Below are 72,089 nucleotides of genomic sequence, written 5' to 3'. Positions count from 1 at the left end.
ACCCCAGCGAGGCGTCGTTTTTAGAAAATTTTTTTTTCACCGAATATACCTCGCTAGGGCGGTCACTTTTGACCGCCCCCGCGAGCACTCATATTTTTTAAATTTGTCTTGGCGAGAACCCCTCGCTAGGGCGGTCAAAACTGACCGCCCCAGCGAGCACGCGTAAAAAAAATAATTGGTCACCGCAAACCACTCGCTAGGGCGGACACTTTTGACCGCCCTAGCGAGTCGCGCAGACTATAAAAAAAAAAATTTTTTCTCCTTTCTTCCCCACTTCGAACCCTACCCCTTTCCTCTCCAATAATCGGCGCCTCCTCCTTCTTTTAAGCTCAATTCTTCTTATTTTGTGATAATTTCAGGAAAAGACTCGATCTTGGATGCTACACTCCACCGGGACGCATTTACACTACAATTTCTTCTACTCCGGTCATCTTCCAAGGATTCCGGCGAGCTTTTCCGGCGAACTTCGAAAATTTTCCGGCGACTTCAGACTCTTTGCACTCCCATCTCGACATGGCACCTAAACGGTCTAAGGTAACTCACGGTGCCTCTAGTTCTCGTTCGACTCCGTCTAATTTATTAATGAGAAAGCTCGGGAGCGGTTTGAGCATTCTAAACTACATAGAAAACCAATCCCTGAGCGAGGGTTTACTACATCTGTTATTAGTGATTTTCCGGAAGTCTTAGTAGAGGGACGAGGGTGGAGTAATTTCTTAGCACAACCGAATGCCGCGGTGATTCCGGTTGTGCGTGAATTCTATGCAAATGCTCCGGAGCGGAGTGAGCCTAAGGCATCTGTGCGGGGGCGTCTAGTCCCGTATGATGCGAGAACTATCAATGACTTGCTGGGTTTACCGTCGGTCGATGACTCTGAGTTTCAGGCGTGGGTGCTCAACCCGGACTATGATTTAATTATTCGCACGCTCTGCTATCCGGGCACCACGTGGAAACAGCCGGGGACGTATACGGTTTTTCTTGAAAAATTTTTGAGAGTGGACGCGGCAATGTGGTATGCGTTTCTATCTAAGAGATTGATGCCGGTCGGGCATACGAGCGATGTCCAGCGTGAGCGGGCGGTTGTTCTGTATGCCATCCAGACTGGGATGGCGATTGATGTGGGCAGACTCATCTTTGGACAGCTCAACATGTGCATACACAGCAGCAATTTGGCGTTTTATTTTCCGACGTTCGTGACTGAGTTATGTGCCCGAGCGGGGGTGATATTTGCCGATGATGATGAGTGGCTACCACCGATGAGAGCTGTTGATGACGCTCTTTATCGATCCAAGAGGGAGAAGAGGCAGGCAGAGCTGCCCGAGGATGTATTTTTCGAGTATGGGGGCGCAGCTCAACCACCTCCGGCTTTAGGACATGCACTGCCTCCTCCGCAGCCACGCCGCCGTGCCATGCGTGATCGCATCAACGAATTGGGCGCTTGGGCCACTTACCAGACTGAGTATCAGACCGTAAATCAAGCTCATATTCAGAACGTCGAGTACTTGGTACAGGGGATCTCAACGCATTTGGGCATCGACACATCCGGCCTGCCACCACCACCCGCATACCCGCCACCCTTCCAGTTCCAGTACCATTATCCTATGCCGCCACCAGCTGACGAGGGAGTCCCACCACCTGAGCATGACGAGGATGAGGACTTCTGATCAGGGGAGTTTACTGTTTCCCCTTTCTTTTTTTATTTGTTTGCTTATTTCAGTCCTTGCATTTGCATTCATGCGTTTTTATGTTTGTTTTTAGTCTTTGTTTCGTTTTGTGCTATGAGGACATGGCACAACTCTAGTATGAGGGGGTGGGTAGTTTGTTTTGGTTGTTTAGCTATTTGTTTTAGTTCATTGCATTTCTTTAAGTTTCGTTGCATTTCTTTTAGTTGGTGTCGTTTATGGTGAGAAGACATAGTTTATAAGCCAATGATGATCTTGAATTGATAGTTTACAAAAATGTTGATTGGGTCACTTCGTGAACGGTACTCTTAATTGTTGAAGCATAAAGTTTGGTACAAAATTTGAACTTTAGAGCACATTTGCGTGGGGACTAGGATTTTGTAGGAATAATGGTGAAATTTGAAATTTTTGTTTCGTTAACTTGAAAGGCACCATTTATGAGTTGATTTAGCATGCAAACCCGTGAAAATAAGTCGCTAATAGTGACCTTGATTGAGAAAAGTTGATTTGCCTTGAACTTTACTTGTACCTCCTCTCCAATGCACTAATTAAAAGATCAAACTCCCAACCGGCTATAATCCAAAGTGATATCATTCTTAGCCTAGGGAGTACATGTGTGAAAATTGTGCATTCAAAAAAAAAAAAAGGAAGAAAAGAAAATAAGGAGATGTAAGGTGAGGGGGAGCCTAAATAAAAGGAATGAAATTCTATTCCTAGGCTAAAAGTTGGAGATGTAAGGAGACGAGGAAAGTCAGACGCAAAAGTCTTGACGATTGCACAATGAAAATGATCGGTGTACTCCCAACTTTTTAGCCACTTGAGATTATTTCCCTTCCTTTCGACACCCCTATCTGCTCTTAAAAGTTGAATAAAGTTCACTTTATGGCTAGTGATAAATGGATACGGGAATGCATGCTAGTGAGACTTGTATTGAAGTGCTAATTAAGTGACTCGCATGATTTGATAATTGATCTATTTGATGTATGAATGACTAGACCCATCACGACACACACACGTTCAAACTAGTGTTGATATTTATGTGTAGATGAGAAATGAGTACTCGTTTGCGATTTGACTTGACTATGATTGGTAGTGGGAAAGTAAACTGAGGCATGAACATAACCGTTGTCGACTCACCATTGACATTTACTTGTGTTGGTTTTTCTTGTTTGAGTTTGTTTGTTTTTGTTGAGTTTGTTTAGTATCTCGTGCTTTAACCTATTTTACTCGAGGGCGAGCAAAAGGTTAGTATGAGAGGGTTGATAGGACTCGTTTTTACGTGTTTTTAGTGTTGGTTTTGAGTCGCATTCATGCATCATATTAGTTTGTTTAGTTTAATTTAGCATTCATTTAGCATTATTTAGCATTTGGCTGATCTCGTGTATTTTGTGGTGGTTTTGTAGGAAGTGGACCAAAAAGTGGGATTTTATTTGCATAGCATCGAAGAGGTCTCGCTAGGGCGGTCAAAAGTGACCGCCCCAGCGAGCATATTGGCCCAGCCGAGGAGTTTCTGCGCGAGTCCCTCGCTAGGGCGGTCAAAAGTGACCGCCCCAGCGAATCCATCGATGTGAACGAGAATATTTTGCGCAAAGCTCTCGCTAGGGCGGTCAAAAGTGACCGCCCCAGCGAGACCAAAGACACGGCCAGGAATTTTAATTCGAGAATCACTCGCCCAAGCGGACAATCTTGACCGCCCTAGCGAGCGACGCAATCCGGGAAGATTTGTTTCCAAGTTTTGTGGACTCTATCTTACACCATAACCTAATACACGAGGGAGGCGCCGTTTTGGAGACTATTCTGATATTTTCCATCATTTTTTCTTGGGAGGAAGGCTAGTAGCAAGAGAGACTTTCGAAGAACTCGAGAATTCCAAGCGTCGCAGCCGTCATCCATCGTCAACCTTAGTATTTTAATTATTCAGTTTTTATTTCTTGCATAGATTGTTGATTTTTATTATGAATTTTGTTGGCTAAACTCTATATTTGTTGGGATTTGAGGGGATCCTACCCCGTACTCGTTGTTTAACATTATTTATCGACGTTTTTATGAGTGATTTGTTTATGCTTTTGTGTTTTCTTATTTCAATTGAAGTCTAGCTAACTTCCTTTGATTATTTCATGTTGTTAATGATTTCGATAGAATAATTGACAATAGGATCGAATAGCATAGACCACGGATTTACAATTTTAGTAGATATACGGAATTGGGTACGTGTCGATAGTGATAATTCACCCGGATGAAAGCTAGCGGATTCCATAAAACGTAATGCAATCGTGAACTGTTAAATAATTGAGGATACTTGATTACTGCATGTTTATGATTAGTATTAATATAGCTCGACAGAGTATATTAATTAGTCTAGGGAATTCCGTCGAATGCACGAGTAAAAGTCGAGTATAATTATTTGAACACGAGCGGTAGGTGAACTGATAATTCCCAACAAATTCGCTTCTCATTTGATTTACCTCCAATTTAATCATTGATTTCTTGATTATTTGTTCTTGCATTTTAATCATTTTAGTTATTAAATTCACTTTAGTTTAATCACCAACTCAATCTATCGTTGCTAAAGAAATTGAAGTAAAAATAAGAATATTGTAACGCAGTCCTTGTGGATCGATACTCGTATTAACTTACGTTTATTATAACTTGACTATCGTGCACTTGCGATATTTTAAATCGAGCTTTCATTTATAAAACAAATTTTGGGACTATTCACTGTGCAAGTTTTGCTCGATCAATAGCCATTGCATTTAATATGTGAACAGGAGTTCGAGTAGCAATTGAAAGCTGAATGATTTCCTGTAGAAACGAAAAATATAGATTTTCTTTGAGGATTGAGGATAATCGTGATTGTAATGAAGACGAACTGAATCAAAGCGGGTAAAGTACTTATGTTTGTGATTGTTTGAATTATCGGACACGTGTCAGTCCAGTAAAATTTTGAGTAAAAATGTGTACGTGTGCTATAAGCGTGTGTACAATTTTTGAGTGGTTAAGAATGTGTCCACGTTATAAACTGAAATTCATCATGATTTGGCAGACAGTCACGTCATTTGATTTGGAATATAATAGGTTTAATTAATTAACCCTCCCAGAGTTGTACAGGAGCTCCAGCTTCTGTAACTCTTCCCAATAGGGAAGACTGGCATAGAAAACCTTGTCCTCTATAGCAGCTTTTTGAGCTTCAAGCGAAAGTGGAGAGACGTTTGAACTACTTGCTCCTTCCTTTTTTTTTTTTCTGCTGATACTTGTGACTAACTCCTCTACTTTTATTTATAGGCCAAGTCCAGGAAAATGAAAGGACACTTCCTTAAGTGACGATTACTCTACTAAGCCTCAGGATTCTCTTAATTAATTGTGGCGGAAAAGAACAACGAGCTGCTAATGAGAAATCATCAGTCCTGACCCACTGGATCGACAGCATTTCCAGAAGTAAATGATGTGAGTAAAAATGAATTTAAACTTGGAAAGAAAAATCAAATTCAAAGACAACGTTTTGGTCGAGGTCGAAATAGAGGTCTTGGTCATGAACATGGACATGGAAGTGGTCGTGGTCGTGACCGTGGTTTTGAAAACAATCAAGATAGTTACTTCTATAACTCATCTTAAAATGTCATCACGAACCATCCACTGAAAAGACATAATGAGAACAGAGGTGTTAATGAAAATCACTCAAAATGATTTGAAAGTTCTTGTTTTAGATGCGGCACTCCAGAACATTGATCTCGTATTTGTTGAGCCCCCGAGCACCTTTATAAGCTCTATAAAGAATCAATAAAGGGAAAAGAAAAAGAAACCAAATTCACTGTATACAGTAGCCATTTGAGTGATTCAACTCATTTTGATGCTGCAGATTTTCTGAATGATTTATCTGAAAATGATCCATATATTGGTGGAATTGAAATGTAAAATATTTTATTTTTCATGTGTTCATAAGATAATGTTTTATTGTATAATTATGATATGCCTTATATTTTCAATAAATTACATACGTATTATCAGTAATTTTTTCATTGCATATTTTGTAAAAAAATTCAAATATGGAAACTACAATGAACAAAGCTAAACAAGAAACTAATATCATGGAATTTTGCATACCTGATAGTTGTACAATGCACACTATTCTCCGATATTAAAGATATTTCTTGGAACTAAAACAAACAAAAACAATGGTGAATATAATATCAGGTCTTGTAGACTTGATTAAAGATTGTGGTAAAGCACATTTTTTGTTACTTAATGGTAAAAAATTTCTGATAAATGATGTTTTATATTCACCACAATCGAAAAGAAATTTGTTGATTTTTAATAACATATATTCCCATGTGTATGATATTTAAACAATAAATGAAGAAAATGAGATATATATGTGTCTTACCACATATAAATCAGGAAACGAATAAGTAGCTGAAAAACTACCAATGTTTTTTACTTGATTGCATTATACACATATAAGTCCAATTGAATCAAACATGGTAGTTGATAATTATTCAATACTAATCAATTGGCATGCTCGATTAGGACATCCTTGTTCAACAATGATGTGAAGAATTATAAAAAATACACATGGTCATTCGCTGAAAGACCATTAGACCTTCCAAAAATAATAAGTTTCAATGCAAAGCATGTTTTCTTGGAAAACCCATTATAAAAACATCACCAGCTAAAATCCAAACTGAATCACCTATGTTTCTTGAACGTATTTAGGGTGATATTTGTGGGTAAATTCATCTACCATGTAGATCATTTAGATATTTTATGGTATTGATTGATGCCTCCAGAAGATGATCACATGTATATTTAATATAAACTCGAAATGTGGCATTTGTAAGATTACTTGCTCAAATAATAAAATCGCGGAATCAATTTTTCGATAATACGATTAAGAAAATTAGACTTGATAATGATGGTTAATTTACTTCATAGACTTTCAATGATTAATTATATTATTGTATGTCAATGGGAATCACTGTTGAGCATCATGTTGCTCATATACATACACAAAATGGATTAGCTGAATCTTTGATTAAACGTCTACAACTGATTGCTAGACCAATGCTTATAAAAACAAAACTTCCTGTTTTTATATGGGGACATGCAATTTTACATGCTGCAGCATTAATTCGCATCAGACCAAGTGCATATCATAAATACTCGTCATTGCAGCTTGCCTTTGGTAAAGAACCAGATATTTCTCATCTGAGCATTTTTGGATGTATGGTATATGTGCATATTGCACCGCCACAACGAACAAAATTGGGACCTCAAAGAAAGATCGGAATTTATGTTTGTTAGGATAGCCCATCAATAATTCAATATCTTGAACCTCAGACAGACGACGCGTTTACAACATGTTTTGCTGATTGTCATTTTAATGAGGAAATCTTCCCAATGTTAAAGAGAGAAAAAAAACATATCAAAAAAGAAATTACATGGTATATATCATCATTGTTATATCTGGATCCAAGAACTAAACAATGTGAAATATGTACAACAAATTGTGCATTTTCAAAGAATAGCAAATCAAATACCAGATACATTTGCAGACACAAAAAGGGTAACTAAATCATATATATATGGTGTAAATACCTTTGCTCGAATTGAAATTCCAAATAAACAAATTGAAGACACTCATCATGTCATAAAACTATTGAAGCATGGAAGATCAATCGGTTCCAATGATAAAAATCCTCAAAAAAGAAAAAACATAAAAAAACACGATGATCACAAAATAGAGAATGATATTTCGACAGAAATACATGATGATGAAAATGTTCTGTTAGAAACACAAATTGATAAAAATTGTGAAATCTCTATCAATTATATTAATACTGAAAAAATATGGAACCAAAAATATAAAAGAAATTGATGAGATATTTTCTTATAATGTGACATTTGACATCATAAATGACAACGAAGATCATGAACCAAAATCTTTTGGTGAATGTAAAAATCGAGGGACTGGATAAAATGGAAAGACGTCATCCAAGTTGAATTGGATTCGTTAAATAAACGTAACGTTTTTGGACCTATAGTCTTTACACTTGAAGGTGTAAAACCTGTTAGGTACAAATGGGTTTTTGTTTAAAAGCGAAATGAGAAAAAATGAAATAGTAAGATATAAAGCTCGATTTGTTGCACAAGATGTTTTCTCAAAGACCTGGAATTTATTATGAAAACACGTATTCTCCTGTTATGGATTCAATTACATTCCAGTATTTGATTATTTTGAAGGTATCTGAAAATTTATAAATGTGTCTTATGGATGTTGTCATAGCTTACTTATGCGGATGTATGTATATATATATACATACATAGACACACACACACATATATACGAAAATCCCTGAAGGATTTAAGATGCCTGAAGCACAAATTTCAAAACTCAGATAATGTTATTCTGTGAAATTGCAAAGATCATTTTATAGGTTAAAACAATCCGGCCGAATGTATTATAAGCGGCTAAGTGAATACTTAATGAAAAAGAGATATGATAACAATTCAATATGTCCTAGCGTTTTTGTTAAGAAAACAATATTTTGATGCGTAATTATTGTTGTTTATGTTGATGATTTAAGAATCATTGGAACGAATAAAGAAATTCAAGAAGTTGTGTCGTACTTGAAGGAAAAATTTGAAATAAAGGACCTGAAAAAACAAAATTTTGTTTGGGTTTGCAAATTGAACAAAAAGAATGTGGAATATTTGTTCACCGGTCAAATTATACTGAAAAGGTCCTTGAACGTTTTAATATGGATAAATCAAATCATTTAAGTACTCTAATGGTTGTTAGATCATTAAACATAGAAAATGATCCATTCTGTCCCGTGAAGATGATGAAGTTATTCTTGGTCCAGAAGTACCATATTAAGTGCTATTGGTGCCCTTATGTATATTACAAATTGTACAATACCTGATATATCTTTTGCTGTACATTTATTGGCAAGATTTAGCTCATATCCAACAAAGAGACACTGGAACGGAATTAAACATATATTTCGTTATCTACAAGGAATGACAAACTTGGGACTTTTGTATTTAAAAAAAAATAATCAAATCATAATTAGTTATGTTGATGCTTGGTATTTATCTGATCCACACAAGGCACGTTCCCAAACCGGATATGTATTTACTCGTGGAGGCACTGCAATTTCTTTGCGTTCACATAAACAAACACTCGTAACAACTTCATTAAATCACGTCGATATTATTGCACTACATGAAGCAAGTCGTGAATGTGTGTGGCTAAAATCAATGACCTAACATATCCAAATCTCATGTGGATTATCATTCGACAAGAAGCATGTGATGCTATATGAAGATAATGCTGCAGGTGTTGCTCAAATGAAAGAATGATACATAAAAAGCGACAAAACTAAACATATTCCCCCTAAGTTCTTCGCATTCACCCTAGAGCTTGATAAGAATAAAAATATTAATATTCGTTATCATTTACATCTTAGAGTTGTGAGATATCATTGAAACATTGTTGCTACCTAGATTTTTGTTTGATTAAATTTGAGGTTCAACTTTCATCATAAGTTAACAACTTCATTTTTTAGTAAATATGTTAGAAACACAATCACAAGTTTAATTATCATCAAAAGTAAAATTGTTAAAGTTTCTAAACCCAAAGGTTAACAATTTTTTTAAAAAAATATAACATATTATATAATTTATAAAATCAATATTTGAAATATGAATCATAAAATATATTCTTTTATGAGGAAACCATAAGGTTTTAAAATTCGCATTACTTTGTTTAGGAATTTTCTACGAATATGTTGAAACAAACCATGAAACGAACTTGCATCGCTATGCTTGCAAACATGCAAAACGAATCATTTTTTTCAAATCTCATCTCATCAATGTCTGTAGTTTCAAAAATCTTTCCAAGCTCTTGGAATTATATAAAACTGCATCATATACATTCTCTTTTAGAATCTTTGAAGGACTTTGAAAATAGAAAAATTATATCATATGACTCTACGTTCGTATAAAATCCTCATGTATCATTATAATATTTATAATTCATGAATTCAACCGCATAATATATGTTTAAATAAATTATAGTTCTTATTTTTCTACAACTACTATGATTTTTCGAAGAGTAGGTCTCTTCTGAGACGGTCTCACGAATCTTTATATGTGAGACATGTCAATCCTACCAATATTCACAATAAAAAGTAATACTTTTAGCATAAAAAGTAATACTTTTAACATAAAAAGTAATATTTTTCATGGATGACCAAAATAAGATATTTGTCTCACAAAATACAACCAGTGAGATCGTCTCACACAAGTTTTTGCCTTTTTCGACTTAATTTTGAATGTTGCTTCTTCTCAATCTTCCTTCTCCAAGAATGGTAACTTTTATCTTCACAACTTTTTATCTTCTTTCTATAAACTTATTGATATATAATTGATCATATCTATGATTTTTACACATTTCAGATTTGAAATGGAGATTTAGATAATGATACCAAGATGGTGTTAAAATTTGCAAGCTGTTTTAATATTTATAGATAGAATAGATATCTGATGGCCTGGTATAAATGAATATATATTAATCATGCATATCATGTGCCTTTTTTTATTTCCGCTTTCTTAAATGATTAATTAATGTTCATTGTGTTTGTTCAAAATTTATCTGCAACAAATAGCAGAAAATCAATCATAAATATACAAATATTGTAAACTAAAAAAATTAAAGCAAAAACTTGTGTGAGACGGTCTCACGGGTCGTATTTGTGAGACGGATCTTTTATTTGGGTCATCCATGAAAAAGTATGACTTTTTGTGCTAAGGCTCCGTTGGTATGTGTGATGAGATAAATAAATTATTAGTAATTAGAGTGATTAAAAAATGAGAGATATGGATTAATAGCATGGTAGGATAAATAACATGATATTTGGTATGATTTTAAAATGATGGATTAATTTTGTAAATTTTATTGTAATGACCAAAATGTCCCAAGTGTTAATTAAATATATATTCTTAAAAATAATTTGATAGATAATTAAATATTTATAATTATAATTTGCATTCATTAAAATTAATTTAAATATATTTATTAGAAATATATTTGTAAATATGCATTTAATTAATAACTAAAATAGTAATAATATCTTGAATATTAATTTTATTGTTATATTTATTAGAAATATATTTGTAGATTGTGTATTTTTAATAAACGACAAAATAATATTTGACATGGTATAAAATGATGAGTGTTGGTATGAAATAAGAAATAAGAGGATAAAAATGTAATTTGATGAGTGTTGATAGCCTATCTCACTTGTTTTATTAGATTAATAATCAAATAATTATCTATAAAATTGGATCTTAAACCGGGTCAAAGTGATTATGAAAGTATCTTAAAATTTTAACCAAACATTATAAAATGTTCGATTATTAATCTAACCTTATTTAATCCACCCAACCAAACACACCCTAAGAGTTTAGCTCCCCCTGATAGATCGATTGGTTAAGGCGGACACGAATATCCTCTTTTTCAGTGGATAAAGTCTCGACCTCTCTCTTCCTCTCACTCAGTCTGGCTCTAAGTTGCTGAATCTGACGGGATTGATAGTGAAAGGCAAGTTCCTTCAAACGAATGGCAGTTTGGGCACGGGTGTGGGGTCGCATGGGAGTAAATGGAGCAATTTTCCGAAATCAAAAATGGAAATGCTCAGAATCGGAAAGAGACAATATATAACAAGGGACAATATGCAATATATATGAAATTTTCAAAAATTATATAAATATTTTTTTTTCAAAATGGAAAGTTTGGAATTTGACATATGGGTTCGAATCATATGTTGAGAGGATTCCAGAACAATTGACGGAATCGAATTCGGAGTTTCCTATGAGAATTTATAGGGTCTACGAATATTTTCTAAAACGAGAAAAACGACGTTTCGGAGGCCTAAACGGAGGAATTTCGCGATTTCAGCCCCTACCTCACGACAAAGTGGTGATTTCCACTTGTTAGACCGTTTCGGAGGGGATAGGATCGGCCTTTCTCAAAAATCCGTCGATTTTTTTTTTTTTGTAAAAATTCTCATTTTTCCCAAACGGATTATGAACCTGGCGGCTCTGATACCACTTAAATGTCACGCCCCGAGACTCGGGATTGACACGGGCGTTGTTTAACAATCACACAATCGAAACAACAAGCCTTTGTAGTACAGTGTAAACCAAAACTAGTTTATAACTCATAATTTAAACGATAATAACCATTGTCTTTACAAACCGAAATCTCAAAACAACATAGTCTAATGCGGAAACGTAAAACTGAATAACATAAACTTAAACTTAATCTAATTCTCGAACATTCACCATCCCCAGAATTGTTCAGACTCTTCCTCTTCGATTTCTTCTTCAAGCTTATCTGGGAAGGGTTGTAAGGGGAGTGAGTATTTGGGAATACTCAGCAAGTGGGGGAATATTGAGCACAATAAAACAACATGCATAAATTTCGAGATTTTCATGACTTGCATACATACTTCATAACACATGCATAACATTGACCAGCCACTGTGATTTATCTAACTTTCTGTGGTTTAGTGACGTCAGTCCCTAATTTTTACTCCTCTAAGGGGGCGAGACCATATAGAGGTTATATCCCCCACCGCGTAAGAGTACATCATGGTTGGGATTCCCACCCATATACAGTCGATTCCTCACAGTGATTAAAACAGTATGACAATTCGACACAAGAAAAAGGAGTATAAAATAACATGTACTCTACCGTATTTTTGAAAACACACGAAGGATGCATAATCGAAATTAATTCTTTAAAACAACCCACTTACTGTATTTGAATGCTAAGAAAACGTAGATGCTTGGCTTCGGGAATTGGGTCGCTTCAATTTTTGGCCTAACTTCGGGACGATTTTTGGGCAATATTTCGGCCAGAGAGGCTGCTGGAATTTTCGAAATTCAGCAAGGGATTTTCGAAAATTTGGTGTAGGGAATGCTAGGGGTTGATGGACTATTTATAGGAGAGGATGGTGAGTCTAAACTTGGTACTCAAATCATACCAAAATTTGCTCCAAATCTCTCAATATTTGACTCCAATATCCTTACCAATTTTCGAAAATTCATCTACCTAAGTTGTAAGATTTCTTGATCTCATGGCCCTTGATTTGGCTTAAAAATATGATGGCTAGATCCAACGGTTTTGGTGCAAAGTTTTGATTATTTCCTTCCAATTAACCAAACATCTAACCATCACAAAAATCTTGGCATTTAATCTAGGAGAATTTCGAAATTGCTTGAAATATTTATGCTTTAATTCCTTTAAACTTGTATGGTATTCCAATCTCACAAATTCTCTTCCCAAATTTCGAAAATAATCATGCCTTGGTGTAGATATTATTATCTTGATACCAAAGATTTCCCAATAATTATTTTCCCATAAGCATATATCATTTAATACAATAATAAAAAAAATCTTATGCTAAATTTCCTTACAAATATTAATTACATTAGTGCAAGATTTTCGGTTCTCACAATAAATATGTGAAGACATAATTACTTATTTTATTTCTCAATTTTATTTACCCATGAAGTGTTGAAGTATTTTAGATAATTTACTTATTATGTCTATATCTCTATCTAAATCAATACAAACATAATTACTTGTGAAAATCATAGATCCGCCGTTTACATATATATTTGTGGTTGTCAATGGCGTTTCGCGAGTACCCCAAGGAGCCAGCCGATAAAGTTGATTCAGAATTTAAGAAACATGGCATTTGTGCAAGTGACTGGCCCCGATCGACGTACCATATATATATAATATGGATCGATATTTTGTGACAATTATATAATATATATATATATATATATATATATATATATATAAATAATTAATTTTCAAGCCTCCTCGATGGGCTAGAATTAAGATTGAAAGGGAAGAGTGAGTTGGTGAAGAAGAGCTGCAATTGGTACGGCAACTTTGGGTTCATATGCAAAACCAAGCAACTCGTCGACGTCATGATCATGAATATAAGGACATGCCGGCATCCACAGCCATCGCTTCCGACCAAACTCATACAACAACGCTTTATGATCTGATGAAGTACCTTTAATCATTATCACTACAAACTCACCGTGTGCAATGCAGTCGAACCCACGCCCTCCTTCAATCTCCGCAAATTCAATATACAGTTGCTGTGGCATCCTTTCTATCTCCACCCACATACTTCCCCCGCTTTCTTGCAATCCCCACATGCGCAGGCTCTTCGGAACATTTAGCTTGCTTTTCTCAACTGCCGCAACTAACAACAGCTTTCCTCCTCTCTCAACCAGGCTCGGAGAACGTAGAAACCTGCGCATAGGTGCCTGAATTTCGCACCACTGATTCATCCCAATCTCGTAACTCAACACACTGAAAGGGCTGTAGTTCATGCAGTAGAATCGACCTTCCACGTGAACCATCCGTCTTGATTCAAGGCTACATAGTCTCGGGAGACTAGCGGTTGTTCCCCATATGGAGTAGAATCCACCTCCATCGATGTGGAAGCTTTCTGAACTCAGATTCTTGACCGCGTAAGGAGATATCATGTCGTCTCCAGCGAAAACCAAGTCTATGGAAGAGTCGGAGATGGTCAAACCAATCGAAGGACAGAGCCTGGGCCTCAGCGTTGAGGGCAACTGAATTAGGGAGTTAGCAGCACCAAGGGTCAGTGGGTTGCAGAGGAGAATGGTCTTAGAACCAGCTTCTTCAGATACCCAACAAACTATGCCACCCGAAGAAGAGGCGGGAAAAAATCCATATGGGATCAAAGGGAAAGAGAGGTGGTACCATTTCAAGTCGAGGGGATCGAAAAGGTAGCCTTCATATCTGTGAACACCGGAGGTAGTACCGGTGGGGTGGTGGTTAATATTCCTGTAGATGTAATTTTTCAGAGGGTGTTGCTTGAAGAACAAGAACCAGTGACGGGGAGGCGACACTTGAAGATATAAGTCTAGGAAGGTGTTGGCGAAAATGAGAGCATACCACCTTTTACATACTATCCGAGCTCGAAAAAAGGCGGGTGGGGGGAGACAGGATATAATACGATCGATCAAGCTTTGAGGAAGTCTACTCCATATTCTGCTGTCCATCCATGGAGTTGGAGTTGGAGTAATTGTACCGGGGATAAGTGAAGTATAGGATGTGGTGTGTCCTGATGCTTCCATGAATTTATGGAGTAAGCTTCTCATGCAGCTTCTAGCTATATATATATATTAGCTAGCTTGATTAGTAATTAGTGACATTCATTGGGCTGAATTTGGTGAGATGAGTTAGGCAGCATACATTCGTTCAAGAAAGCAATAAATAAATAAATATATATATATATATAAATAATAACTGGGAGCATCAGCACGCAGGCACGCACGTGAAAGCATATAACTTGATTAATATGTGAAATTCGATCGGTGGATAAGGAAGACAAAATAGGGATGGATATTGAGGAATGATGAAGAAAATATCATTGGTTCGGACTATAAATTAGATAATTAAAGACATATATCAGATCGGGGTTATAGATGATCAATATATTTTTTCGAAGGTTTTTTAGGTTAAGATGATCAGAATATAGATATAGAAAGGAAGGGACATGATGTAAAATAAATATCACGATGATTTTGCAAGGTGCAAAATTAAATGTTTTACTAATGTGATATTAAAAAAATAAACAAAAGATAATAAAATAATCAAATCATGAAAATATATCTCATTATTTTTTTTTTCTGAAGAGATGCTAAAATAAATAAATAAACAAACAAAAGACAATAAAATAGTCAAATCATGAAAATATATCGGGTATCTCAATCTTTCTATTTGATGTGTCCATGCATCCATCGTCTCATTGTTTTCTTGTGAGCAGAAATTTAAAGTGCACATCTGACAACCACTACTGTTACAATACCTATTACGTGCACAAGAGAAATTAACATTGATTTTTGTTGTTAAACAAAAGTATCGAAAGCTCATTTAATATCGTGCATCACCGATTCCATATTCTACGAGGCATCAACTTACTATATATTTGTATATACCAACTTTCTAATCCTACACATGTAATAAATGGTGCATTGAAAACAATATTTTAGTTACTGCATCGGATTATTTTTCAGGAATTCGTATCATATTTTGGTCCAATTAATCTGTGTGCTCGACGGTATGGCTGGTATCACTGGATTATTAGCAGGGGCGGATTTAGTGTAGGGCGAATGGGGGTCACGGCCCCCCCAAAAAATTTTAGCGACGGTTATGACGGAAACCGTCGCAAAATCCGCGACGGTTTTATCAACAACCGTCGCTATATGGCGGCCACGGCCCCCCAAAAAATTTTAAAAATTTTTTTAGCGACAGTTTGACAAAAACCGTCGCAAAAACCGCGACAGTTTATTGGCGACGGTTTTTGAGAAAACCGTCGCAAAATAAACTAAGTGGCCCCCCCAATGCCAAAATCCTAGATCCGCCCCTGATTATTAGACCCAAATAATTAAATTTAAGAGCGGTTCAAGTGATCCTATGTATGATACATAAATCTCTAGGTCAACATATCATTTTGATGATCAATTGGCGTGAAGAGATCATCTCTTTTTCTTCCTAGCTAACACCACACCAGTAAAACGTTCACCATTATATCAAGGCGACTGCTTTTCTCCCCTCCAAATCAGAAAAGAAAAACATTTTGAAGACTTGGCTTGTTTAGCTTAATAGAGGTCCTAAGTAGCTAGCTAGCTAGCTTCTTGGCTCAAGTGTCTTGTTTTTGTCAATCGATGGAAGAGAGAGTACTTTCAATGAAAAGTAGAAAAGTGACCAAATCTGGAAATCATGGGTTTCCTTAGCTTGAAGAAAACTACCGAAAAGGAAAAAAGTTTATCTCTCCGTATTTGGAATTTGACCACCCTTGCAAGGAACCCCTGATTAATTGGTTTACAATGGCAAAGTAAAGAGCTACAGTTACTGATCCAAATAGTTAGTATTATTTAATTTGGGTATATATATTATAGTAGCTACTACGTTTCAACCATTACCGGTAGCAAATGAAATGTTGGGTGTGGTGTTTGTTAGAGTAGATATCTTATAAGTCAACTGTTGGCTATGGATTTTATTGACTCAAATGTAATAAACAATCTTTATTTTAATATAATTCATTATTTCATGGTTTGTTATTTCTTTATCTGTATACTCATGTGAACAACATAGATAAAGTCCTTGATTATACTTTAATGCAAATGAATCGTAATTCGATGTTGAAACTCGTTTGTAAGCACTGTATAATCTAAATTCGTTCCTAGTCGATTCAGCTGCCTAAAACGTGGATAAATGTCACTTGAGCTCGAGACTAGCATATGTGATGTTATGTACCGCGTTTCTTGGTAAGGGCATAGAGATGTCCAAACATGCAGATGGGTAGTCATATGATGATTATACCGAACAACCATCCCTCGAACTTTCCAAGTGGTTATCATTCATCGAGAGGATAAATACATGGTAATAATTGTACACCATTAGTCCTTACGACCAGGAACAACGATGAGGCTTTATATGCTAGGGTTGTGCTTTGACTCGTTTACAGGCTCCAGGAGAGTAATCAGGTGGCGAGGTTGGGTACATTTGCGACACATATAGGAGCCAGTGCATTGTAGTCGGGGATTCACTGCTCACATGCGGGTGTGGACATCCTATGTGATCAGATGAAATTATAGTGTGTGCAATCTCTGGCCAGAGTATGAGATGTACGTTAGAGAAGGAGTTCTCCAACAGTACATGCGATGCCACTATTTATATTTATCACATAGTTATCGAATTATTATGCAACCCTCGATGAACCAATGGTTGCAGATTGGGATATATGAGATGAAGGATCGTACTGTACGCTAATCATAATCGACTTGTTCTTGCAGGCACTATCAGTAATACCTAGGGAATCATGGGTCGATGCTACTAGGCGCTCTTACCATGGTTCGATGGGTTTAATCAGAAATATGATTTATGAAATTCTCATGATCAATGTTGATACATAGAATGAGGCAAATAAGGGTAAGCTCGAATAAAGGATTGTGTCCTGAATCACAAGGAGTTGTGAACCCACGGTTAGTTGTATCCATGAACCATTGAGGGTCACACAAGCACTAGATCGTTTCTTCCCGTTGAGAGAATAAATTCAAAATTTTGAATTTATATTATGATATAGTAAATTCAATAAATTCAAGGAGTTGAATTTATGATAATTAAAGGAGAATAAATTCAAGGTGTTGAATTTATAAATTTTGAGAATTTAATTTATTAAACTCAAAAGTTGATTTAATTAAATATTAAATTTTGGAGATGATAAAATTAAAGAAGTCGAATTTATAATTTAAATAACAAATTCAAATGTTGAATTTTTAATCGATTTAATTTATTAAGCTCAAAAGTTAGTTTTTAAATATTAAATTAAAATTTGTGAGAATTATGTGTAATGGGCTTGTAGGAATACAAGTCCTACATACTAAATAATTAAAATTCTTAATGGACTGTTTTAATTAATTAAACTAGTTGGACTAGCCCAATTAATTAATCAAGTCTATTAATGTTAATTATGATTATTAGGTTATGACTTAATTATAAATAGGAGTAATCAAGCCATAACCTTAGCAACCACAAGTCACCAATTTTCGAAAACGTAAAATTTTTCTAATTTTCTAGTGCAAATTAGAAGAGGAACAAATCATCTAGTCGTTGACCTGATTAGAAGAATAAAGAAATGAGTTCTTGAAGAAAGTTTGTAGGGATTTCATCAAGAGCTATATACGCTAAACCCAGGATAGTTGGAGTCGTGTGATTAATTCACCAAAGGTATAAATTCTTACGCCCTATGAATGTTTAATCTTAAAACCATACGAGTGCCCAAAACAAATATATTTTTATTGTCAAAATAAAATAAAAATTTGAAAACTTCCGCTACGTTTGTAGCACGAGAAAACCGAGATCCAACACCCCACATGCCCAAGCACGTTCGGTTTCAATAGATTTATAAAATGCCGCTTCATCTTATTTAGGTCACCATTGAGGCCAAAAAAAAATGAAACTACTGGTGATTCTATTCTATAATGAGATAAGAATTCTCAATGTATTTTTTGTATAAGATATTTTCTTGAAGATATCAATTCAAAACAAACATGTGGCGTGTATCGATACTTTTTGTTTTGAAATAAGATGTTCGCACGATTCTTGTACAATATTTTTCTTCGTGTAGCATAGAATCACCCGAAACCTACCCTTGTTAGCCAAAAAAACAATTTTATTTCCAAGGTGTGAGGCCAAATTATTATAATTACAATTAATTATAAAATAATATTATTTTTTAAAAATATGTAACAAAAGAAATAGTTTAAAATACTTTAAAATGAATCTCGAGGCTTGGAAAAATTGCAGCAAAACTTTCACTTAAATAAAACATACCAAAAATTTAAAAATACATGTAAAGAGAAAATGACGCGCTATATTCATAAAAAATTACATATAAGTGTCAACCAGGCACAAAACAACAATTCAAATATAGATGAAAAGGCTCAAAACAACATAAAATAAGTCTCAATGAACCATAACAACTATAAATTACCATACAAATACACGGGAAATCTACCCAAACAATTGATTCTGACGTAAAATTGACCAGACCCTAAAATAATAAAATGGACTAACTGAAGACTTCAACTATGGCCACAAATCCTGTCTCAATCATGAGTTTCACGACTGGAACCCTTCCGCTGCTGTAAAACTACTCGAGTGACCTACCATGGTGCCCAACAGCAACCATACTAAATCATGCATAAACCTATAATAAAATGAAATGTGTAATGCATGAACATGACTCGATAACAATAGGAGAATATGAGCCAATAAACGGTGCGATAATAATGAGTACTGTTTGAGCAACAACACATAGGAGAGCTACATCGTCATGCAACTAAACAACCCTGCCCACTATGCGATGTATGTCGTGTTGTGTCTAATAAACACCCATGACTCGGCCTCCATACAGCTGATAATGATACAACAGGAAGGCACAATAACTAACAATGTATGATGTCAATATTTCAAGTCCATATAACGCATAAAATGCATCAAAAAATAGACAATCACAATTTCGGTATAAGAGATAACTCGACTCAAATGCCGTTAGCTGATTCCGAAATGACCACTTGTTCCAGGAATACAATACAACAAATGAAACGAGTAACAAGAATGATAGGCTCAACATGAATGTCATAAAATTACGCCATATACGAAGTGCCATAAAATATGTCAAATAATTTAACATATAACTAAGCAAGACATTTAATTCACATAAATCACATAAAAAACTTAAATACGAGTAAAACATAATTTATAATTTATCATTGTATATTACCGAATTGTAATATACCTAAACCAAATTTGAACCACAACAAACTCAACTTTGAACTTCACTTAGAATAAAATTCATATCTCATTCATTGCTTACTCAAACCAAGTTCCGTCAATTGGAAATGAAAGGTAACTTAATTATCTAAGTTTTCCGGTTGAAACCAATTCCAAATCTCAGTCGTTTAATTCCAGAATTCGATTGAATACATTGGATTCATTTTGTTATCAGAAGATTTTCAACAGCACAACAACTTCAGGAAAATATGCATAACTATCTCTATTGTTGATAAAATTAAAATTATTATGGTTTTATTTTGAATATAACTCATAGATTGCACACAGCTCATAACGTCGAAATACAGTAAATTTGCTTCTTATCTAAATCACGGAATATAGATTTTACACATTCTGGTAGAAAATTCATATCAAATACATAACCAATTTGAAATCGATTATTTTAGCGATCAAAGAAAGCCAACCCATAGCACTACAAGTTCAATTTAGATCATAACTCCATATTCTCCATGTACAAGTCGCATCAACATGAAGAACAACTCACCTAACTAAATCTCGAGAAAAGATTGGATCGAGTTGTTCAAAAGGGAAAAGAGCTGAACAGAGCTTGGAATAACAAGTTTGAGTAAGATCTAAATACTAGAGTTCAATTACCATCTAAACAAGGTCTGAAAATGAAGAAAACACACCCAAAAATTTGATGGAGTTCACGGCAAGTCATCATAGAAATCTTAGAAACATGGATCGAGTTCAGCAACTTCGATCTAGCTAAATATTTGTTCTAAAATCATTATTTATAGCTAGAATTAAAGCTTAGGATGTGAGGAAAAAAACCTTTAAGAATTTTGAAATTCCTACATCTGACGAAGAAGTTATGACGGTTCTAAAGTGGCTGCTCAAGGTGGTGACGGTCATGCATTTATTTAATACTAGTGTGTTTTTTAAATTCTATATGTATTTTACATCGTTTAATTATCGGATATTTTAAAATACATATTTTTAACACACTTTCTGATTTTTTTTGGTATAATAAATTATTTTAATTTGAAAATTCAATAATTATTTTAATTATGTCAAATCACCAGATAATTAATTGTAGGGTCTTACAAAAAGTTTGACCTCAGCCTCATCTACATCCACATGAATCATAAAAACTGGAAAACAAATTAATACTATGTCCTGGATTCGAGATCCATAGTTATATATAATCCTCTTCCAAAATACCAATTGACCTTGACCTCATATTATATTCGTTTAAATCATTAAAAATGGAAAAGTTTGCCATGAATGTTTGTCAAGTAACACCAATGTCCTATTTGTTATAGTAGGTGCCCAGCGAGTCAACTTTTGGTTTGACTTTATTGAATTTTATGTAAAAACAATCTAATTTTAATAATATTTTACGATTTTATCTAATTATTATATTTACTTTATATGTATACATATGCACTCTGCATAGATAAAGTCTTTGAATATGCAAAAGGTACCATAAGGTTTGCCTCTCAACGTAAGATTATGTAACTCATTAGAAAATGTACCGTATATTCTAAACAGGTTCCTAGTCGAATCAACTGATTGAAATAAGGATAAGGGTCACTTGAGCTTGAAACTAGCATATGTGATGTAAGCGTCTTGTTCATTGGTAAGGGCATTGAGATATTCATTCATACAGATGAGTAATCCTTTGATGGTGCACTGAATAATCCTCTCTCAGACTGTCCAAGTAGTTATCACTTATCTAGTGGAATAATCTGTGGTTATGATTGTACATCATTAGTCCTATTACCCAATAAAACGTAGATGTTCTACGTGCAATCATGCACTTTGATCCATGAACCGACTCCATTGAAGTCATCGGGTGGCGAGGTTGGGTGTAGTTTCAAAATATATAAGAGCCAATATATCGTAGTCGGTGATTCATTATTTGCCTATGGGTGAAGATATCATACGTGATCTGATGAGTTAATTGTGCAAGGGGTCTCTGGCCAAGGCAAGAAATGTGTTTTAGGGAAACATGTTTTCCTAATTACACATACGATGTCACTATTATAAGCAAAAGATGCATCATATCATTATCGAATTCATATGCAATTCTTGATATACCAACTATTACAAATTTGGGCAGGATATACAAGTTGAAGGGACCATGTTGTACGCTAAGCATAACTTAAGGTTCTTACTGACACTATCAGTGATACCTAGGAGATCATGGGGTGATGCTACTAGACTATCTTACTATAATCCGATGGGTGCAATCAAAAATGATTTCTGACATTCTTGATCAATGAGTTGAAGAAAAGAATGAGGCTAACTAGAGTAAGCCCGAATAAGAATAAATGTTATTCTCAATCAAATGGAGATGTGAACTCGCAATTAGCTGTATCCACGAACCATTGAGGGTCACACAAATATCAGATTTTTTGTTCCCGTTGAGATAGTCAAGTTCAAGGAGTTGAATTTGACGACTGTAGTTTGATGGAGATCGAACAAATTAATTATAAAAGAATTTATAAGTTAATTTCATATGATGAAATATGTGGAAGTTAACTTAATTATTAATTAAATGAGAAGAGTGGAACTGTCATTTTTGTGACTTATCAGTTTAGTAACTGTCAGTTTTGATGAAAGAGTTCACAAAACTGACATCAGCCAAAAATAGATTAGTAGAAATTTTGATCTTCAAAGTTTTCAATTTGCATTATATGGACAAGATTTGTACACTCAGTACATCGACGTTGTATGATCGTCGATCGGTGTTATAATGAGTTCACAATTATTTATTTAGTAAATTTAGAATCTACGAATTAAATAATAATGTTAGTATTGGTGAATACTATATGTACAAAATTCTCATGAAATATTCTAATGTGATTATGATATGAATCCTAATGTAGGCGGGATTCCTGATATGATCAGTAATCAAAGCTTATAAATATTTCATTGGGGGTCATATGAAATAACACAAGTTATATTGTCCACCACCAAAAATTTTCTCTCCTCCACTTATAATTTTTTAACCCTTTGTTTTTCACAAGAAAATTTAGCGGCCGCATTGTAACGTTCCGTACTTTTAAACTATTTTAAAATTTTCGGAAAAATAAAATTTTTCTTAAATAAATAGTAATCCTTCAAGTTGCGATAAAGATAAACATCTCGTCCAAAATATTTACAATAAAAATATTACAAATATAGTTTTCAAAATAATTGGTTTAAAAAACGTAAAGCAATCTCGTGAAAATCAGAGTATTTGAAACATGAAAAAAGTTTTAAAAACATAGGCGGTCCTCGGGTTTAGCCTTGAAGGACCGAGTGTGCTAGTGACTTTGAAGGCATTTCGAACACTATTTTCTCCAATGAGCTGCAATAACTCGTGTTCTAAGAATGTTAACATCGATGAATTAAATTGAGTTTGGTTTAAAACCAAGCGGAAGAAACTCGAAGTAATCCTTCGTGAAGAAGATTGTTATATTAGAAAACATTTTAACTCATGTAAACTGAAAAGGGTAGATTATTTTTTGCATTCATCAGTTCAGTTATGGTGATAACTGAACAGACGGATACTCAAACTGATCCAAACAGTTTGAAAACAGCAGTTAATCAATTAAATATACAAGATGTGTTTATTGATGTTCGGAAACTTCAACTACTCCTATGTCACCCCTTCTACCTCCACCGGTAAGATCCACTAGAACACTTTGATTTATACAACTACTTGTACAAACCCACTCAGCTAAGACATACACTACTGCCTAAACTGGACTCCTAGCTACTACTGAAGGCAGCACCTTCCAGCTAACACTTCTTTAACGTCTATGTATCAAAGACTACACACACAAGTTTAACATCTTTGTGCAAGACTGTATTTGAGTGGTGGTGAGAGTGTTTGTGTGTGAGAACTGAACAAGGATGTTCTACCACATTGAGGGAGATAAGCTTTTAAACTAAGCTGATATGTCTTTGGTATCCCTCTGGGATGATTGCTTCTTGAAAGCTGATGAGCAAATAAGTGTGTCCTTTCTTTTACTACTCTACACTCTCTCTGGTATTTTCATTGCGGCTCTCTCTGTCTTCACTGGTCTTCATCTTCCATTTATAGGCGCGAAGTTAGATCGTACAGTGAGACTCATTTATTGTATCCATTGCATTTTGAATTCGTTTCTTGGACTTTGTGTCTCGAATTTTCGACTGCCTTTCTGAAACGTTTGTCTTTAATGTTCCGATGCAATGTCCATTATTGTTCTTTGACTGGACAATTACTTTGCACCTTTGTGTATAGCTGAAATCCAGAAATAGCTTGTCTTGATCTACAACTGAAAGATTCTGACTGATGCTTCGAACTAGTCAGCTGAACTGATTTCACTCTTGTTCAGTTGTACTAATCAGCTGAGTTTATTCATCAGTTGAACACTCCTTCGGCTGGCCAGGCATTTGAGGTTCTCCTGTTCAACCATTTATCAACTGGACAATCAGCTGGACTGCTCAATTGACGTAACAGTAAGACTGATTCAGTTTGTACGATCAGTTGAGTCTTCAGTTTGCGATGTAAACAGTTCGTGACTGATCCTAGCTTCTGCACACTAAGGTAAATTACGAGTAACACAAAATAACAAGTTTTGTTAACATCAAAATCAAGATTGCGAATTTGAAAAGTTCAAGAATCTCCCTCTTTTTGATGATCACAAAACTTGAGCAGTTAAGCACAATATATTCAGTTCAAGGTTAGTACATTCAAACATTGTTAAAAGCTCTCCGTCAAGAACTGAATTAAAGAAGTTTTGAAAACCATTTATAGATAGAGGATAAAAGAAATCCCCCCCCCCCCCCCCCCCCCCCCAAAAAACTGAATTGAAAACAACAAAAAAGAAGCACTTTTCAGTTGACGAAAAGAAAAATTCTTCTCAACAACTGAATTTTAAAACTTATTAAAAAAATTAATTTTCAGTTTGGGGATAAAAGGAAAACTCCCCCTCAAAGACTGAATAAAATCCCGTATTTGAAAAATACTTATCTAGTCATTCATTTAGAGGTTATAATCATTCAAGCATCGTAGACAAGAAATCTGGAAGTATCCATTTAGTCACAACGAAACACATCTGAATAAACATGATATTTATTTAAATAAATTTCTTTGTATTTACATTTGAGTACATAAAGGAAAACTTGCTACAACAATAGCATATTTTAAACAATATCAGACATCAGTCGATTTATGTGATAGAACTGGATATACCATCAATTGGTTGTCTTGACTGTTTTAAATGCTGCATCGGTTGTGAGATCAACTTGCTAGAAAAATGAGTTAAACTGCTTTGAACTTGACCTCGGTGCTTACTCAACTGGTCGAACAGACTCTAAAACTAGGATCACGTGGAATTCAGCTGGTGATTAAATTGACTAACATCCCAACATGGATGAATTTTGTCTCAAGAACAACTGACCTGGTAGGCTTGCAACTGAAATATTGTTCAGCAAGAAATTTATTTGTACATCTTTGCAGATGATTCTCAGTACGCTGCAGGCTGATTAAAACCCCAAAACTAAGAATCTAGATAAGTGGCTACAACGTTAGTTGTAGAACCAATCCTCTCAACTCTTTGCTAAAGAGCGATATATAAATATTTTCAAATAGTTTTGAAAATTATATGAAATACTTTTAAATAGCTTTTAACACTATTTTAAAGTAACAAATTTTAAAACACGTTTTTTTTCAAATTTTCTTCTTAGAACAACTATCTCTGATACCAACTGAAGGATCGAATGTGCTAGTGCCTTTGAAGGCATTTCGAATACTATATTCTCCAATGAGCTGCAATAGCTCGTGTTCTAAGAATGTTAACACCGATGAATTAAATTGAGTTTGGTTTAAAACCAATCGGAATAAACTCGAAATAATCCTTCGTGAAGAAGACTTATATATTAGAAAAAAATTTAACTCATGTAAACTGAATAACTGAAAAAAGGTAGATTAGTTTTTGCATTCATCAGTTCAGTTATGGTGACAACTGAACTGACGGATTCTCAAACTGATCCAAACAGTTTGAAAACAGCAGTTAATCAGTTAAATGCACAAGATGTGTTTATGGATGTTCAGAGACTTCAACTGCTCCTACGTCACCCCTTCTACCTCCACGAGTAGGATCCACTAGATGACTTTGATTTATACAACTACTTGTACAAACCCACTCAGCTAGGACTTACACTACCGCCTAAACTGAACTCCTAGCTATGACTGAAGTCAGCACCTTCCAGCCAACACTTCTTTAACGTCTATGCGTTAAAGACTACACACACAAGTTTAACGTCTTTGTGCAAGACTGTATTTGAATGGTGGTGAAAGTGTTTGTGTGTGAGAACTGAACAAGGATGTTCTCACACATTGAGGGAGATAAGCTTCTAAACTAAGTTGATATGTCTTTGGTAACCCTCTGGGCTGATTGCTTCTTTAAAGCTGATGAGCAAATAAGTGTGCCATTTCTTTTACTACACACTCTCTGGTATTTTCATTGTGGCTCTCTCTCTGTCTTAACCGATCTTCATCTTCCATTTATAGGCGCGAAGTTAGATCCTACAGTGAGACTCATTTATTGTATCCGTTGCATTTTGAATTCGTTTCTTGGACTTTGTGTCTCGACTTTTCGACAGCCATTCTTACACGTTTGTCTTTAATGTTCTGATGCAACGTCCATTATTGTCCTTTGACTGGACAATTACTTTGTACCTTTGTGTATAGCTGGAATCCACTAGAAAGAGCTTGTCTTGATCTACAACTGAATGATTCTGACTGATGCTTCGAACTAGTCAGCTGAACTAATCTTCAGTTGGGCAAGTGAAATCAGTTGACTCTTAGTTGAACTGATTTCACTCTCGTTCAGTTGTACTGATCAGCGGGGTTTCTTCATCAGTTGAACACTCCTTCGACTGTCTGGGCTTTTGAGGTTCACCTGCTGAACCACCTAATAACTGGACAATCAGTTGTACTGCTCAATTGACATAATAGTTAGACTGATTCAGTTTGTGCCATCAGTTGACTCTTCAGTTTGCGATGTAAACAGCTCGTGGCTGATCCTAGCTTCTGCACATTAAGGTAGATTATCAGTAACACAAAATAACAAGTTTTGTTAACATCAAAATCAAGATTGGGAAATTGAAAAGTTCCAACAAGCCTCTTACACAGACCGAGCCAGCTCATTGGTCCCCACCCCTCGTCTCCTCATACTCGTCCTCACCTGCATCGATCAAGTCTAATGAGTCTAAAGACTCAATATATATAATCTGGAGATAACAAATAATACATAATAAAACCACATGCATCTTTAAAGTAGAGCGTAAATACTTAAACTTGAACGTACTTGCATAAACATAGGCGTGACATTGTTTCATAAAATTTTTCACAAACATGCTTGCATCGTACATACTTGAGCATATACAAACATCATTATTTTGCGTAGAGATATGTTTCAAAACAAGTGACCCATAACATAGTGTGCCTAATCAGACTAAACCACAGTACTGGGCTGGCAAGGATGTCTACTACCACATACATGAGATCCCCGATCATGCTTTACCGGGTGGATTGGTCTATGGTCATGCTTTGCCGCTTTCCAATCCTGATATAAACTCGGTCATGCTTTACCGGGGTGGAGAGGTCACTGGCCACGTTCACCGACTTCCAAACCCATTCATATTTGGTCACAAGACATTTAGCATACCTCAAAAATAAAACATTTTCTTTTGCACGTCGAACATACTTACATGACATTGAGAGATTCATTGGATCTCGCTTGGTGCCACTGCTGCACATACTAACACAATTTCATGCACTTAATTTCCATAACTTAGACGAAATAGTTGTGCTCACCACCGAAATAAACAATTGACTTATGACGTTCTAGATCAATCGTGACTCGACCTCGTTTAATTATCGTACTAAACAATGACATCGACCCTGAAACAATCCTACTATGAAGTATGAACATTTCCCAGTCAATGAAAGACACGGACCCACAATTTGTATTTAAAACTAGAAGAAAAGCTAAACTTCCTTCAGCAAGTGCCGCGCTCGGGGGGTAACATCCTACCGCTCAAGCGTCGGGGCTACTGGAAAAACTACCCCGACAGTGAGAGTGGAGCTCGGGAGGTAAAATATTACCGCTCGCGCGTCGAGCCTCTTGGAACTTTACGACTTGAGGCTTAATCCTTCTAACCAAATCTTACGGACCGTGAACCAACACATCGTGACTCATCCTAGGACACTATGTGTGGGGACCCGGGCTCTAACTCAATTGTCTTTGGGATTGGGCTCTAACTCAATTGTCTTTGGGATTAATTGGATCTTTGCTAGAAAATGTGGGTCAAAATTTTGCTTTTAATATAAAAAAACAATTGTATATAAATCATACACAATACACCATACAAAATACTGTCATATTATTTAATTTAAAATATCATTCACTTGTTCAATTACAAGTATTCTACTAGTGTTTAGAATTTCAGTACATGTCTAATAATAAACCACTAGTTCTTCTCCTCAGCCCGTAATCTCCACGCTATCTCGATCTCTCATCTTTATCTCGACCCTGATCCTGTCCCACCTATTGTCATGCACACATACAGACACAACAACAGCCGAAAACTCCGGTGAGAACAAATCCCAGTATAAAACATGTATACATGCATATACACAATATAAATCATGAACATACTACCATGAACATAATCATTAGCAATACGTCACATAATCTATGAAACGTAATCAATATAAGGCAAGCAACTTAATTTAAACTCGTATCTTTGACTCGACTCGTATCTAAGTCTAGGGATCCCGATGTGGAATTCTGACTATCTAGTCTCATCGCAAAATTGTATAAGATATCCAGTGTGATCTAAAAAAGGAATCCAATCTTTGATCGTAGACTTGATTAGGTGTTCATGAGATTGAGCCGGTTTGTAAGTGAGTGATTGATTGCACGTTCATGAGCAGGAAAATCTTGCTACATAATTAGATTTCATGAGTATATAGTATGTGTTCCCTTTTTTTTTTCTTTTAAGAGCCAGCTTGTATAGCTTGATCTTTAGACCCATATAAAATCTTGCTCTTTATTTTGTTTTAGTCATATAATTTTTTAATGTTTGATTAAATCAAATAACTTTATTTTTTTTGTGGTCTTTTTTGGGACCTAAGCCACTAAATCATTTAAATATTACTTTTTTAGCACTGATACTCTTCTACATGAATTATATAGTGAGAGTAAAACATATATTATACATATTAAAATCTATTTAGACAAAAATAAAGGAAAACGACAAATTTTTTTTCTCATATTTTAAAATATTGGTGTCACTTTGCTATATTTTTCCACTTTTTTTGTTTAGATGTACTTCAATGTGTGTGGTTTATTCTCGTTATATGATTATGTATATATGAAACACATAAATGTCGAATAAAAAACATTTGGTGAGATATATTACATTACTAAAACAAAAAATATGTTAACTTACGTGTGACTGAAGTTGAATTTTTTTCAGAATTTTTTTTTTTTTAAACTTGTGCTTCATTTCAACATGTGCTAATAAATTTTTTCAGAAAACCGCTTTTACAAAAACAAAATTAAAGATTTTAAAATTGTTTTAACAATAAATATGTGTTTGGATAACTATTTTATAAAAAAGTTTTAAGTTCTAAAAATATAAAAAAAAACACATCTTAAATATTTGTAAAAATTATATTTGATGAACATTTTTTTTAAAAAAAATAATTATAAATATTTTACAAAAATCATGTTAAAACAAATATTTTAACTTTTTTTTCTTTATAAAACATTAAAAATATTTTTAAAATATATGTCAAAACAAACTTTGTCGCAGCTGAACAGAAGCTCAACAGAGGTCCTAAGTAGCTAGCTAGGTGGCTCAAGTGTCTTGTTTTTGTCAATCTATGGAAGAGTCAATTAAATTGAAGTAGAAAGGGACGAGGTGACTGTGACCGGAAACCATGGTTTCCTTGAAGAAAAACTACCTAAAAGGAAAAAGTTTCTCTCACCAAATTTGGAATTTGTCCACTCTGTCAAAGGAACCCTGATCAATTGGTTTACGATAACCAGCAAAAGTAAATAGCTACAGTCACTAAGGCCATGATGGATCTCAATTCAACTATACATAGTTAATTATTTTGGAAACAATTTTGTTGGTAATTACATAATTAGTTAAAATATATATTTTTTGTTATTTATGTTTAATTGAAAGATGTTGATTGTTATGGAGTTGAATCAAATATGTATTTATACATATTTTTCGAAAATATAATTATTACAAAATTAATAAAATAGAAATCAAGTTAATGAATCTATATATCATGTTGTATTAAACATATATCAATGGGAGCAGTACTGTGATGTATGACATTTTATAAAGTTATTATGCGTCAAGTTTTTGATGTTGTGCCGCTTGATCTGGTTGGCTAGATGAACTATAAAAGAATGACTCAAGATCTTAAGAGTAATATTATCTCTGTTGGGGACAAGACCAGCGGTGGGGAAATAACAAACTGATCTATAAGAAGGATATGAGACAACGTCAGCAGATATACACACGCCTCATCGAACTCATTAGTCTAATAGTCCTACCCATTAGCACCCAAGTAATGCATTTGTCACGAGTAGCATGTGATGAGTTCAGAATATGTGATGAGTTCAGAATATTTTTTGAGTGATTCTCATTAGCAGCTCGTTGTTCTTTTCCGCCACAAGAAGACATGTGATGAGTTCAGAATATCTCGCAAATCCACGCACTCTATATTGTTGTTGTAGAGTTATATTTGATGTGTGAAACGTGGAAAATGTTTTTTCAAGCATTTCCGATTCTGTAACCTCATGTCCACAAAATTTTAGCTGCGAGATTATTCGATACATCGCTGAATTGTAATCACTTACTTTCTTAAAATTTTGGAATCTCAACGTATTCCATTCATCACAGGCGGTCGGAAGTATAACTTCATTATATGTTCGAATCTTTCTTTTAATCCCTTCCACAAAGCCATTGGATCTTTTTCAATTACATATTCACATTTCAATCTCACGTCGAGATGTCGACGCAAAAATATAATGGCTTTTGCCTTTTCTTGTGATGTCGATATGTCATTTTCTTTAATGGTCTCGCTTATACCCAATGACTCAAGATGCATTTCTACATCGAGAGTCCATGGCATATAATTTTTTCCCGTGATATCGAGCGCAACAAATTCGAGCTTTGTCAAATTTGACATTGTGGTACTAAAAAAATTACGATGCGTTTTATTAGTTAATGATTATTGCAATACAAAGTAATGGATAAACAACAAATACAAGCATTCGTAAAAATAAAGAAAACACACGAGGAGGGTATTCTTCAATAAATACAAGACTCGTGAGTATGATAATCAAAATAATTAAAAATAACCTTGAGAAAGCCATCTTCTTTTTTCTTCGAAAAATTTGATGAAGAATAATTTTTAGAGAAGAAGAAAAACTGGAGTGATTGAATGTGTTTAGTGAGATCATATTTATAGGGCAAAAACTAGCAGTTTTGTTACCGTTTATGACCGTTGGTGTACAAAAAAATAAAGGTATGTATTTGTATAATTTTATGGTAATAATATGGTGTATATAATATTAGTCATATTATGTATATCATATCATATTATTATAATGAGGTGTCATAAGTTATTTTGTTTAAAAACCTTATACGCTTTTATACTTGTCGTATCCCTTAACGGGAATGTGGGATGTCGTCTTAACATCTTCTCATGATTTATAACAAGTTTTTGAAAAATTTATTTTTATTATTTCTAATAATAACATTAAATTATATATTAAATATATACACAATAAGTAAATAACAGTAAAATAAATATTATTACTTTTGCTACTTTTTTCTTCTGTTTGGAGCTTGGAAAAGTATGGAGGACTTTTAGAGCTTCGTGCTGATAACGTGTTGTGAAAAAGTAAAAATTTATGGTAAAAAGTAAAAATCTCAAACTGATCTCAAAATTTACCAATCTACACACTTTATAATATTTTTCTCTCTACTCAACTGTGAATTTCTTCACAAATGGTGAGGCTATTTATAGAATTTCCTTACAAATAATCCAAAAATAAAATACATCATTACCTACATCATCACACACTAATTTTCAATATTTACAACTCTTATTTTCAACATTCAAATATCCAACATTCAAATATTCAATACACACATTTTAAATATTATTTTTCAACAATATAAATAATTCTTTTTGTTCTATTTTGTGTTTCTCAGTTGGTTTCTATAGTCTTAGCATCAAAGATTGAATTTTGTGCCAAGCTTTCGTAAGTCGCTTTATGTTATAGGTTTTTTCCTGATGAGCGATCCTTTTCGTAAGTGGCATTTTGTTATAGCTTCCAATGGATTATTTCTTCTTCCGATTTATTTGCTCTCTTATCTTTCTCAATCGAAAATCATCTTTTTTAAATTCAAGGATCGAATGTGCGGTTGTCAGGAAGAGATCCCTAATTTTGAATTGATGCTGTGTTATCTTGCAATTCTTTTGTCATTATATGTAACTTATAGGTAAATAAATCCTTAAATCTGCATTCATTTTTTCTTCGTGTAATTTTTTTAATCATTTATTGATTGGTGTATTAATGTTTTGTTTATGTTCCGATTTCGAATTGTCATGCAGTAAGCTGTAGAGATGCTCTGAAAAGCTTTATGTTGTTCCTGCATTCAGCTTAGATTTCATATAGTTGGTACATTAACTCAAAACTTATGTATCACTTAAGAGTTTGTTATAGTTTATTTGAATTCCTTGAAAAGTCGTTGAATTGTGATAGAATGGTTTCCCTAGCCAGGGACCTGCATTGTAACAAAAGTAGTTGGCCCAAATTTACTTTCTGTAGTATTATTCAATTTTTCTACAATATTACTTCACTTTCATATTATTATCCGTCATATAAAGAATGTTTGTTATTATTATTTTTTTCAAAAAAGACATATTTAAGCAATGTGAAATGTGGCAAAAGAATTTTTGTTAATAATACAATATTTTCTTAACCACAACCTTATCTCCTATACTTAATTATTGACTTTTTTTTTATAACAATGTTATATTTATTAATTTGCTTCAACATTCCCTGCATTCTACTTTATTTAATCATCACATAAAATTTACTTCTTAATTCAAAAAATCAAATATTATTCCATGTTTTTTTGGTTTTGTAAATGGTTTTAATATAAAAGATTTCAAAAAACAATAAATGTTTAAATCCGTTTTATTTTTCAATATTAAAATGCAGTTTAGAGAATACTTCCATATTTCCAGTGAGTTCATGTGAGACGTCTAAAATGGACGGTCAGCCTCCCTTTCACAAAAAGTATACTCTTAGCTATAAACTTTTCATGGTACCAAAAGGATCCGTCACAGTTGACGTTCCTATCTCTTAGGATTCTTTCTCAATTAGTTTAAATGTTAATTCATTAGTGCAATTATATTTTTATTTTTTCAGATTATAAAGTCTGAATTGCACTCTAGAGAATATTTTGTATCATTTTTTCCTCTCTCTTCCTATTTTTTATTAGCAAAAACTTGTGTGAGACGGTCTCACGGATCGTATTTTGTGAGACTTTGGGTCATCCATGAAAAAATATTATTTTTTATGCTAATAATATTATTTTTTATTGTGAATATCATTATGGTTAACACGTCTCACAGATAAAGATTCGTGAGACCGTGACCTACTCATTTTTCTTTAGCTGCTATATCCATTTACCCTTTTTCTCACCATTATATCCCAAGTAGGTCTCTTGTGAGACGGTGTCATGAATCTTTATCTGTGAGACGGATCAACCATACCGATATTTATAATAAAAAGTAATACTCTTAGCATTAAAAGTAATACTTTTTCATGGATGACCTAAATAACAAATATGTCTCACAAAATACGACCCGTGAGATCGTCTCACACAATTTTTTGTCTTATATCTTTGTAATCATCCACATTATTTTAAATATTAACTGCAATTTAGATTTATTGTCCCATATCTTTTCATCTCTTTTTACTCTTTCTCATATTGCTATATATATTTCTTTTCATTTGTTGTATACATTTTATTCCAATAATTAAGAAAAACATCAATCCATCTACGTTTATTGAATTGTTTTCATATATTGCAACACCAGATAAGAAAATCTCCATTTTCAAGTTTATTGGTTCGTTCATGCACTCATTTTAAATTGCAATTATTTTTTGATTAAAATCTTTTTTTAGGATGATTTTGGTCTTGCAATCACATATTTTTATTCCGACCCAATCGAAAAATTGTTATTTTGTGTTTTGACTCTATCCACTTATGTAAGATTTTGAAATAGATAAATATTGCAAATGTGTATATTTGAAAAATCAGTACGTAACAATATCAAACTAATATCAAGTGTCAATTATTTTCAAGAATATATAATTAAAATATGAAGTGTTAATTAAGAAAAATAAAAGTTGGATACATTTTTGGATCTATTGGGGCACATTTTCAATGTGTTTTGTCATATCCAAATTTCAATCGTCTCAAAGAAAAGAGCTATTTTATGTTACGTTTTTGGTCTACAGAAATTTAAACTTACATTAATGGAATTATTTATTCTAAATTTTGTTAGTATTCTTTACTTAAAATACCTCAAAATCTACATCGTTATTTAAACTTAAATCAATAAAATAATTTATACTTTTATAGTACCAAAATTTAAAAATAAATTTAAAAGATATTAAAATATGATTCGAAAACTTTATATAAACTAGCGATATAAACTAGCGGATCGGACCAGGCAGACACCTTACATGTGTAATGCCATATTGGATAGTTGATATGTTTCTTAATCATTTAAGGTTTTAGTTTTATTTATCATATTGCTTAATTATTAAAAATAACAAATTATCAATGTCATATTTATGTTGTTACATTAATAACAATGTGGTGATATTTAGAGCATTACAATTATTGTTTTGAAACATTTGTGTGCTCTTTTACTAAATAATTATTATAATTTAGGATTGGTACTTACATACTTCTATTAATGTAAATTTAAATTTCATTTATAAATTCATACAGGCTCACGTATGCCAATGGAATTATTGAAACTTAAACATATCTAGACCAATATTTAAGAGTTGTCTTCTAAATATTGTCACAACTTTAAATACTATTTAGCTTCGATGTCATCTCTTGCTACACATGCTACTACTCATACCAATCGCAATGACAATGAAAGAGTCAATTAAATACATCGCGACGACGAGCACAAAGACAATTAATGACACAAGATCAACGACAAGCAAATCTAGTCCGACGTCGGTCAAACTACCAATGACAAAAAAATAAAAGTGCACATGCTAGATATTATGATGAATCCAACTTTGAAATGTCAGATGTTACCACATATTTGAATGGTATGTTATACAAAATATATATTGCTTCATATTTATCAGTCATTATTTTCATTTTTTGTACATTTAATTTTATATAACTCAATCACCTATTTCTATTTATATTATTATTTTTGAATTTTATTTATTGTTAGAACATTTCATGTTCGCAATCTTGATTTTGATGTTCACAAAATTTGTTATTGTATTTCTAACATATTTACTTATGTATGAAGTTGCAAACACAAGAAAGAAACTGAAGCTGAATTTAGCCAAAATGAATTTTTGGCAAGTTTCATTATTTTGATGATATCTCTCAACGAGATCATTCAAATGACAATCTGCCAAATTGAATGATCGGAAAACAAAATTTGAAACAAGTCGTACTTCACGTCAGTTGGGCAAAATCGGATGTTATCTAGGACAAACTGTTCGCTAAATTACCAAACTGATTGCTCGAAAATAACAATCAATTGGGTATGTGCAGTTGCAGTATTTTTGTCATATATCTCAACTCGGTTATTGGAATGAAGCGATTCAGTATGCGTTGAAATTATAAGACGATGATCTACAAACATCTTCAAAAGTCAAAGTATTAATCAAAGCTTAAGATGTTGATAAATGACAATGAATCTACTAGTTCTGCATAGTATAAGCTTAAGATGTTGATAAATGACAATGAATTTACTAGTTCTGCACAGTATATCAGTTGAGCTGCGGTTGAGATGTTGACCAGTTTGAACCGCTGGCCAGTTCAACATCTGACTAGACCAGTTTTCAACCGCTGACCAGTTTGAACCGTAATGTCCAACAAGGCAAATTTGCCCATTACAATTTCAGAAACAGTACAAAAACTTTTCAAATGATCATATTCTTGTGCCAAACAGTATATATCATTGTTGATGCCTATAAATACATCTTGAAGATCAAACAAGAGCTTTTGAAGAGAAATCAAAGAATGGGCAGCTAGCATAAATAAATCTGCTATTTCAGAGCACAAGCCTTTGTGTGAGGATATATTTGAGATGTATACTTTAAAGGATAAATTTCTCACACAATCACTCACACATATACAGGAGAGTTGAACTTCAAAGATTAGTCACACAATGACATTAAATATTGTGTTTGTAGTCTTGACATAAGAGATTTTAAACATTATGTGGATTGTGAGGTTGCGGCCTACAATTGAGAGTGTGCTAGGAGTTTCAATTAGGCAAAAGATAAGTCCTAAGTTGAAATGGATTTGTACAAGGGTGTTGTATAAATCAAAAGTTTTTAGTGGATCCTTCCCAAGGGTAAGAAAGGGTGACGTAAGAATTGTTAATCTTCGAACATCCATAAAAAAATTTGTGTCTATTTATTTATTGTATTTACTTATCATTTCAATTGTTTTTAAATATGCATTGTTGAAGCATTTTATGTGTTCTTCAAATACCAAAATATTGCATACCAAGTGTTTGATAAAATGCTTCAACCAAAATATTTTTTACTCATTCAACTTGAATATATTTTAAATACTTTACAAATGTTTAATCAATTTCTACAAATGATTATTTTTGAGTGTCTTTTGTTTGGTTTGAAAACCAAAATCAATTTAATTCATCTGTGTTCAAAATTTCAAGAACCGAGTTATCATAACTCAACGATGATCACCCTAATCGATCATGTCATTTATTTATCCTACTACACGCATATAATGCTCTTATACATTTTCAGTTCCTATCAACAACAATTTGGCTATGACTACTACAACACGTGCAATAATGGAAACTTCTTCAAATCAAGTTGAAGATTTCGTTGCACTGTTTGAAGTTGAACGATTTTAAACATTTTTTATATGATATGCAAGACAATATTTGAGTTTGCATCCACATGTAATAATTAATATTTAGAGAGGGAAACAATAAATTATTATATTTTATTTATTTAACATCATCATTTAAATAGTTTTCATATCTAATAATTTCAATAACCAAATAATTACATATTTAACATTCACTTTTAATGCCAGGTATCATCACAACTACGGTTGGACAATTATGTCGTATATAGACATTAACTTATTAAACAATGACATCAATTTTGAGCAAAGGAGTACTAACACATATCAATGTCTAACTTATTTAAACCATCAAGTTAATATACTAAATCCAAACACACCATTGATATAACATATATTGTTTTTTTTTACTTTGCATTATCTCATCTATGTATGATATAAGAATTCTGAAATAAACATATAACTACATGAACTAGCAATATTGAAAACAACATAATTGTTAGGGCTCAACAATATTTACGTCTATGTCAATATCATAATCTAGCAAGAAATTTCAGTGAGAGTCAATATAATGGTAAGTGACATTTGTCAAATCCAACAATTTGTCTAATGCTGTCAAGATCTACTATTTCATGGTGAAACACCTCAACCGTGCTGCAAAAATGGGCACGCAAAATTAGATTTTATATCATCTCAAATTGAATTGCAACAGTTGTATGATAAAGATAATGACAGGGTAGGCATTTCTTACGGCATATAAGGCTGTATAATTGTTTACCTCAAATACAATGACTCAGAATATGTTGGATCAATTAGTGCCAGGTATCATCACAACTACGGTTTGACAATTATGTCGTATATAGACATTAACCTTATTTAAACCAATGACATTCAATTTTGAGCCAAGAAGTACTAACACATATCAATGTCTAACTTATTTAAACCATCAAGTTAATATACTAAATCCAAACACACCATTGATATAACATATATGGTTTTTTTTTTTTACTTTGCATTATCTCATCTATGTATGATATAAGAATTCTGAAATAAACATATAACTACATGAACTAGCAATATTGAAAACACATAATTGTTAGGGCTCAACAATATTACGTCTATGTCAATATCATAATCTAGCAAGAAATTTCAGTGAGAGTCAATATAATGGTCAGTGCCATTTGTCAAATCCAACAATTTGTCTAATGCTGTCAAGATCTACTATTTCATGGTGAAACATCTCAACCGTGCTGCAAAAATGGGCACGCAAAATTAGATTTTATATCATCTCAAATTGAATTGCAACAGTTGTATGATAAAGATAATGAACAGGGTAGGCATTTCTTACGGCATATAAAGGCGTATAATTGGTTTCACTCAAATAACTGAATCAGAATATGTTGGATCAATTAGTATTACTTTGCTAAATAATTGTTTCACTACATTTTCTATTTGTGACATACATGTGTATTTCTTTTTTGTTAAAAAACTTTTATTGCTTCTTCTATCAATTTCCCCTCTCAAATCCTATATTTAGTAATTAATGACTTCGATGATCACCAACTGAAGAATCGGTTCTAACACCTGCGAGGGTGCTTCAAACACAATGTTCTCCATGAGCTTCAATAGCTCGTCTAAGAATGTAAATACCGATGAATTAGATCGAGTTTGGTTTTAAACCAAACGGAAAATACTCGAAATAATCATTAGTTAAGAAAGCCGACTAATTTGAAAGCCTTTTAACTTGTGTAAACTGAATAACTGAAATAAGGAGGATCGGTTCTTGCATATATCAGTTCAGTTATAGTGAGAACTGAATTGATAACAGCTCGAATTGATCAAATCAGTTTGAAAACAATATTTAGACAGTTAATTACACAAGATATGTTTATGGATGTTCGGAGACTTCAACTGCTCCTACGTCACTCCTTCTACCATCTCGGGTAGGATCTACTAGAAGACTTTGATTTATACAACGCCTTGTACAAACCCACAAAGCTTAGGATTTACACCACTGCCTAACTGAACTCCTAGCATAGACTCAAGGCTGCATTTTTTAGCCAACACTTGTTTAACGTCTATGTGTTAAAAACCACATACACAAGTTTAATGTCTTTGTGCAAGTGTAACGTACCGTACTTTTAAACATATTTAAAATTTGCGGAAAATTAAATTTTTTCTTAAATAAGAAATTTTCATTCAAAATGCCAAATAATGAAAATTCTTGAACAAATATTTGAAATTGTAAACAACTTGCAACAAGTACTTGTTTAAAACAACAAAAAGTAATTCGTTAAAATCAGAGTATGAGTTCATCACGCATAAAATTTTTCTTGAAACTTAAGCAGTCCTCGTGTTAGTCATCCGTCCAGTCCGAACCATCTAACTGTTCTCCGCCTCTCTTCTCCTCAACCTCGTCCGCACCTGCATCGATCAAGTCTAGCGAGTCTAAAGACTCAACATGTATAGACTGAGAATAATGAATAATATGTAATAAAATCCACATGCATTAAAAATAACGCACACATAAAATAACTTTGAACATACTTGCATAACATAGATGTGCCATCATTTCATAAACATTTTCATAAACGTCCTAGCATCATACGTACTTAAACATGCATCATTATTTTGCATATAGATATGTTTCAAAGCAAGTGACCCATATCATAGTTCGTCTGATCAGACTAAACCACAGTACTGGGCTAGCAGGGATGTCCACTACCGCATACTTTACCGAGTGGATTGGTCCCTGATCATACTTTACCGCTTTCCAACCCTGATCAAAATCCAGTCATACTTTACCGGGTGGAGAGGTTCCCGAACACGTTCTCCAGCTTCCAAACCCATTCATAATTGGTCATAAGACATTTCGCATACCTCAAAAATAAAATATTTTCTCTTTTTGCACGTCGAACATACTTACAAAGCGTTGAAAGATTCGTTGGATCTCGCTTGGGGCTACTGCTGCACATACATACTAGTACATTATTCTAACAACTTAAAATTTCAGAACTTAACCGTATCAACAAATCGAAGTAATTAAATAACTTATGACTTTCTAGACCACTCGGGACTTGACCACATTTAATCAACATACTGACCCCCGACTCGAACCGTGAAAAATCTTGACATGGACTATGAAACTTCCCAAGCAATGGAAGACACAGACCTCGCCTAAACCATAGTTCAACGTTCCCTAATCAAACTTCATAACATCTAAACTAACCTTCACTAAGCTTGAAAACAACGACGTATTAGTACCCAAATGAAGCAATATCACTTAAACTTGAAGCTCGAAGATACCAGAACTAGCGCTGCAGCGCCAGTCTAGCGCCTAGGCGCCACCCTCCAGCGGCGTTGCCCTGCACGAACCAGCAATGCTGAGGTGCTCCAAATGCAGTGCTGTGGCACTAACTGTACGCGAACCAAACCCCAAAAATGTCATCTTCTACCCATTTGCTTCCCTATGACTTCTAATGCAACTAAACCCATACCGACTCGAAACAAAACACCGAAAGGCATCTGATCGCAACACATGACATATCCTAACACAGCAATGACCACTCAATGATTCCCAACTAAGCCTGCAACCACATAAACTCAAGAAACATGAAGAACATATTTTTAAAAACGTCACAGTTTGAGCAGTCACACGAAAATGATCATAACTCACTCGTTTCTAGTCCAAAAATTACGAATTTACTGTCAAATCGAATGTATCAAAAATCAATAATTTTTATATTTTGAAAGTTTTTCCAGAAAGTTGACCGAAAATCCACATTACTTGAAATGACAGCCGACTCCATTTGAGATCTAAAATTTTGATCCAAAATCATTTCAAACATTTTGATCAGAAATTTTTCACAACATACACGGATTTTGCATACAATACACATCAAAATACTTACTACGACAAGATCGATGCAAAAATAAAATAATATAAATGTCTTGATGATTAAACGCTCGAAGGTGACGAATATCGACGTGGTAGATCGCAGGAGATGATGCTACACGGTTTTTGCTAGAAAACCAACATAAATCTCCGGAAATTTCGCAAGGGAGAGGGGTGGCTGCTGCTAGAGCTCAAGAACCCTAGGTTTCTTCTCCAAAAATAAATGAATGTAATGTGTGTGCGTGTGTATCCGATGGTGTGTGTGTGTAAGGAGGGTAATCAAGGGACTAAACAAATGTTTAGGTAATTAATTAGTAATAAAAGATAATATTAATCTAATTATTTACTCTCATTCAAAGATTTAATAATAATAATTGAGTGCCAATTACAAGATTAAAATCTCTCAATATTCAAAATAGTATTTGAAAGGTTTAAAATCACCTAATAATTAGACGTTAAAATGCTTAAAATTCCAAAAATCCTTTAAAATATCAATTTTTCTAACTTGAAATAAAATACCACATTTTCATAAATCGCCACCGGTCTCTTTTTCCCATCCCGCATCGAATATTCGCCTGAAACATAATAATCAAGAAAACGTTTTAACGTGCATCAAATAAACATGAAATAATTTAAAATAATGCAAAATCATGAATCATGAAAAACCATTTTAAATTAAATAAATAATTTAACAGTTTAGTCAATGCATGGGTTTACGTGCACTGATTTTGGGCTCTACAAGACTCATTCAACTTATCAATAAGTTCTAATCTCTGTATATGTGAGTGATTGTAGGTGACTGTATGAGAACAGATCTCTGAATACAACACGAAAGTGTTCTCATACACTGAGGAAATTGTGCTTCTAATCTAAGCTGATAACACGTTGAAGTGTTCCCTCAAGTCTGGGCTGATTGCTTCTTGTAAGCTGGTACACAATGAACACGCTCTTATTCTTTTCTCATGATTTTCACACACCTCTTTGTTGATGGTCTCGATCTTGTATTTATAGAGGTTTCGTGACCATACATCAAGACTCATCAAATATGTTCATTGCAGTTGAATCTTTTCCTCGATATTCGTGACTTGTTCTTTCTGATAGTCATTCGGGAACGTCTTGACTTTAAGCTCTGCTGCAAAGTCCATTATTGTCCTTTGATTGATCAATTGATTTACTTAAATGCGCTCATTTGGATTTCACTTAGATAAGCTTTTCGTGTTCTGCAAACTCGTCTGCTTCTAACTGATGTTCTGAACTGGTCAGTTGGACCTGATGTGGTGAAATCAGTTGGCTCGTCAGCTAAAGTGATTTCACTGATTCAGTTGAACTCGTTAGTTGGGCTTTTTATCAGTTGAGCTCTTCATGAGTTGGCTGAGATTCTGAAGTTCTTCTGCTGAACTACATATCAGTTGGACAATCAGTAGAACTGGTCTTTGATATATCAGTTGAACTGGTTCAGTTTGGACAATCAGTTGGTGCTTTCAGTTTGCGTCTGATAGCTATCAGTTTAGGCTCGGTAGCTTTCTGCGCACTTATGTAAATTCATTAGAAACAAAATAACAAGTTTTGCTAACATCTAAATCAAGATTGCGAACATTAAATATTCCAACAGAGTCCATCAACCAGATGATTGATTTTTATTTTTTGTTTTTATTTTCAAAATTTAATGCACAAATATTTAATAATTTAAAAGTCAGTGTCTTATTTTTAGAGTTTCGTACAAATTTTTTAATTTATTTAAAATAATTATTTTCATTTTTCAAAAAATCAAATAAATATGAAAAATATTATTTTATAATATGTTATATTTATTTTACCGCAAAATATGAAATATATGACATTCTCATTGGCGCTTATAGGCATTTCACAATTTTAATTAGGACTAAATACCGAGGTATACTGCGTTATGTATGTCATGAATATATGAAGTTAATAATAAATATTTTGAAAATAGATTATTTTTAAAAACAAGGTTTACAAATTGGTTAGAATAATAAATTTCCACTGTATAATTTATTGGTTCACTTTTCCAACAACAATTTTTTTTTAAAATTGTTAGTTTGAAGATTAATTCGAAAAATTACAGGAATTGTCTTCAATGAAAATAATGTCATTACTAACACACAACGATATCCATGTCGACGTTGATATTGTAACCTAGCAAGAATTTTCGGTGAAAGTGAGATAAATTATCTGTGACAGTTGTCTGACCCAAGAATTTGTATACATTGTCAAGCTCTATTGTTTTATGGTGAAACATCACCATTCTGCCATATAAATAAAAATACAAATTTGGATCATATCATTTCTCCCATTGAATTGCAAGAGTTGTCTGCTGCAGATAATGATGAAGGTAGATATTTTCGGCAGTTCATAAGATCATACAATTATGTTTTCTCTTTTACATCGTTGAGAGTCAACATATATGATTCCTTTGCAATCGGTACTCAGGAAATTTACACATTTATTGTCATGGATTAATATATCACTCCATTGGAAGTCTTCTACCAAATGACAATTGTAGGCCAAGGTACATGCAGATGTGGATTGTAGACAAAGATCATGATATAGACAATAGACTTCATGGAAATTCAGAAATAAGGCGAGGATTGCTGCTTAAGATATAAAACATTCTTGATCAACACAATCCATTTGTGCACGTGTTCCGACAAATTGGCAAATGTCAAAACATAAATAACTGTAGGCTCATCATCAGGCAACAAAAACCTAATGAACATCGATATAGTTTACCAAAAACATATCAATTTGCAGTCGTCATTGTTGACAACGAATGTCAAGAAACTTTGAGCAGTTAAGATGTTACTATACAAGGAATCGGTGGAAATCTTATCAGCATTCAAGATGTAGTTGGCTATTATGATCTTTTGCAATATCCCCTCTTTCTGCCATATGATACATATGGATGGGACATAAATAGCCAAGATATTAATAGTACCCAGTTAATATGCTTAAATTACTATGCGTTTATGCTACAAGTTAGTGAAAAAATTATTGTACTTTATTGTTTATCTTTTTAATTAAAAACAATTAAAAACTTAAATTTACACTTATAATCTATAGTGTAAATTATCTTCATATTCAGATACGAGAAAATTCACCATCTTTGCTACTTAGAGGAGATCGTCTATGTCAACAATATGTTGTTGACAATTATGTAAATATTGAAACACAATGACTACGATATACATTCAAATCAATGTGATATACGTTCAGAACTTTACCAAGGATTGCAAGATTGTTTACATAGAGTGAAAATAATTCAAGTACGCTAACTTAATGATTAGAATATTATTTTCACAATTTATATTACAATTCACATCTTATACATATTTACCAAATACGTTAAACCATAAATGTTGGTACCAGAACTGTTTTGCCATCATCTTTCAGTGGAAGCTGACGTGATATATACCAAATGTATCAAGATGGCATGAATTTGATACAAATATATGGAAAACCAGATATAATGTACAATGACATGCAGTCTGAATTGGAATGAGATAAAATATGAAATACTTCATGGGCAGTCAACTCAAGACCGCCCAAATTTGATTACAAGGATATTTCGTTGAAAGTTTGAGGAGTTTAAGAAAGACATTGGATAGAGGGGTTTCAGGTAAGGTTTGCTCTTATTCGTACGTAATTGAGTATAAAAAAAGGCTTCCTCATGTTCATATGTTGGTCATATTTTAAAAAAATGACAAGTTGTGTACTCTCAATCACTTAGACTCAATTGTGCGTGCAGAAATACATTTGCAAACGGAAGAACTAATCAACACAAAGCAATTATCCACCATATAATACATTAGCCCTATGGATCAATCAATCCTAATTGTCCATGCATGATAAATGGTAAATGTAAGAAGAAATTTCCAAAGTTACACATCTCGAGGAAATAATTCATACCCTTTGTATCGAAGACGTGAAGGTGGCTAAGTATCAATTACCAACAATGGCGACGTTTTCATTGATAATGGTTTGGTTGTCTCGTACAATCCATGGAATTTTTTTTAAAAATATGATTGTCATATTAATGTTGAAGTATAATGTTGAGGGATTATATGTGTCAAGTACAAATACAAGTACATCCATAAAGGTCTTGATCGGGTCGCACTAGAGTTACAAATGAGAAAAATTGTGATGAAATCCAATAGTACGTGGATGGAAGGTAGATTTGTGCGCCTGAAGCATTTGGTGAATTTTCTCATTTGAGTTCAGTAGGATGTATCATTCAGTCATTAGGTTACATCTACATACACCAAACCAACATTTGATTTATTTTGACCCTTAACAACACGTAAGTGATCTACTTGTAGATGATGACAACTCGAAGACTATTCTTACATAATTTTTCAAAATAAATTGCGATCCTGACTTGATTGGAAAGTATTTATTTCGAGAATTTCTACAATATTACACATGGATAAAATCTGGAAAAAATGGATTCGTCAAATAAGCAACAATAAAGTGGTTGGAAGAATATATTTTTTATCGCCATCTGAAGGTGAGAGGTTTTATCTTCATATCCTTTTAAATCATGTCAGGGGCCCAAAAACTTTTGAAGATCTGATGACTGTGAATGTGGTAACATATTTAACATTTAAGGATTCTGCTAAAATGATGGGACTTCTCCAACATGAGAAATTTCATTAAGTAACTTAATCATCAATAAGTTATTGCTTGAGAAACGAAGGTTGTTGCATCGGTACAAAATGAAACTTGATGATTTTGATTTGCCATCAGTAAGTGTTGAGTTTTTAGAAGACACACCGCTACAAAGAATAATTGAGGATGAGCTTTCTTATCAGATTTCTGATGATGATTTGAGATATATTGAAAGTTTGAATGCTCAACAGAGAATTGCATTTGACACCATTATTAAAAGTATTATGCATAACCAATCAAAACTCTTCTTCATTGATGGTCCTGGAGGTACTGGTAAGACTTTTTTATACCGGTCAATGTTGGCACATTTAAGAAAAATGGTAAAAACTATAACTGCGGTAGCAACATCTGGAATAGTTGCGACATTGTTGCTAGGTGGAAAAATTAAGCAAGGGATTCCCCCCACTCCTCATAATAGTGAATTCAACGGGGTGCACATTCACGTTTTCAAATTTCACTTAGACCAACCACATCAACCAACACTTTGCAAAATAAAAAACAGACAGAACTTACAGATCTAATAATGTGTGCATCAGCTATAGAATGGGACAACGCTCCAATGGCAAATCTCTATTTTTTTGAATCCGTCAATAAGAGTTTCCTAGATACTATAGAAAATCAAATATCATTTGGAGGGAAGACAATGGTTTTGGTGGCGATTTTCGACAAGTGTTACCGGCTGTTAAACGAAGGTCAAAGGCAGAAAAAATTTCTGCAAGTATTTCAAGGTCAACATTTTGGCATTGCGTAAAGATAAGACACTTTCAACAAAATATGAGCTTTGCTCAAGATATTGAGTTCTTGCAATTTTTCTTGCGCATAAGTGATGGATTGCAACATACTGTGAATCATGATTTTATAAAATTAGCATATTCAATTATCATACCATGGGAAGGTGAACAATCAATTCAGATGTTGATTGATTCTATTTTTCTGATATGATAAATCATGTTATAATGATGAAAACTATATGGTTGATAGAGCCATCATCTTAACAAAAAATGTTGATGTCGACAGTATTAATCAAATGCCCATTCTCAAGTTTCCTGCAGAGGAAAAAGAGTATACTTCTTGGGATAATGTAGAAAACAACAATCACAAACTTTTTCAAGAAGAATTTTTGAATTTCATTAGTCCAAGTGGTTTGCCATTACATAAAATCATATTGAAAAGTAGGCAAGTCTATCATACTCTTAAGAAATGTTGCGCCCGAACTTGGTCTATGCAATGGAACAAGATTAATATGTCGCAATCTTGGTAGAAATTTTATAGATGCTGAGATTATAACAGGTCCTCACTAGGGTACCAGATTCTTTCTATATAGAATGTCCTTGAAAAATGAAGATAATTTTGGATTACTATTTGAGTTGACAGTTTCCATAAGGCTTATTTATTGTTAAGCACAAGATCAAATAATACCAAATATTGGCATATTTTTGTGTAACCATGTGTTCAGCTGTGGTCAGCTATATACGGTACTTTTAAGAGGAGTCTCACAAAATTCTACAAAAATTTTGGTAAAAAACGAGAATTTAGAGCGTCAATCTGGTGTATTCACAAAAAACATGGTTTTCAAAGACGTAAATAGAGAATGATAAAATATAAGTAAGTCAACTCTATGTATTTTAAATTTTTTAAAAATACATTTTATTCAAATGGTTACAATAATTGTTAAATACATGCTATATGTTTCAACATTAGAATATGGGGGATGCTCATAAATTCCATTATCTATGTTCAACCACAGCTACACGTGGCACCTTGTATTCTGTCCATGTTTCTCTATTTCTCATCCTCTATCATATCACTTCTCCTGAATAACCATTTTTTGGCAAATAAAAGGAGTTCGCCATTTTCTACTTTATTTTCCATGTATTTAGCGAAATCTTTGTAATAGTTTACATTTTGTTATGTCATATCAATTTTTTATAGCACACTTTAATATATTGGTCTATTTATTTTGTATGTTTATGTTGTACTTGTGTATGATTCGATAAAATGAATATTTTCTTATTATACTAGAGCCTAAAAGGTTTAGCTTATGCATAAATGCCTAAAGATAAATACAACTTTAATTTTTTTTGTTCAATTTATTAGCTGAATTTAAAAGACAAATTCGATGTTTTTATATTCAATAAATTTTAGTTTGACGACATTCTGATAATTTTTGGACAAATATTTTGACTATTTGTTTACTTCTTTTCATTGAAGTTTATCATTATTTTACGTGAGATGATATTACAGTTTTAAAACAATATTATTTTTTATGATCGAAACCTATATCATGTAAGATAACAAATTGAGTTTGACAAAAATTTATTTAGGCTTTGTAATCAATTGCCTTTCATGATTCAAGTAAAAAATATTTTAGTGTCATGGTATATCATGAATATTTAATATATTAGCATTATATATTCATGATACACACAACACATATGCCTCGGTGGCTAGTATATAATACATCTTCATGATGTTGGTTATATTGGTATTTCACATTTCTTACTATAATGCGTTTTAATTATGCTCTTAGTTTAGTTTGGTAGTACTTAGTATAACGGCCATGTAATTCTCTCTTGTTCCTTTTTCAATCAATACATAAAATGAGTATTTTTGCTCCATTCGTTAAAATACGAACACCGAATTTCAGCATGCATGATGATAATTTACAAATAATAAATTATACTCTAAAGAATAGTTTGGTGCACATGATATGATAAGTATGAGATATAATATAAGAATAAATCAAATATAAGTATGATGATAAGATAATATATTGAATGTTTGGTATGATTTTAACAAGAGTGATTAAATTTATATATTGGATTGTAATGACAAAATTAACCTTATCATAAAAACTTTATTTTTCATTATTATCGAGATCATGCAATTGCATATCTCAATTCTTAAATTACGATATATATGCGTGTGTGTATATATATATTTCATTGTCATAAAACAATTATAAATAAAGTATTTATCAAATAATCTTATATATTTTAAAATTTTAATTTGTTGTGTGCAATATGCTAGTTCGTTTTTCACTTTTTTATATATTTATTTTATTTATGTTTTAATTTTTTTTATTGTTTCATGAGTTTATAATTCGATTATGGATATTTTAAAATAAATTATTGACGAAATTTCGAAATATCTCTAGTTTAATAAATAGTATAGATTAATTTAATACTAACTATTTAATTTTAAATTTTAATAACAAAAATATATTTTTAAAATTTAATAAATTATGTATGCCCTAACACAATATCAATAGCAATTTTTTTAAAAAGAATATCTATAACTAATTTAAATCTCAATGCTTGAGAAATAAGGGCAATAATATCATTTCACAGAATTTATTATTTATCATGGAGATATCTCTACACATTAGAGGGATGTCTACTCCACAGTGGACCAACATTATCACGGGCCCATCCAATTTTTACGGGCTGCTAAAAAATGAACCAAACATGGGATGAAGGATGATAACTTATTAATCATTTAGTTATCAAGTGTATCAAACTATGCGTGAGAATAAAAATAAAAAGCAACTATTATAACATTTAAAAAAAATGTATAAGAAGTGAACAAAAATAAAAAAGCAACTAATATAACAGTTAAAAAAATGTATAAGAAAACGAAGTGTAAATAAGCATAGCGGTATTTATTAAGCATGAGAATTCTATCGATATTATTTTACAAAACTATCCTCAGTCAAGCTATGGAACTGGTTATCCTTGTGAAAAGAAAAACAAATGTCAAGAAAAAGAATGTAAACTAAAATAAAAATAAAGAAATTATGAAAACTGGGCTGGGTCAACTTCTGGGAACCCAATGGGCTTTGGGAGTTCGTTGTGTCTGTCAACCCAACCCCATATCCAAAAAGAACGGAGTGCTGGAAACCGTCGGCCTATCGCCGCTGTCTCCTCGATCGCGTATCAGATACCATAGCGATGATAGTGTAAAAACTATAGCCTCAATCATGCCTAAAGGTTCAATTCTATCTCTTATTCTCTACGCCTTGCAATTTTTAGGATAATAATTAGCTAGCATTAACCGGTGGTTTGATTTTCTGCAGAACTTCCGGGATTTTACTATGATGCAGCAAAGAATAGATACTTCCCTTTCAAGGGTCCTATTCCGGGTTCTTCTTCAAAACATCCTTCTCTACCACCACTCTCTGAACCCACACCGGTGCCTCCCTGATATGCTTTATGACTATTTTTCATTTGTATTATTATTCTTTGATTGAGATGCTGTGACGCTTAAGGTCGAGTTACCATTTATTTTCAACTTTTGATAAATTTCTTTTTCCTTACGAACTACATAAGTGAAGTGGCAAACTTCCCGGATCCAAGAGCCCACATTTCCACGCCATCTTATTACAAAATATTGATATATTTATTTAAGCAAGTTGTATTGGGAAATTACTTACACAGTGTTAAAAGTTAAAACCGTATCCTATCCTTATGGAATTGAATAGAAATATTAGTTTTGTTCTATACATATGTTACCATTAGATATTACATGTTAGCTAGTGCTTCAGTTGACGCAATTATTCTGTTCAACGGCTCGAATGCCCTGGTTTTGACAAATTATGAATCACTGAGTATTTGCAAACAACACTTGCTAACAAACCTAAGAAGTGTTTCACCAGACAACGACAGTTTATTGTATACCATCTAGGCTGAAATGACAAAGAGGCTAACTATGTTACTATTTCACATCCAAATTTCAGGCTGACAGCATATATGAACACATGAGAATAAGAAACAGTGAGCTGATTCAGGTGCGTGAGCTATGTGGTAATGTAATATCTTCTAGCAAAGGGAAGTTGAGCTTTCAAGCGGAATATCAAAAGCGACATGCCTCACAACCTCTAGTAAGATTTTTTACCCATTATTTCTCCATCTCTTTATTACAGTTCACTAATTAGTATTACAGTTCACCTCTCTCCGCAACAAATTGGATTGAGCAAAATTTTTGCATTGCAAGTAGTTTGTGTGGCATGTTATTTATGCAAGTGTTTCCAGAAATCCTTTTGTAGGCAATGTTCTGTCACTTGTTAATTTGTGTTGTTTAATTTGGTGAGCACCCTAGAAGCTGTTATATTCCCACTTATCAGATTCCAACTCTAACAATTTTTTTTTAAAACAAGACTGTATTAACTTAATTACTGAAAATTTGTTTAAACATAATGTTGATAGAATTAGGATAAATTTGACAGAATAAATAAATTTGTCAAAACCAGGGCATGAGTGAGAGCGGTGTTTTGGGACGAGTGAACCCCTCGGAAGCTCTTGTGATTGAAATTGCGACGTGTCGTTATATCTGATTGGCTAGATGAGACTATTTTGGGACAAGCGAACCCCTGGGAAGATTTTGTGATTCAAGTTGCCCACGTTGCGTCGATAGATCTGATTGGCTAGATGAGCCGTAAAAAAAAAGCCAGATCTTAATGGATAAGATTGTCTCTGTTGGGGACAAAGTCTACTGGCAAGGAAATAGAAAGACTGATCTCAAAGATGATATGAGACAACATCAATAATAAGGCATGCCCTTTCTTGGACTCATGGTGCCTAAGAACCCGACTTGTTGACACCCAAGTCAGTGCAACCTTTCATTTTCACCCGTCGTTTAGAATGAGGCTCTGCGCTGCCACAAATGTAATGAAATAAAGTTGTGCATCTGCTAACAATTATAATTTTTAGTCTAGTGGTAAGAACTTGATCATAATACAAATTTTAAATCAGTGTGGAAAAGTGTACATGTAAATGACTATGAGACTACTATCAATGAATATGATAGTAAAAATAAGCATTATAGTATCTTATTAATGGTGGGAAACGCTTTCCCTAGTTGCCAACAATATGATACAATTTGATTTGCATTTTTAAGGAATAACTTTATAATTAACGAAGAATTTTTACTCTCATGTATAGATCGATATCTATATTTGACTTTATTTTTTTGGCACCAAGTTTTGTGTACCTTCTCGATATTAGAATGTTAACCATACGTAAATTTGTACCATTTTTTTTGTTTTGTTTTGAAATTGTTAGTTTCATTTGAGTACTTGTACTTTTGTCCAAATTTTTTTACTTCAAGCTATGGTCGTAAATCGATATGCTGAAATAAACAATAAGAAGAGCCCATAAGATATAAATAATGAATAAGATAGAACTAATAAGTAAATAGAGTTCATGTTTGAATTCCATAGACTATTTTAGATAATATAGATGAGATTTTGTCTATAATGATATACAAATGAGAAATTTTCTCAAGATACTTATTCATACCCTTGAGATTTTCAAAAAAGCTTGATCGAGCTTGTAAATTCACTCCTTGAAATAAGTAAAAAATTAAATTTTATTCAATTGGATAGCACCAACGAAATCGAGTGTTCTTAGTTGCATTTGAGTACTTGACTTTTGTCCAAATTTTTTACTTCAATTAACTCTTACACATACGATAAGTCACTTCTAAATGTATTTAACCCATAGTTATTTAGGGTGTCAGGCGCACTAAAGTGCAAGGTTGCCGTGGAGCCTGACGTGCTAGGTGCAAGGCGAGGTGCACACTTTATTGAAGTAAAGTACATCTGTCATAAATATTTATAATTCATATATATAAAGCAAATTTTAACTAAATATTATATGAAAAAATCATATTTCACAAACAATTAAATGGTAATCAATAATATAAATAAAAACGTTCAGAATTCGACATTTTTATTGGCAAGAGCATGCCTTAGAGGATGATGGATTGATTTTTAAACTGGAATAAGAAAAGAGTATATGGATAGAATGGAAAAAATAGAAGCAAAATGCCCCATCACTTACCGAGAGCCACCAATTTCAAGAAGCAAGGAAAATGGCGCCTCGAGTGTGATTCTTGATTTGCAAAATCGCTTGCGGGTGTACGCCTTTTGCAAGGGGTGCACCTTGGTGCAGCCAGACATGCGCCTTTAACTACTATGATTTAACCATCATTTTAGACGTAGAAAAGTTATAACTAAATCAAGTACTTAAAAATTCTTAATTTGTAAAATGTAATAACTAAATATATTATTTATATAAATAGAGCAGCCTGTCCTTAGAGATTCTGCAAGATCTAGAAGCATCTTATTTTATTTCTTCCCATACCCAACCTGAAATGTTGTCCAATGGAAAAAGAAAGTTTCTTCATACAAAAATTCATACATGCAGATATGGACTTATCAAGGGACAAATAAGATGGGAAATATAGCATTGGAACACGCAGTTGTTGATGTAACCTTGCCATGTGGTATAATGAAGAGGGATATATTGCTAAGTGGTGGCGTAAATGGCTTACTTTGGTAAGTTTGAATTTGCCAGCCTAATTTTGAATTTTTGTAGTGTTAATGCCGAAGGGGAAAGCATCACGATTCCCAGGGTACTTGTTTAGACAGTAATGGCTTTTGGTTGGTCAAATATTCATTCACAGTGGTGGAGCATCATGATTCCCAAGGTGTTCTCTTAGGAGACTGTTCTCTTCCCATATTATGGATTTTGTTGGTCAAATGTTTTCATTGTTTACTTATACCTTAACATTATGTTGCCAAATGTGTGCATGCATCTGTCCGCTTACTTTTCTTTTCAGACTTTTTTAAAGCATCCAGGTGGCAAGGCTTTTTTCCGCAAAATGATTTGGCGTTTCTTTATTCCTATATTGGAGCGAAATAAGTTTGTGTCACCATACAGATAAATATCTTCGTCTATCCATCATATACACTAAACTACATGTAGCACATTGTAGCACATTCATTCTGCTAGTTCCTTGCATTTATGTTATAAATAAATAAATATGCCTACCGAGTCTGAGAGAAAAAAATTCTCTAGATTACCATGTGTTTCGAGATGTAGGAGGAAGCTGGAAGCTAACGTGGTTAGTTCTTTTTTTTTTTAAATGCTGGCTCTCCATCCCTGATATCTTTTGCACCTTTATGTTTTCTGTGTTATTTTTCTTTCTCTTATTATTTTTAAGTCTGAAGCTTTGGTGTGAGATTTTCAGTTTTTTCCAAGTTGGAAAAGCTGGACAAGAAATTGATTCAACACAGAGATACATAACATATTCTGTATGGCCACTCAATCTTGATCAATTTGGAAGACACCAAAATCTGTTGAGACAGATTGGGAGTTCTCATGCAGCTGTGACATATATGCCATCTGATATATCATGCATAAAGGCATCTACGAAGTGTTCTGCACCTTCTGAAGATACCATGTCAAAACATCTTGTGTATCCATTTGCAAATTCTCTTATGCTTATTACCAGTTGTATGATAGTTTAAAATTTTGAAATAAGTAATGCCTCAATTATGTAACATTAGCTTCTCAAATGCCCTGTTTTGTGTTGTTTTCGTTGAACGTTTATTATCTTACACTGATCTGGTAAATATTTTCTCTTATGTAGTATGAATGGTACTCATATAAAGTCTCAGTTTCTGTTTCAAGTCTCAAGATATTGGTATCTTGGATATTTGGATAAACCTTCATTAATTATGTTTGTAAAACTTTAACTTAAGAAACAGGATAACAACTCTGGGATCTGACAGGGTGCCCGGATCTGTCTATCTTCTGGACTTAAGTAAACCACTTGATTTTGACATAGGTGTTCCCATAGCCAGGGATGGATTTTATGAGCTTGCTGCATTTAAACAGACACTATGGACAATCGACTGTGATCCTGAAGGAATGCATGCTGTGATTGGCAAGTTCCTTGGTTATATCACTCGACATATGGCTAGCTAGTAATTTTTTACAATTTTCTCCCTGTGGTTTTGGAAGGTCTTCCCTGGTTGTTTGGTCCTTGATCTATCATTGTACCTATAAAATTGAAAGGCTGACAGATTTTCCATGTTTATGAGACATGAATTTTCAACAGACTGGATACTTTCTTAGCTGTTTTTGCTGAATGCGTCAGGAGTTTAAATTTTTGTTTTACAAAATTTATATTTTCTTAGAAATTATTTATTTATGATATATTCATATAACAAATCAAAAAAGAAAAATTGCATTGAAGCAACTTATTGTGTCTAATGATTATCAATCTTTTTGTTGGTGTAGGAACCAACAGGGGAGCAGCACTACTGAATATGGAAACTGGAGCATCATCATGGGTGTTCCGTTGTAAAAGTGATGTATTATCCCTACAGCTTAATTTGTCTGTGAGTTTCAATAGCTGCACTTCCTGAAGATGTATTTGAGATTAGAATGAACTTGTTGCATCCCCCATTCATAGTTATTCTGGAGCTTGAGGCGCAAGGCGAAGCACACGCTTTAGCAAATTAAAGTGCATTTGACATAAATTTTTAAACAGAACATATATAAAGTGATTTATACTATAATATTACATAAATTAAATATTTTTCATAGCAAACAATATATGAAATTTTGTAGGAATAAGGATACTAATTCTGTTAATCTTCAGTCCTTCACATAGCAGCACACTGTAATATATGATATTTGGTAGGAATAAGGATATTATTTGGTGAAATATTATGGGGCTAGAAAAAACAGGAACCAAATGCAATGAGGAAACTCACAAAATGCTGCACTGCACGGTGGCCCCTCACATATAGAACTTGAGGCCTGAGGGAGATGAAAAGTCATGCATGCTAGGTTTTATATCATTAAGTATGAGCTTTGCTAATTGGGTTTCAAAATTGGTTGGGTTTGAGTTAATTTTTATTTACCTACAAAATGACAACCCACTTCTTTAAAGCCAACGCTTTTGCGCCTCTCGGATGCCTCTCGCCTAGGTAAAGCGCGCACTTGTTTCTAGTGCTGCGCCTAGGTAATAACCCAGGCGCAAGTTTCTGGCTGCAAGACTTGACATTAAGGCCTTATTTAAAAATTTTAAGATAGAGAATATAATTTTTTGTTTGCAGTTTACCTAAACAATGTGCCAAATGAAATTTGAGAATATAATCAAACATTTCATTGATTTTATCACTTATTTCGTTTTTTTACTTTCAACGATTCTTTTACTGCTCTTCTGGAACTTAATATGCTCTAATACTATGAAATGAAAAGGACAAATCATAAACCTAAGAATACCTTTACGTTCATGCACTCGAGTCACAACAGCTAATTTGTATCCATAGTGAGAAATTCTGCCAGACTGTTTGTTTTGCCTCTTATCTACTTCAAATTAACTCATTTTTAGCACAGATCTCAGTTGATGTATGCCTTTATTTTTTGGGGTAGGATTTAGTATATTTTGTTTCCAGTTTTATTCGCACCTTTTTGTATCAGACATCTCTACTTAATCATTTTGAATTTTTCTTGAAACCTTTATTAATACCATTTGCCTTCAGTTTATATCTTTACTAGAGTTATTTTTATACAAATCCGAGCTACAATACATTATTATCTGTTATGATATATTTTTGAAACATACTATTCTAATACTATATGCATTTTTCAATCAAAATGAACAAAACGTATTAGGTATCCTTGATTAACTAAGGTTTTATTTTTGCCTGAATATGTTCAAAGTACTTGTCTCTGCTTTTGATAAATGAATTTATTTTATCGATTATAAAATCATGTTCTAGATCTCTTCTATAAGATTTTGGCCTCATCAGATTTCATTAACTTATGGAAGTGGAATGAATAGAGTCCCATGTTTAACTGACCTCCTGTGTAGTTTTTTAATTTAGATAAGTTATATTACATGAAGCTGAGCATTTATAGTTTTACATTTTTTTTGATTTCCTACCTTTCTATAGGGAAACTTAATTCTTTGTGGGCTGAGAAATGGAGCGATTGTGACTGTTGATACTCGCCAGAAACAAGTAAGGGCGCGTCCTTAGAATATTTATGGTATGTACATCATAATTTGGAGTTTGTCAATGCAAGAACTACATATTTGTAAAATATATGATCTTTCTAATTTTAAAATATACGCTAAAAACAAGTTATGAATTATGAAAATTTTCTTTAGATAATTACTATTGGATTTATTAAAGATACTTAAGTGAATAATAAAAAAATTTAAACTTTTTAATTAATGAACAGTAGCCAACTTCTCGGCTTCTTATTGGATTTTCAGATGTTAATACTTGATAATTTTTATGGTATGGTTTTTACTATTTAGTATTTATAGCATATTATTTGATGTAAATCTAAATTTTTTATTTTGATTGGAAGTAAATTGTGTAACTTTGTATTTATCTTATTAATAAATTATCAAAATTTTAAGTCTCTTATGTTACAGTTTTTAGAATAATTGCGTAGAATATAATAAATGGAAAAGATAATCATTAAGACTAGAAGAAAATATAAGATTAGATGAAAATGATATAACTTTTAAAGATTTTATAATTCACGTTATTATTTCATTTGTTATTTTATGAAAGTTTATTTTATTTGTTATATTTCAAATTTTATGATGGTAATCGTACGAGTAGTCATAAATTGTATTTAATAATTGCTGTATGAGTTTATTCGGTTAATATAGTTGTTTATGTGAATCTATTTGAATTATATAGGAATTTACAAAAAATTCAAGGGTTTGACAAAATCTAATGTAAAGTAAAAGTAATAAACAAAAAGTTTAAGAATTTAGTAACATTACATATTTTAATATTTTATCTGTTTATATCAATTAAAAGCTATGAGTTGGTGATTCATTAATTTTCTTGATATTTACTGCTCATACTATCTTGTTTGAACATGTAATTGATTACATACCTATATTTAATTTGCTCTTTTAAACTTTATCTCACAAGAAGAAAATAATTATTGACATTATTTTACAAAGATCCCCTCCATTATAGAAACAGTTATCCATGGTGTTGAATTCTGAGAAAGGATGGCTAAAAGAAATATGTAAGAAGGTTAAAAACTTTATTGGTTATATTTTTATATCAATTTGACAATTTTATTAGTAAGGTTTATTTTACCTCTTAGGAAAATTTTGTTTGATGATTAATTTTAAATTTCTATTACATCTAATTGGTGTCAACGTGCATTACTCGTACTTCATGCTAGTTAGATTTAAAAGTAGTACCTTATTGCTGGAGTTCTTTGCCACAATTTATGGATACGAGGAATGTTCAGAATTCATTTTCAGTTTTTATTCAATTTTTCTGCAACTACAATCTAGCTTCTATTAGTTTTCCAAGTTGTATGCCAGCATTGGAATAGTGTGATTAGTATTGTGAGGTCAATTTATGCAGATCAACCGGAACACTCGTAGCTCCTCTACAATATCAATGCAGTCATCTGTCTGCTGGTTTGTTGGCTATCTACCTTATATGTTATATGCTTCTTTGTATGTATTACTTGATTTTATTACTGTCACTCTTATTTTTCCTTTCCAAAATGTAGTTTGAAATTACTTCAGCTTTGTGATCAATATTTCTTCGCTAGCTCAATGGATGGATCGGTTAGTCTTCTAAATTTTTTGAATTGTCTTGTCATTATTAAATATTGAGGCTCTAAAATACATGAATGTTACTCATTTGTTCCGGATGAGCAAAAATCTTGATTATGTTATAATCCTAGTATTAGTTTTTGCTGCATATCCACCACCACATGTTACTGCCATCTATGTTATCTGTAAAAGATTCTTTTTCGCTTTAATTGTGAACTTTAAACTTTTGTTAACATCAGGAAAAGGAAAAAAGTGCTCGACAAATTGTGCTTTGAAAGAGTTGGAATAATTAAGTTTTTTGGGAGATTTTAGAGGGTGTTGGGACTTTGTAACACATCTTAGAAATATCTCTCAATTTATTAGGATAAAATAGGCTACAAGAGCTTTGAAGATGCTTTTAGTTAATAATTGTTGTTTTGTGTTCTTGCGCTCAACCTTGGAGAGTATTGTACTGAATGTTTTAAATAATGAGGTCTCTTCCATGTTTTGAAGAGCAAATCTGTATCTTAGTTTTTAATCTAATAGGTATCTCCTAAATTTTTTACTTATGTTTTGGAACGTCGATTTATTACTTGTTTCTGGTCATTATTTGCTTCCAACTTTAGTGCTTATATAAAATTTGTCATGTCGATCGTTTAGGTTTTGGCTATAGTTTATGGTAAATACTCGAAGGCCAAGGCCTTTGATATACACCTATCGGTAAATGTTACATCAGAAAAATACTGATCATGGTCAGTGTAGATTGGGGTGTATGCATGTATGACTGTTGATACCTGCATAAGTTACATCAACTTGTCTCTCTAGATCAAGCTCTATGATCATCGTGGGATGCAGAGGGGGCCAGTTCAATCATATGATGGGAATATTAATTCTCACACCAGGATAGATCTTGGAGTTGACCCATCTGAGAAAGTTGTCATGTCAGGTCAAGTAAACTTTGTTTTGATGCATGCAAATATTTACGCGACAATGATGCTGACAGTCTGCAATTGTCAGGTGGAGAGGACTGCTATCTCCGTCTCTGGGACATCAAGTCTGGTGGATTGCTCTTCAAGAATAGATTCATGAATACGACACCTTCAGCTGTGTGCTGGCCAAGAGGTAGACGTATGCCTGCTGTTTTATCAAATCTTTAGCGCAATGATTTCGTGAGTTTTTGTTTTTGACTCATTTATATGTTTGAGACTAGATGGCGAGAATTACAGGTGCTACTGGCAGGAGCATTATTGGGGTGCATGGATTGGGTCATATGAAGGAATCTTTTACATGGATTGGTTGTGATATTATTGCAGTGTTGTCATCTGGATTTTACAAAACAATGGGGAGTAGCTAGCTAGGTATCCCCCATGCCCAGAGGTTTTTTGGATTCGTTGGTAAACTAGGAATATACGGGGACATGCCACATGGCGGGTATAGGGACTTGTTTTGTTTTGTTTGTGAACGAGGCCGTGGCTATCAATCAACTCTATAATGACGGCCATAATTTCCAATATTTATATGAGTTTTAATAGTCTGCCCATTCTGCACTATATGTACACATGAAACAATTGGTTTCATACTCAGTCAAATGAGTTTTTGATATCGTCACTCGTCAGGCGTGTGCATCATTATTTTTTTTTCTTGGCCACTAAAATGAGACTTGTGACACAGCGCGTCAGGGACCAATTGCAATTTGTTTGTGGCAACAAGAAGAGACAACAAAAAAGACTTTGTATGTCTTCAAATAATTGCAATTTGTTTGTTGCAATTGATTTCAAGTGCGGAGGATTTCCTATATTCCAAATTTAGGTGCAACCCCATAAAAAAAAGAATCATGAGGACTAATTTCGAAGAACTGCGTGAGGGGGCCATTGAACAGCTGGAAAAAGCCGGGGCTCGGTTTCGAAAGGTGGAAATGGAAGCCAATGAGTTTAGGGTGATTCAACATAGATTCTACATCTTGAAACCAAGCCAATTTTGGGGCCGCTTTATGATAATGAAACCAACCAGCAAAAAGCATTAATGCTGCAAAGATCAATGCACCGATTGCGGTACAATAGAGTTGTAATTCACTAGTTATTCCAGATGCTCGCCAAATTTGAAAAAAACCAGAGGTTATTTGTATTCCTCGGGGGTTTCAATATGTAGCCTCCAACCAAGCTTATCCCTCTCTCATAATGCCATGCGTTATTATTGTTATTATCAAAGTTTATCCGTCTGTCTTATAATGCCATGCATTAATATTATTATTATTCATCTCAAGTCTTCGATTTTCTTCTCGCCCCCTCTATAGCTGGTTCTTAACATAGGTGGCCATTGATTACTGTTGCCAATTTACCAGGCTGGTTCACCGCCCAGCCAGCCACCCCCCTCCACAAGAACATAACAACGTCACAACTCCTTCATTTCACATTTCAATTTCTAATAATAATCAACCTGCAGCGATGCTGAATCCTTTTCTTATGCTGATATTCTTTCTGCTGGTCGGCAATGGCCAGCAGCTTCATTCTGATGATGTCAAAATCTTTTTGGAGGTTAAAAATCTTTTGTCGACAACGATGATGTTTTGGAGGAGTGGTCCGAGGTTAACAGTGCCGGCTTCTGCGCGCGGAGAGGAGTTTCTTGTCAACTTCAGCATGTCATAGCTCTCAATCTCTCAGCTTCTTCTCTTCGTGGCTCCGTATCACCTGCTCTCTCGCTTTTGCCAAACCTGCTCCACCTTGATCTTTCCACTAATTCTCTCTCCGGCCCCATCCCTTCTACTTTCTCCAACCTCTCTTCTCAAACCAACTTTCCGGTCCCATCCCTCCTCAACTTGGCTCCCTATCCAATCTCAGATTCCTTGGAATCGGTGACAATTACCTCGCTGGACAAATTCAATTTGGTTGCCTTTGGTTTGGCCTCGTGCAGTCTTACTGCATCATACCACCAGAACTGGGCAGGCTGGGACAAATCGAGAACTTGATATTGCAAGAAAACCAGCAGGAGGGTGACGTTCTCGTCGAGATATGAATCTGGTCGGGTATGACGTGTTAAATCTTGCGACTCGAAGCTTTAAAGAATTGGACATGCATCACAATGAAGTTGGAAGATATTTCAATGTTATTCAAGTTCTAAATTATGAAAGAGGAGGTCAAATTGAGACCCCGGACCAAGAGCCCCGCACTAGGGTGGTCAAACATTACACCCCAGCGCCAAATCCACTGTCCAGAAGGCTAGTCTAGAAACCTCCGCGCTAGGGCGGCCAAACTATAATGCCCCAACGGGCCCAGTCCAGAAGAATTGGTGCCCAGCGCGCCATTGTAGAAAAACCTAATTTAGAGTCCTAGTTAATTATGTAATTAGATTTTGAGTATCTTTTGATTTTGTAAACAATATATACACGAAAATTGGTAATTGTAAACAATTATTCTTGAGTTTTAATCATATTTTGTGAGTTTTCTCTTAAATTTCAAAGCTTGGTTTTGTATACACCTTTGTGTGTTTCTCAAATCAAACTTATCAAATTTTAATACTTTGTGGCTTTGTCGATTGTTCTTCACTCAAGTTGTCAAAGACGAGTTCTTTGAATGTTCGTTTGAATTTCGATTGTTATCTTCGTTAATATTTGTTGCTAAATTTTTCGTAATTTAGATGTGAATATTACAAATTTACTTGTTCAAAAAGAACGGGACAACACAACCGTGTCTTTATTCATCGAATCGAGGGAGTGACGTCGTTTTTGAGCACGTTTGCTTTTTGTGATCGAAGAATCGTATCATTTCAAACTGCTCTAGTCTTGTTGTGTTCGCCGTGGCACTCAATCATCTTAACTGGTCCATCCCGTTGGAGTTGGCTGCTCTCACTTTCAGATACTGAATCTTGCCAGTAATAAGCAATACTGGAAAGATTATACTGTAGTACTGTTTTGTCGTATTCAAGACGTAACGAAAGTTTAAAAATTTTCTTTTAACTTTCAAAACGTTCTTTGGATGTCATATGAATTTAAACATCCATAGAGTGTTTAGATTGTTATCATCATGTATATAACGCTGGTTCCAAACTATTCTGCATTTTAAGCGGATATCTTTCTTGTATATCTCTTCGAATGGATCTCACTCTTTTGACCGTCTAGTTAAGTCCACTATCAGAGATTTCGTTTCTTTTTTGATCGCACTCTAGAGATTGTTAAATTATATTCATTTGCTTCGTTTTTGAGGACTAGCACGTCCTACAATTTCATATAATCTTTTTTCGGAGGAGATGCTGCTGGTCAAGGTTGATGGGAGTGGATTTAGGTTCGGTTCCGAATATTTAGATTTTGATTACTCAGATGAACGACAATGTTATTCGAAGACGACTTAGGTAAATTATCTCTTCTGTGAGGTTTGTATTTTTGTATTAGTCACCATGCGTCATAGCACGTGTACTTTTATTAAAATACATCAGTCATATGTTACAGAAATCCTTAGGACTCTTAATTTTCATTAATTATAGTCTCACACTTGATGCTAGCTCAAATCAACTTTCTGGCGAGTTTCCATCAGAAATAAGAGGCTGTCGGTTGCTTAAGCAGCTTGATTTGTCCAATAACACGCTCGATGGATTCATTCCATCAGAGCTTTATGAGTTGCTTCAGCAGACTAATCTCATTCTTAACAATAATAGTTTGTCTTGTTCTATTTCTCTGTCCATAGCAAACTTAACCAATCTGCAGACATTATCCCTTTATCACAATAATTTACAAGGCAACCTGCCCAAAGACATTGTGATTCTTGGGAATCTTCAGATGTCTAAAAAAATATGTTGTCTGGAGAGATCCCTGTAGGGCTTCGGTACTCCTCGAGCTTGCGAATGGTTGACTTCTTCGACAATCTTTTCATAGGGGTCATTCCAGTCACCCTTGGAAAGCTAAAGCATCTAAATTTCCTTCATATTCGGTAGAATGATATCTACGGGGAAATTCCTCCCCGCATGGGTAACTGTCATCAACTAATGATACTTGATCTGGCAGATAACCGGTTGTCATGTAGAATTCCAGAGATTGTTGGGAATTTACAAGCTTTTGAATAACTGATGTTGTACAACAATTCTCTTCAAGGAAGCCTGCCTGAGACGCTTGCCAACCTCACAACTTGACCAGGGTAAATCTCTCTCACAACAGGCTTAACAGAAGCATTGCACCAATCTGTACATCGCATTTGTTTATTTCTTTTGACGTTACCAAAAACGCATTCGATCATGAAATTACATATCCGACTGGTAATTCATATTTCCTTGAAAGGTTAAGGCTAGGGAAAAACCAATTTACAGCCTACAGGAAAGATCTCATGGACCATGGGTTTGATTCGACAACTGTCACTGTTAGACCTCTCGGAAAATCTACTTACTAGACAGATACCTGTTCAACTTTCCAGTGCAAGAGATTTACTTTTCTTGACTTTGATCACAACTTTCTTTCTGGATCCATTGCGTTCTGGATTGGTGGTCTTCCACAATTAGGTGTGCTTAAGCTCTCAGACAATCAGTTTTCGGGATCGCTTCATCAAGAATTGTTCAATTGTTCGAGCCTTTTAGTCCTGTCACTCGATGAAAATTCACTTCATGGCAACCTTCCTTCTGAAGTTGGTCAAAAGTTGTCCCTCAACGTTCTTGATCTTGACAGCAATCAATTTTCAAGTCCAATTCCTCCCACCATTGGTTCACTAAGAAAGCTCTATGAACTACGGCTTCACGGAACATATTTAGTGGGGAGATACCGGGAGAGATTGGACAGCTCCAAGATTTGCAAACCATCTTGGATTTCGGCCACAATAACCTCACTGTCCGCATCCCGTCTTCAATTGGGACACTCACTAAACCTAAAGCACTTGATTTATCCCACAACATACTAGACGGAGAGGTACCTCCTCCAGTTAGTGAGATGAGAAGCTTAGAACGACTGAACCTTTCTTTCAACCACTTTCAAGGAAGGATGGATAAGCAATATGCACACTGGCATGCAACTTCATTCATCAGGAATTCGAACCTATGCGGAGATCCTCTTTCAAATTGCAAAGACGTAAAATCTGGCAAAGTAGAGTCTAGCCTACGCAAGTCATATGTGGTTATAATTTCAGCAATATCTATTACATCTGTGGTTATTCTTTTGTTACTTGGAGTTGCACTTTTTTCAAACACAGGCGAGAAGTCACGGGAAGACCCAACTATTCGGACTTTGCTTACTCTACTCTTCTCAAGCACAAAAGAGACCCTTATTTGATAACGCTGCTGGTAAAAGTGATTTCAGATGGGTGGAGCTCATGGAGGTCGCAAATAATCTGAGTGAGGAGTTCATAGTTGGGACCGGTGGATCTAGAACCATCTCTGCAAGGCCGAATTGTTTTAAGGAAAAACTGTAACAATAAAGAGAATACCTAGGAAGAATGATCGTTTGTTGGATAAAAGCTTCGTGAGAGAAATCAAAACTTTGGGCAGAATAAGGCAAATACATCTAATGAGATTGTTAGGTTATTATTGAAATGGAGGGGAAGGAGCCAATCTATTGATCTATGCGTACATGGAGAATGTAAATGTGTGGGCCTGGTTGCATATGAAACCAATGAATGAAAAAAAGAATAACCTAGAGTGGGATGCGAGATTGAAGATAGCAGTGGGGCTGTCACAGGGATTGGAGTATCTACATCATGATTGTGTGCCTAACATACTTCACAGGGATGTTAAATCCAACAACATTTTATTAGATGCCAACATGGAGGCGCATATGGGAGATTTTGGATTGGCAAAACCTCATGCAGACCATTATGACTCCTTAAACACAGAATCCATCCTGTGGTTTGTGGGTTCTTACGGCTACATTGCTCCAGGTATGAAAATGGTTTCCTGCTTCATTGAGTGAGCTTGTTAATTAACTGTGGTATGATAATTGCAGAGTATGCTTATTCCATGAAGGCAATAGAAAAAAGTGATGTTTACAGCATTGGAGTTGTGCTCATGGAGTTGGTAATAGGAAAAATGCCAACGGATGGGAGGTTTGGAAAATATATGGACACAGTGAGATGGGTGGAGTCATTTATGGAGTCCTCAGATGAGAACTTAATTGATTCACTGCTAAAACCGCTCTTGCCCAATTAAGAAACAACTATGTTTCAAATGCTGGAAACTGGCATTGCAATGCACAAAAGCTGCAATTGCAAAGCCTCATCCCGTCGAACCGGCCATTTTTAGTGGCCTCGTCTGGGATCAACTAATATGTATTACTAATAACATATTTATATAATCTTCTAATACTTAACCTTAATAAAAATATTTTTCGTCTGTTGCTAATTTATTACTAAATTGTTATGATTTAGATCAATGTTTTTATAATTGAATTCTTGATCGAACCTATCCACATTATAAAAACGATCCAACCAATCAAAAGATTTTAACCAGATGGTTGGATCGGTATATTATAAAAATATTAATATAATATAATAAATAATAAATTTTAAATTTTAAAACCTAAATATGTATATAAATAAACAAAAAATATATATATTTATCAAAGTTTGAAATTAAATAACTATAAACGTATATTCAAAGTATCAGTTAAGGAGTTCTTAGAAAGGGCAGTGGAAAAGCTGCAGCAACTTATTGATATAAAGGTGAAGTTTTTGCAACAAATAATCACATATGCTTGTTCATGACAATACTCAGACACAATAAAGGTGTGAGCTGAAAGGATAATAGTTTTGTTCCAGTTCAAGAACATGGATATACTTTAGTATAGTGAATGTTTTTCAACAAGTTCGTTGAGTTTCAATGTTTCATTCTTGAACCACAATAGGACACTTGTATTGATACTTCGCAGATCTATGCTCTTCACTTCAAGCGCAACAAGAAGCTGGTGCGCGAGTATCCAAATATCTTTAATTACACCAAAGACATATTTCAAATCCCCGGAGTCAGTAGCACAATGAACATGGTAAAAAATCTTTACTATGGAAATCAGACGACCATTAATCTGTGTGGAATCATCCTCATGGCCCAAATACAGACTATTCTTATCCACATGACCGGCACATGTTTCATAAGTAATGTTTTTCAGCCGACTGCTAGCTATGTACTTATTAATGTGAATGCTCGATGAGCGCTTGAGCCCTCCTATCTGTTTGCTAGATATCAGATTGTGTACCAAATAACAACACTTGGAGCAAATTAACTATTATTTTGAATGATTCTATTATAATCTATTCCTGCCAACCATGTCATAAGTGATGCCATGGATTTACACAGGAATATATAATTTTACAAATATCTAAAAAAGAATTAGTATCACTACTATAGTTTTAAGACAATAATAACGGGGCCAAAGATGAGAAAATTCTCACCTTGATGGATCCAAGTTACAGAACCCGATAGTTTTAAGGTTGTGTTTGATGAGTGGATAAACATGTCGAGAGCTCGAGCTGTGCTCTGCTGCACTGGCGGCGTTTGATTGCGGTTCCGCCGCTGGAGCAGAGAGAACGGACAGCCTCGAACTCCTCGAGGCAGACCACTGCCACCAAGCATTTGGCAAGGGATTGGTTCAGGTGGCGGCACGCGGAGTGACGAGATGGTCCCGTCGGGATCCGGCGGTGGCACTCGGCCAAAGCTCGGTGAAGCCTCTCGCAATTGTGAACGTTGGCGGTAGGCGGTGGCGACGAATATGGTCGGCTCATGGACTGGATCGTACAAAATGTAGGGACCCGCACGACACCTCTATTTAGTTTGTTTGGAAGGGGCTGAGCAAACAAGAGAGCCCATGAATAATTAATGATTACATGGGCCTAAGCCCCAATAATTGATAAGATTTAGGGACCGCCTAAGTTTCACCAATCCATTAGTGAAAAATAAAGAATTGACAAGATAATGAAAAAACATCATTTGTCTCAAAAATTATTATTGTTAGTATTGATTCATGGGTTTCACTCCATCATCTATCATCCTTGTCGTTCTCTAATTTCTCGACAAAAACAAATATCAAAATGAGGAAAAGTGAGTTGGATAAAAAGTTACAACGTTGTCGCATCATTTTTTTTTAAAATATAAATTTAGGACTTATTCATCCACATTTTTTCAGCACGCATTTTTTTACAGAAACGTGTGCAGAAAGCATTAAATAGTAAACAACGTCGAGGTGGGGACCTCGAAGAAGAAGGTGAAGGTATGTATGTATGTGTATGGCATTTGTATTGTTCATTTATTTATCAACTGGAGTTGGACTAGATAGCAGAATATTGCAATTCATAATGTTTAATAACTTGAGAAGAAATGGACAGCAAAAAAACCTAACACAATAATGATATTTATTCTTTGAAGTGAGGATCACAAATAAACAATGTGTTTTTTTGCTACCATACTACTGAAATATATATGCGTGTGTATACACACTTAATTATTGGTTTTTTTTTCCAACAATAATCCTCCTCTCCCATCATACAACTTTGATCTCTACCGGATGCACATTCGTGCATTCATATAACATACATCCACTCATCTTTCCTTCATGATTTACTAGCACAGTCTCCTTAAGGGATCCGTTCCCAATAAATTGATCGATCTGGCAGATGCTTTGGAGAAGAAAATCTGTGTTAGGGTTGCTGAAATGGTTAGCTTTCATTGAATTTGCACTAAAGGTACGATTTTTTTGCTCCTATCAAAGAATGTTTCTATGAACTCTCAATGTCGACGATGCATAAGAAAATTGATGCTCATATTTTGTTTTATGCTTCTGAGTTAAGAATTAAGATATGGTTTTTTGTGACCGGAGATAATAAGAAAACTACAGACGATATTCTAAATCCATGACCATGTCAAGTCAGTTAGCTGGATGGCCTTTCAAGTTTTCAATTCAATCTTCTCAGTTACCATAAACACATAATCCATAATCTGAAGTATGGGACAATTGAATATGGAGGAGGTCATATACTTGTATCTTGGTCAAATACATGTTTATTCTCTAAATTTCTCCTTGGTCATCTGGATAAAATGACATTTCCTTTGTCTGTAGCATTTATTGGTTGTCATCATCCACCCTTCTAGTGTTTATTAATTTAAATCCCACGATGCATTTTCAGTTTGCAAGCCAAGGAACTTATGGAACCTTGGGTGCTATTGTTTAAAGCCGGGCATGAAATAGGCAGGTTGGTTTCCTCACTTATCGGCATGTGGATGTTGATCTGGATTACCCAAGCTAGAAAATATTTCATTTGTTGCCTCCAAGTCTTGGACCAGGGGTGTACTTAGGTGCCGTGGAGAGGACGACATCATTCATTGCCGATGATCTCTGGAACCGCACTTTTGTTGGAACCAACCCAGGTATAGTAATCCAGCCCCATGTTGTAAAATGTCATTGCCAGTTCATGGAAACGATTCCTGATTTTCTTGGATGCTATTTGATTTTATTAGCTGGGTGCGTTTCAAGTAATTGTAAAATTAAATTTAAGCTGGAGGCTGATTGTGTAGGATATATTTTTTTATCCAGAGAGAGAAATAATTACAATGAAAGAGGCAAAAGTAGCTACATTGCTTGTTTTATGTATTTTTTTTATTGCAGATCAATATAATTTTTATAGAATTTTGTTCCTCCCATCTGTTAGGTTTTAGTATCTATAACGTGTTTTGACTTTTACATCTCATCTATTCATTTTGGCTCTGTATCCTGGACTTATTTACGCACATACGCTAGGTTCATGTTTATTATAGAAAAGATTTCTGATGTTCAATGGTTGCTCATGATTGAACGCACAAAATGTTGAATCTAGTGTACAGTCATGAGAGGAAAATATGTTAGTGTCAACGCTCCGTTAGAGGAATTCAGATAAGAGTGTCAACAACAAAATTTGGGTTCATCAAATATCTGAACTGAGAATGGGTAAACAAAGCATCTTTTAATTTTTTTGTCTCTGACAATATGTAGTGGATTGTGGATGGGTCGGATTACTAGCAAATATGTTGCTGAATGACATGGATGCACGGTAACTTTCGAGAAAGCCTGCCTATAACTTTGGCTACATGAGCTTCAAATATTGTTTTGTCTCTCTCAGTTTATGTACTTTTAGGAGCCTTTTTTTAATCATTGGATGATCTTGTCTAACACAATAATTTTGCTGGTTGATTTCTCATTGTAATCTGACCATTACATTCTTAACACGATCCCGTGCATAGAGTTATGTTCGAGCAGATGGCGCCTTTATCACTTTGCCGATAATTTTAACATGGAAAATATGACCACACCCATGTGATAGACTTGCAAGCTCATATTGGTAGTCTCATCGGTAGGCAAGTAATGGAAGCAGGAAGGAGCTCTGGCTTGGCCACTAGGACCATTATGGCGTATGCTCTTGAGTACAATGATGAAAAAGGGATTTGTTTTTTTTTACTGATTTTCTTATTGTTGGGGAAAATCAATAGACCTTTGATCTGGAAGGTGGCAACAAAAGCTTCATCCTGCTAACAAGTTAAAATAATGATAAACCCCGGCATGTTGGAATCATTTGGAGCGGGACATCTAATCGAGGTCGGTTAAAATTGAAAGTAGGGAAACCGCCAGAGAATTGGACCAGCGGAGTTGATTTAGGACGTCTTCTTGATCTCTTTGAACTTGATCTCATCACAACCAAGGAAGGACTTCATGTTTTATGAACAACTGATTATACATGTGCAAGAGAACGAGATTTGTGATTGATTAGCCTTGGACTAAAATTAACTAGATTTGTGATTGATTAGCCTTGGACTAAAATTTATCTCCTCGTATGTGTTACCCTTTTTTGAGGCTTTAGCTACATTACAAGAGCATAGGCATACTTATTCTGGATTTGGAATATGTTCGCAGCTCGAATGGATCACCACCACAAATGATGAATCTAAAGAGTAGTGTGATCTAAGCACGGAGCGATTTGACTCTGGCAGGCTATTAATTCCAGCAACGAGGCATGGGGAGTTTCGCATTGAAGGTGGTTCTTGTGGGGACCCGGACGCTAATTCATTCCTTAATCGTCTTTAAGAATAAATAATCAAGTATAATAAACAGGGTCTAAATTTTTTTTTCTAAATTACACAGCGGAAACATAATGTAATTAAATTCAAATTACATATTAAATATCACATACAATTATTGTATGATCTACAATAATCCGACTAGGTTCAACTACAAGTCCGTGCTGAATCCTACGTTGCTTCAAAGCCCGGATCTCCACGCTATCTAGTCCAGCCTCGTTCTCGTCCTGACCCCGCTTCTATCCCACCTGTTGACATGCACACATACAAACAAGACAACAGCCGGATAACTCCGGTGAGATATAAATATCCCAGTATAAATCATGTATACATGCCATCATATAAACAATATAAAAGCATATATCAAAAATCATATCATATATCAAAATCATGATCTCAATCCATAACAAGAATAAATCATATTCTATACATGTACCCTAATCCGGAACATAATTCAATATCCAGAATAAATTCTATTCTAAGCATGTACCAATATCAGGAACATACTCCATATCAAGAATAACTCCTATTCTAAACATGTACCAATATCAGGAACAACAAGGAACATGAACCATATTCAGGAACATAATCAACATCAATAAATATAAATCAATATAATTGTCACTCAGACTCGTGACTCCACGTTTTAGACTAGACTCAATCCTAGCCTAGGGATCCCGGTTTCCGGACATTGGCATTCCATATCAACCAACAGTAATAGAAAAGACTCCAGTTCTATCCACGTCGATATAGCATCGATCACCAGTAATAGAAGAAGCTCTGTTTCTATCCACATCGTTATAGTATCGATCACCAGTAATAGAAGAAACTCCAATTCTATCCACATCGATATGACATCGATCAACAGTAATAGAAGAAGTTATAATTTTATCCACATCGATACAGTACCGATCACCAGTAATAGAAGGAGCTATAATTCTATCCACATCGATAGCCAATTATCCAGTGACAGACTATGGCACTACCGCCAATAAAATATCTCATGACATCGTGCAATGTGCCCGTGATAATCCCACCACTATCAGGCACTTCTGTCATAAGACTACTCGTCTAATACCTGCTATCTATAAATCAAGAGAACAAGTATATCAATCAAGTCACTGCAATATCAATGCAATACAGTAAAGTATGTGATTTAGGGAAACTCGAGTCAAACCTCACTCGAGTTGTGCAATCTCAACTCAACATTAATTTATACCTTTATCTTCTCGCTCAGAAGAAGAAGAAGAAGTTCCGACTCTATCACGGTCTATTCCCAATCTGATAATGACAATTGAATAGGTATAATATCAATACACAACTCAATTCAATACCTGTTCTGATTAATACTCAAATCAAAACACATACTCTGATCAATGTCAATGAGATACAATCTAATCCATATCGACGATATCCCGATATAATCGAAATCACTACTGAATCTGATCAATATCAATTAACTGATGTTTCGACGGTATAAAAATACAGTCTCGATAATCCCGTCAGTCCGAACATCACAGATATAATACCAAAACTCATAATTAATGTTAATACCAGTCATAATCTCAATAACCATACATATCTGATATGAGTTCTCAGTCAAATCGACTCCAAAAATCATAACAATTACATGACCAGTCTGTTTCTCAATCTGACTTCGATTTTATGATGTCTAACATGACAAGAACATCATATATGAATTCTATTTGACAATATCATAATTTCAAAACATGTCAGAACGTAATAAAACTTACGTCCAGTTGTAGCTATCGTCGCTAGGAACACGGTGATGTACTCAGATTCAAAATCGAACGGACGG

General features: G+C 34.1%; 3 protein-coding genes and 1 pseudogene across 7 annotated transcripts; 2 read left to right on the top strand and 2 right to left on the bottom strand.

The window, feature by feature from the left end:
• Window positions 1-13,288: 13,288 nt before the first annotated feature.
• LOC140812790 (protein UNUSUAL FLORAL ORGANS) lies at window positions 13,289-14,859 on the bottom strand. Its single transcript, XM_073171149.1, has one exon. The coding sequence runs from the start codon at window positions 14,796-14,798 to the stop codon at window positions 13,590-13,592; it is 1,209 nt and encodes a 402-aa protein (XP_073027250.1). The 5' UTR covers window positions 14,799-14,859; the 3' UTR covers window positions 13,289-13,589.
• A 34,806-nt stretch (window positions 14,860-49,665) lies between these two features.
• Window positions 49,666-59,863, top strand: LOC140812801 (uncharacterized). 3 transcript variants are annotated; one of them, XM_073171166.1, is made up of 13 exons: window positions 49,666-49,878; window positions 49,965-50,080; window positions 50,625-50,768; window positions 53,095-53,225; window positions 53,921-54,148; window positions 54,441-54,619; window positions 54,976-55,076; window positions 56,643-56,708; window positions 58,095-58,150; window positions 58,246-58,303; window positions 59,096-59,216; window positions 59,288-59,392; window positions 59,481-59,863. In XM_073171166.1, exons 1-13 carry the CDS (start codon window positions 49,686-49,688, stop codon window positions 59,570-59,572), a joined length of 1,590 nt encoding a protein of 529 aa, XP_073027267.1. In that variant the 5' UTR covers window positions 49,666-49,685; the 3' UTR covers window positions 59,573-59,863. The 3 variants fall into 3 exon arrangements, with proteins under 3 accessions (XP_073027267.1, XP_073027266.1, XP_073027268.1); XM_073171165.1 differs by having other exon boundaries at window positions 59,288-59,398; XM_073171167.1 differs by lacking the exons at window positions 59,096-59,216; window positions 59,288-59,392; window positions 59,481-59,863 and adding an exon at window positions 58,931-59,089.
• Window positions 59,864-60,197: 334 nt separating this feature from the next.
• LOC140811381 (uncharacterized) lies at window positions 60,198-65,465 on the top strand (annotated as a pseudogene).
• A 577-nt stretch (window positions 65,466-66,042) lies between these two features.
• On the bottom strand, window positions 66,043-67,042 carry LOC140812955 (uncharacterized). 3 transcript variants are annotated; one of them, XM_073171335.1, is made up of 2 exons: window positions 66,622-67,042; window positions 66,043-66,480 (listed from the first exon to the last, which is right to left on the bottom strand). In XM_073171335.1, the coding sequence occupies exon 1, from the start codon at window positions 66,949-66,951 to the stop codon at window positions 66,655-66,657; it is 297 nt and encodes a 98-aa protein (XP_073027436.1). In that variant the 5' UTR covers window positions 66,952-67,042; the 3' UTR covers window positions 66,043-66,480; window positions 66,622-66,654. The 3 variants fall into 3 exon arrangements, with proteins under 3 accessions (XP_073027436.1, XP_073027435.1, XP_073027437.1); XM_073171334.1 differs by having other exon boundaries at window positions 66,043-66,486; window positions 66,622-67,040; XM_073171336.1 differs by having other exon boundaries at window positions 66,043-66,398; window positions 66,622-67,040.
• Window positions 67,043-72,089: the final 5,047 nt, after the last annotated feature.

The sequence above is a fragment of the Primulina eburnea genome, chromosome 14, assembly GCF_022965805.1.
Source record: "Primulina eburnea isolate SZY01 chromosome 14, ASM2296580v1, whole genome shotgun sequence".
NCBI lineage: Eukaryota > Viridiplantae > Streptophyta > Magnoliopsida > Lamiales > Gesneriaceae > Primulina > Primulina eburnea.
This window is presented reverse-complemented; position numbering and strand designations above follow the sequence as displayed.

Coding starts and splice junctions, on each gene's coding strand:
- LOC140812790 (XM_073171149.1), bottom strand. CDS start 14,798: ATGGACAGCAGAATATGGAGTAGACTTCCTCAAAGCTTGATCGATCGT.
- LOC140812801 (XM_073171165.1), top strand. CDS start 49,686: ATGAAAACTGGGCTGGGTCAACTTCTGGGAACCCAATGGGCTTTGGGA. Junction 58,304..59,095: donor CTAGCTCAATGGATGGATCG/GTTAGTCTTCTA, acceptor TTGTCTCTCTAG/ATCAAGCTCTATGATCATCG. Junction 59,217..59,287: donor TGAGAAAGTTGTCATGTCAG/GTCAAGTAAACT, acceptor TGCAATTGTCAG/GTGGAGAGGACTGCTATCTC.
- LOC140812955 (XM_073171335.1), bottom strand. CDS start 66,951: ATGAGCCGACCATATTCGTCGCCACCGCCTACCGCCAACGTTCACAAT.